The 71,312-nt window shown below is 47.4% G+C and overlaps 2 protein-coding genes across 2 annotated transcripts; one reads left to right on the forward strand and one right to left on the reverse strand.

Annotated features, from left to right (window-relative positions):
- Positions 1 to 206: 206 nt before the first annotated feature.
- FAH (fumarylacetoacetate hydrolase) lies at positions 207 to 27,872 on the forward strand (the record flags this gene model as incomplete). The annotated part of the gene is made up of 14 exons (XM_080690674.1): positions 207 to 287; positions 5,121 to 5,231; positions 5,880 to 6,001; positions 6,497 to 6,546; positions 8,864 to 8,954; positions 11,151 to 11,248; positions 11,356 to 11,408; positions 14,971 to 15,070; positions 15,971 to 16,101; positions 17,938 to 18,013; positions 19,900 to 19,946; positions 22,279 to 22,380; positions 23,291 to 23,408; positions 27,793 to 27,872. 14 exons carry the CDS (start codon positions 207 to 209, stop codon positions 27,870 to 27,872), a joined length of 1,260 nt encoding a protein of 419 aa, XP_080546800.1.
- A 38,870-nt stretch (positions 27,873 to 66,742) lies between these two features.
- On the reverse strand, positions 66,743 to 66,922 carry CTXND1 (cortexin domain containing 1; the record flags this gene model as incomplete). Its single annotated transcript, XM_080692544.1, has 1 exon — positions 66,743 to 66,922. One exon carries the CDS (start codon positions 66,920 to 66,922, stop codon positions 66,743 to 66,745), a length of 180 nt encoding a protein of 59 aa, XP_080548670.1.
- Positions 66,923 to 71,312: the final 4,390 nt, after the last annotated feature.

Below are 71,312 nucleotides of genomic sequence, written 5' to 3' on the forward strand. Positions count from 1 at the left end.
CGCTGTCGGGTCTCGCGGAGCGGGTGGCTGGGGACGGTGGGGAGGGTGCGCGGGGTGGGTTGGTGGGCGGGCGGAGTCCTCGGGGGCGTCCCGGGCGGGGGGTGGCCCGGCCCACTGGGCGGGCTCCGCCGGGTGCAGCCTGGCCTGATCGCCGTCCGCCCGCGGCCCTGAGCTCAGCGCCCTTCCCCTGCCCAGTGCTCACCAGCATGTCCTTCGTCCCAGTGGCCGAGGATTCCGACTTCCCCATCCACAACCTGCCCTATGGCGTCTTCTCCACCCAAAGCAATGTGAGCTGCTGCGGGCTCGGGAGGGCGTGGAGGGGAGCGGAGAGCGGGGGTGGGGGCGTTTGGGTATTAAAGAGAGGTCCGTGGAGAGGACCCGTAGGTTCGAATCTCGCCCGGTAACTTTCTAGCTGTGCATATAATTTAACCTCGCAGCCTGCTTCCTCAGATCATATGAGTATTAAGTGCAGAATGAAGTGGAATTATGTAATTCTCCGAGAACATCGATTATTGATACTGAGGAGCGGAATCGAACAGTCCTCCTGCCTACTTCAGAGTTGTTGGGGGTGTTTCCTTCCCCCCAGGAAGCCAGGATAGGGCTGGCCGTTCACCTAGCTAGTTAGCCCCTAAGCCTGGAACCCAGAAAATGTAAGTTAAACCCTAGCATTTTTAGCGGCCCGGAGCGACTCAGACTCTGAGTCTGAATGAGAGACCATGTCTCTCTGCAGCTGTCTGGAATTCTTCCAGCTTCTGGATTGCGCTCCCAGCAGTTCCCTTGCTGATCAGAAGCCCTTTGATAGCAGAGAAAGGAACTTTCACTTGTAAGTGTACGGTGATTAGAAATAAATCTTTGAAAACTGGGGTTTTATCCACAAATAAACAAGAGGGTCTCTGGGTGAAGAGCAGATTTCTTTGGATTTGTGCTGGTGTTTTCTGCTTAGATTTCTACTTTTGCCTTTAGACATAAACTCCTGATCAAGCCCTTGTAAGACGTAGAACCCTAAAATCCGCTTGCACCACTCTGATCCAGGAAATGTTTGCTCAATGAGCTTCTCGGCTGTGGGCCCTTTCCTGGACACTGGGGTCCCTCCTTTCATGGCTGCTCAGTGGCCCAAGGGGTTGGCCTTTTGTGGTCCTGCCGTGGTAAATGCGTTGTTCTAGAAGAGTCAACTTGTGGTTTCACAACTGGCAGGCCTAACCAGATGTTGCAAGGACACAAAAAGTTAACAGCCCTCTGAAGGGACACGCAGATGAGGCAAGTTAAAACTTGACTGTGTCAGCCAATCACCCTCTGGTGGTAGGACCCTCCCTCTCCCCTCCTCTCACACTTTGCCCTCAGCAGATAAGTCCTCATCTTTCCTGGGGTGCATATCAATTAGACAGGAACACTGGGAATCGGGGATGGGTACTAGGAATAGAACCTAGGGGCATTCTACCTCTGAGCTACACCCCCAGCTCTATTTTATTTAATTAATTAATTTATTTATTTATTTTGAGACACGGTCTTAGTAAGTTGCTGAGAATCTCACTAATGTTGCTGAGGCTGTCCTTGAACCTGCAATCCTCCTGTCTCAGCCTTTCAAATACTTTGGATTGTAGGCACGCACCGGAACATTCGTGAGAGGCCTGCTCTGGTCTGCTTTCCAAGGGAATTAAGAATGAATGCCCCTTAGTGTGTAGCCAGGGGCCTTCATATTACCACACCCTGTGGTCTCATTAGCAGAATATTCTAAGCAGCCATCAGGATTTCTGGGAGAGAGCTGTGCTTCACAGTACCTTTTGATAAGAGTGCTAGGGTAGAGATTTGGCCTTCCAGAAGGTTCTGGGCCTCCAAATTATACGGCCCTCATCTAACTCTGTCACTGCAGGTGCTGGCATCACGTTATTTTATGCAACAGTTGCTTAGTAACCTCGACCCCAGGCCAGACACTGTGCTGAGGGTTGGTTGGGGATTAAAGATTGCAGGGGATCCCCTCCCTCCATGTGTGATTGCTTGTGGACTAGCAGGGCCTATATGATGATGCTCCCTTTGAAGGCAGGGACGATGGCTCAGAGAAATGGGGAGAGGGAGTGGAGGGGGAGGCTGATTTGTCAAGCGTCTTGTTAAGGTCTGGCCTCCTCTGCCTCCTGGCCTCTGCTCTCTCCAGCCTTTCTGGCTGTTTTTCAGCCTATGAGGTGTCCTAAGAGCACTTTCTGTGTCAGGGACTTAGCATGTATCATTTCTTCTGCCTAAAATATTCTTCCTTTTACTCTCTCTGTCCTGTTTCTTACTATTCAGGAGTCGGCTTAAGTGTCAGCTCCTCAGAGGCTCCACTAAGCAGGCTGCTGGAGTGAGCTCCCGGCTTGCACCCCAGCCCACGCCGCTGCTCTCTCCACAGTGACCCAGAAGCCTCATAAATGTTCCGCTTCTTAAGTGTTCCTCAGATGAATAGTGTCTGCTCTTACCTGTTCTGGTGTCAAGAGACTGACAGATACCAACTGAATTCTCACTACAAATCTACCCTTGTCTTATCGTCCCCACTAATATAGATGAGGAAACTGCGGTTCAGACTCGAGCTTTAGATTTTTACAGCCCGTAAAAGGCAGGTTTGGAGTTGGACCCCGCATCTATCAGCCTTTCAATTTCATACTTTCCCTTATATGGCTGAGAGTTAGGTAGAGCTTTCTTTTGGGTGTCTTTATGTCAATATGAAAAAAATAGTATAAAACAGGCAATGCATTCATTCTTTTTATAAATTCTCTTTTTACCGGTGCATTGCAGTCATACATCTTGATGGAGTATAAGATGGTAGAGGCATGCATGCGCACGACACTCATTTAGCCCTTCCCCAGGGTCCACCCCAGCCCCGACCCCCCCTCTCATGTTGGCTTACTGATCGACTTTGACATGCTTGTGAATTTACATCATGTGCATTAGGGTTTTTCCCTCTTCCCCCTTTCCATCCCTCCCAGTTAGGGCGCCTTATTTGTTCATCTGTGGTTTCTCCTTCTTCATCTAGAGTTCCTCCTATGACCCTGCATTCATTTTTTTTTTGAAGAGATAGCCTTCTTTAGTGTGTCCGCCTCAATTATAGGGTAAACTGAGGCCCAGAGCATCAGGGACTTGTCCGGGGTGATAAGATGGCGAGGGACAGAGTGAACCAAGATCCCAGGGATACTGTCCCAAGCCTTTCTAGTCTAACACTGAAGAAAATAATTTTCACACTAAAAGTAGAGGAACTAGCCTGGTGTGGTGCTACATGCCTGTAATTCCAGTTTCGGGGAGGCTAAGATAGGAGGATCACAAATTTGAGGCCAGCCTGGGCAATTTAGCAAGAACCCTGTCTGAAAATAAAAAATGACCCAGTACTTAGGAGGCTGAGACAGGAGGACAGCCTCAGCAACCTAGCAAGATGTTGTTTCAAAAAAAAAAAAAAAGAATAAAAAGGGGGTGTATATCGGGCATGGTGATGCACGCTTGTAATCCCAGTACTTGGGAGATTGAGACAGGAAGATCATGGTTTGAGGACAGCCTCAGCTACTTAGTGAGTCCCTTTGCAACTCAGTGAGACCCTGTTTCAAAATAAATAATAAAAAATAGGTCTGGGGATATAGCTCTGAGATAGAATGCTCCAGGTACTGGGTTCTACCCTCAGTACTGCAAAAAAGGGGGTGTAGCTTGGAGGTGCAATGCTCCTGAGTTCAATCCCCAGTACCAAAAAATAGAAAAGATAGAGGGCTCAGAGTGTAACTCAGGGGTAGAGCACCCCTGGGTTCCATCCCCAGTACCACAAAGAAAGAAAAAGCGGAGGAAGTAACTCTCGCAAACTGTCTTCTGGGTCCTCTGGTCATAGTTCGCAGCACGAGGGCGGGGACTTGCCACCTGAAGCTTCCAGGCTTCCTTCACAGCTGACAGAGCAGGCTGCAGCCTTTGCAGTTACATCTGAGAGCTTGCCCCGTGGTGGTGGTTCCCTGCCTTCAGCTGAGCTTGGGGACCAAGATCAGAGAAACAGCCCTAGAGTCTGCCCTGCACCTTGCCTGAGTAGATGGCCACGTGCATCCAGGTGGCTCAGCTCTGTGTTCCTCACAGCAGTTCCCATATCCCAGAGGGAACAACGGGCTCAGAGAGTTAGCAGAGCAGGGAATAAGTAGCCAGGCTCTCCAGGGACTGGCCTAGAATCCAGTAGCTCCCCTCTCTCTAGCTGAGCCTGAGGCCTGAAGGCCAGGGGAGAGCTCTGGTCTACCCCTGATTCCAGGGGCTGGCATGCATGAAGAGAGAGCTCTCCTCTCTATGCCAACCATAGCGAGAGAAGCGATTAGAGATAAAGCCAGCCAGTCATCCCACCTCTCAGCTTCCTTGGAATTGAAATGGCTATTCTGGTGGTTCAGGAGCTCTAGAAGCATGGCCCAGAACACAGACTGAGGAGGTGGAGTCTACGGACAGGCTCTCCGGTTCCTTGTTGACCAGCAAAGCTCGGGGTTAAAGGAGCGGCGGGGAGAGTAAAGGCCAAACTGAGCCAAAGAGTTGAAACATCTCATTAGAGCTGATGTTGGGATTTTATAGCACAGAAAAGGTTCAGACTGAAAAAGAATCTAGCTGCCTGATAAGCCAGCTTGGAGAGCTGCTCGTCCTGGAGATATTTCATGGATGCCTGGAGAATTTTGCAGGGGACTTTGCCTGGATAAGGAGCTTGGACCAGGCTGCCTGCTCTTCCCCACTTCAAGGGGTATTTGATTTCCCATTGAGGGAACACAGATTCTTTTTCTGTCTTGTCTTGGAAGCAGAGAAAGAAGCTAGGGGAGAATGCTGAGGACCCAGTTTCTAATCCTCTCTCCATAAGGGCGATCTAAGGGGAGGACCTAGAATATCTTTAATAGATAGACTCTTAGCCAGGCATGGTGGTGCACACCTGTATTCCTAGTAACTGGGAGATTGACACAGGCAGATTGCAAGTTTGAGGCCAGCCTCAGCAACTTAGCCCAGTTTCAAAATAAAAAAAAAAAGGGCTGGGGGTAGAGGTTGGAGATAGAACACCCATGAGCTCAATTCCCAGTAGGGGATTAAAATAGGCTGTTGACTAAATGAGTCAAGCCTGCCCGAAACTTTCCCCAGTGCTGATCAAGCTGTCTTCCTCCCAGCCGAGGCCCCGGATTGGCGTGGCCATTGGTGACCAGATCCTGGACCTGAGTGTCATTAAGCACCTCTTCACCGGGCCTGTCCTCTGCAAACACCAGGATGTCTTCAGTGAGGTAGGACATTGTATGTGGCTTGTCTCTAATTCTAGTGGCACTTAGTACAAACACGTGCCAAGAAAGTGGTCTTTGCCCTCCACTTTGGGCAGAGGCAGTACCTTCACGGGTCCCAGGTTTCCCATGGATAAGGCTGGGGCTGTTCTGAGACACATCAGCTGGCAGGAAGTCCCTGTACTTGAGAGGCCGAGACAGGAGGATTACGGGTTTGAAGCCAGCCTCAGCAACTTGGTGAAGTTCTTAGTAACTTGGCAAGACCCTATCACCAAATAAAAAATAAAATAGGGCTGTGGTATGCCTTGGAGATAAACTGCCCCTGGGTTTAATCCCAAGTACCCCTCCCCTCTAAAAAAGAAAGAAAGAAAGAAGAAAGAAAGAAAGAAAGAAAGGAGAGAGGGAGGGAGGGAGGGAGGGAGGAAGGAAGGAAGGAAGGAAGGAAGGAAGGAAGAAAGGGAGGAAGGAAAGAATGTAGGTAGGTAATAGCTTTCTCCAGCTGATGCATGAGTCACAAATGAAGAGCAGGGGGCCTGAACATTGGAATGGACAGAGAGAAGGGACAGGGCCGACACTGTGGCCGCCTCCCTGGAGCAGGAGGGTCCTCCCAGGCTCGCCCATGCACAACCTTTTTTCTCCCTGTCCTGGGCCTAGCCAACTCTCAACAGCTTCATGGGCCTGGGGCAAGCTGCCTGGAAGGAGGCGAGAGCTCTCTTGCAGAACTTGCTGTCTGCTAAGCAAGGCCGGCTCAGAGATGATGCGGAACTTCGGAAGCGGTGAGGAGCAGCCGGACACGGCACAAGGAGGGACCTGGCCCGGGGACAGAGGCTGGCTGGGAGGGTCATTCTGAGTTGAGGCTCGGCTGCCTTGGGTTTGCTGAGCTAGGCGGCCTCCCTCCAGCCTTTGCCGGGGTTTGTGTTGGTGGGAGGCTCTGGGTGGCCTGGGGTTACCCACTGTCTGGGGAGCAGCCTGGCCAGGCCCACTGGCTGGCTTCAGTACTCTGCCATTGCTCAGTGGTATCTGGTTTCTAGAGCAGGAGTTCCTACCACCCCAGCCTTGTTTTCCAGAGTGCAGTGTAGCTGCGACATTAAGGATTTAGTGTCTCCTCCATGTGTGGCCCCATTCAGCCCAGCTCTGGGCCTCGTCCTGCCCAGAGGTGCCCTCTAGAGATGGTGGGCAGGATTCTGTGGGTGGCCAGGGCTGAGCCTGCAGGTGGGCAGGGGCCCTAGGTTAGTATTTGCGTGACCTTGGAGCCTGGTTCTGTGTTTCAGCGCGTTCACCTCCCAGGTTTCCGCCACGATGCATCTTCCTGCCACCATAGGTGAGTACTGTCCTTTTACTAAGACAACATGAACAGTTTAATGGGACGAGAGGGCTGGCCAGCTGCCTCGGCCTCCCTGTCCTGGTGAAGGAGGAAATGGAGCAAGGGCTCCAGGCTGTCCCCTGATCTCCAGCCCCGACTGGTCTCAGACCCAGGCTGTGCTCATCTGAGGAGTTGCAAGCCTCTCAAGCCTGTGCCCAGCTACGTGGCTGCCCGCACAGATTGCGCTCCCTTCCCCAAAGGCCGTGGGGCAAGCGCTCTGGGCTGTCATGAGTGAGTGGTTTTGAGGAAGGAGGCCAGAGGGCTGTGCAGGGCCCCTGTGTGTACTTGGCAGGCCATCTGGTTAGCCTTTGAATCAAAAAGTTGGAAGTGGTATGACTCTCTCAGCCTGAAGCAGAGACAGGCTGGGCCAGCCTGTGGCCAGAGGCGCTGCGCCATGTCCCTGACCATCTTCCCTAGGGAGGCCTCAACTCAGGCACGTATGGGTGCTCAGAGGCCTACTGGCCCTGTCCTCAGAGGATGGGACTCTGGACCGGCTCTTCAGTTGGGCAAAGTCCTGGTATCTTGGCAAAAGCTGGAGGATGGGATCAGGAATGGGCTGCTTCCCCTCATGTACTCCTTGGACTCTGATCTTTTTTGGCTAACAATTGTCTTTCAAGGATTCTTTTTTTTTTGGTACTGGGGATTGAACCCAGAGGTATTCTACCTCCAAGGTATACCCTCAGCCCTTTTTATTTTGAAACAAGGTCTCACTAAGTTGCTGGGAGTCTTGTTAAGTTGTTGGGGGGGGGGTGTGATCATGCAAAGTATTTGAGGTTGGCCTTGAATCTACTATCCTCCTGTCTCAGCCTCCTAAGTACTGGGATTACGGGTGTGTGCCACCATGCTCCGGTTCCTTATCAGGTTTGAATGACCCGCGGTGCCATTTCAGCTGTTAATTTTGTGCTTTGGGACTGAGCAGCCACTATGGCTCAGTCTGCCCATCCCCCTCGCTCTCTCTGCCTTTAAATTGCTTTCTTGCCTCGTCCTTTCCCATTTCCACGTCTAGAGTCTAGAATGCTAGGATTGGAGTTCTCAGCTTTTTAGGGGGAGGATGGGAGATTAAGGAAGATAAATGAGTAAACTATCCCAACTGGATTTTTCTACAAATTTTAGTTCATTCTTCCAATAAGAAAAGGATGCCCACAGTTTACAAAGCATCCTGGTCAATTCCCCGTAGTAAACAGGCACTGACTAAGCATCTGCAATGTCCAAGACCTTGTTCTTGGTACTGCGGGGGAGTCAAGAGACTAAGGGCTGGGCTGGGGCTCCCTGAAATGCCGGCTCTAGCACAGATAAGCACACGTACGACCAGGGCACCCGTGGGAGGAGAAGCCTGCTCCATGAAGGTGCAGGTGAGGGGTTCGGAGGAGGGAAGGATGCTGCTCGAGGGAGTCACTGGGCAGTGGTTATGGAGGAACGAGGGCGGGGGGACTCAAAGAGTTGCCAGGGTTTGAATGCACAGAGACAGGGAGATGGCTTCAGGTGGCAGGCACAGCTCCAGCAAAGCTGTGTCAAAGAGAGTCCTTCTGTAGAGCCCCAAGCCGTGTGTGTGTGTGCGTGTGCGTGTGCGTGTGCGTGTGTGTGTGTGTGTGTTAGAAGTGGGAAGTTCAATTCTGGGTGTGGTGGCACACGCACACCTTGTAATCCCAGTACTTGGGAGGCTGAGACAGGAAGATCACAGGTTTGAGGCTAGAACGCAGTAATTTAATGAGACCTTGTTTAAAAATTTAAAAAGTAAAGAAATAGGGCTGGGGGTGTAGCTTACTGAGGGATCAAATGCCCTAGGTTCAATCCCCATTATCACCACAGAATACAAAGTAGGAAGTCCAAGAGAGGGAGTAGGGTCACACACTTCACATTCAAACTCCAGGCCAGGCACGGTGGCACACGCCTGTAATCCCAGTAACTTGAGAAGCTAAGACAGGAAGATTGCAGGTTCGAGGCCAGCCTCAGCAAATTAGCAAAAGCCTCAGCAATTTAGCAAGGCCCTGCTTCAAAATAAAAATGAAAAGAGCTGGGGTGTAACTCTTTTCATTTTCCTGGGTTCGATCCCCAGTGCCACAAAACAAAAATTCAACTGTCTGCTTCAGAAAATTTCAACTCATTTCTTCTTTGTTAGCTGAGGGGCTCTAAAAATGCCTCTGTAGTGAGGCGGTGTCATCTTGTGCTTGGGGCTATCACTGCCCAAGAGTTTGAGCTCTGGCATGCGCAAGCTTGCGAGCATGCCCACCGCCCTGTCCTTGGAACTGGACATCATGGGATCTTTCTTCTGCAGGAGACTACACGGACTTCTATTCCTCTCGGCAGCATGCCACCAACGTTGGAATCATGTTCAGGGACAAGGAGAACGCCCTGATGCCCAACTGGTATGGTGCGGGCCGGACATGTGGATAAGTCCAAGTCTGTCCGTTTCCAGCAGTATGTTTGTCCCGGGAGCTGCTAAGCCTTCTTAGGTTAAAGCAACCTTTAACCTCAGGGGAAGAAAATAAAAAGTGAGGATGATGTTGTAGCCTCTGGAAACAGTCGCCTCAGCTTCTAGGGTTCTTGGCATGGCCATGGCCCAGGGCCCTTAAGCGCCTTCCTCTGGAGAACAGAGGTTGGGATTAGATTCTGAGTCAATGCAGTCCTTCTGGATTCCTGGGTTTGTAAGCGATCTATCATCGTTCCGTTGTACTTTCCCCTAACACATTCTTCATGCATTTTTTCCTTACATGTTTTTTAACACTTTCTTTCCTTGTGCGTGTAGATCTCTAATCCATGTGGAATGTCCTTTAATGTGTGAGGTGAGATGTGGGATCTATACTTGTTTCCTGAGGCTGTTGTAACAAAGTACCACCTCCGGGTGGCATCTACAACAGAAACTTCCTGTGTCCTAGTTCCTGAGGCCGGTAGCCTGAGACCCGGGTGGCAGCAGGGCCCTGTGCCCTCTGGAGTTTCCCGGGGAAGCCCACTCCCTCGCCGCGTCCCTTCTGGTGACGGGGCAGCCCTTGTGGCCACATCCCTGCCCTCTTTGCCTCTCTCTTCTCACGGCACTTCCTCTTCTCCGTGTCTTCCCTCTCTCAGAAGGATGCTTTTTGAGACTAAGAGCCAGAAACTATAGCCACCTGCTTGTGGGCCAGTGTGCCGGGAATCCCTCCTCAGCAACCATAACCCACCTCCAACATGGCTGCCTTGCTTATAAGGTCTAGGGGAACTTAAAATCCAAGCCGTAACATGGCCATATCTTTGGGGAGCTGTCATTCACTGCACTAGAGGGTCTAACTTCTCCCATTGTCCAGAGCATTCATCAGTTTTATCATACATTGTATTTTTCACCTGCATCCAGGTTCTTAGTGTGTTTAGTTGAGCCCCTTGTATTGGTGTTGTGCTATTTTACTTTATTTTTTCAGTACTGGGGATTGAACCCAGGGGCGTTCTCACTAAGTTGCTGAGGCTGACCTCAAACTTGCAAACTTCCTTGTCAACTCTCTGAGTATTGGGATTACATATGTACACCACCATACTCTGCTATTTTTTCCCCCCGGTACTGGGGATGGAGCCAAGCGACACATCCAGCCCTATTTTTTATTCTTTAGAAACAGAGTCTCACTGAGTTGCAAAGGGCCTCACTAAGTAGTATCTGAGGCTGTCCTCCAACCATGATCCTCCTGTCTCAGCCTCCCAAATGCTGGGATTACAAGCGTGCGCCACCATGCTCAGCTACCCCGCTATTGTAAAATCACTGTAGTGTTTTGATGTTTGGGGCTACCCTCCTTTTTTATTTCCTCTTCCACGTTTCTTACTGTGTCTTGTTGCCCTGGCATGACTCTTGTGTGTCCAGCTTTCTGATCTGTTCCCGAGGTGCCCTGAGATTAGGTAGGGATGAAGTAGGCTGGAGAGGAAGCAGCAGCCCCCTGCAGACGGAGACCTGGATTTGAATCTCAGTGCCGCCTTTTCCGACTGGGTGACCTCTGCCAAGCCAGGGCCACTCTTAGAGCCCGTGTACCTTTGGTTTTTAAAACCATGAAAATATGTTGACTCTTGGTTTCTTTCTTTGAATTTGGTACCAAGAATTTAACCCAGGAGGATTCTGCCCCCAGCATTTGTTGTTTTTTATTTTGTTTTTAATAGAGTCTTATTAAGTTACTGAGGCTGGCACTGAATCTGCAATCCTCCTGCCTCAGCCTCCCAAGTACTAGAATTACAGGCATGTGTCACCGTGCCCAGCTTTTCTCCCTCCCTCCCTCCCTCCCTCCCTCCCTCCCTTCCTTCTTTCCTTCCTTTCTCTCTTATTTACTTTTTCTTTTTGATACTGGGGGTTGAACTCAGGAATATTCTACCTGTGAGCTACACCCCCAGCCCTATTTTATTAACTTTTAAATTTAGAAACAGGATTTCATTTAGTTGCTAAGGGCCTTGTTAAGTGCTGAAGCTGGCCTCCAATCCACAGTCCTCTTGCCTCAGACCCCCCAAGTGCTGGGATTACAGGTGGGCGCCACCACGCCCAGAGCCTTCATTTCTTTTTAAAGTTTATTTGAAAATGTGCAACTGTGTTTGTTGACTCCTTCACCTTCCTTCCTCAGGCTGCACTTACCAGTGGGCTACCATGGCCGCGCTTCCTCCATTGTAGTGTCTGGCACCCCCATCCGAAGGCCCATGGGACAGATGAGACCCGATAACTGTAAGTGACCCCAGCGTCACCCCTGCCACTACCCAGCAACCTCTTCCCACACGGTGACCCTGTAGCCTGGCGCTCACAGTAGCCTGTTCTTCCTGGTCTTATTCTAGCTAAGCCTCCTGTCTATGGTCCCTCTAAACGCTTGGATATGGAATTGGAAATGGTAAGCTATGCCATGGGGTGTGTGTGTGTGTGTGTGTGTGTGTGTGTGTGTGTGTTTCAGTGATGCTGGGGATGGGATGCAGGGCCTTGTGCATGCTAGGCAAGTGCTCTATCACTGAGCTACACCCCCTGAGTCAGGGTGTCTTATTGACATGGGGTAGGTATGAGCCTTAAGGCAGGAGAGCTCCTTCTGGGATAGTTGCCCTACAGGAAGGTTCATGCACCTTCAGCCACATGAGTAGCAATCAGTGGGCCCGTGTGGCCATTAACAGGAAGATGAGCCGGGCGTGGTGGCACACTCTTGTAATCCCAGGACTTGGGAGACTGCAACAGGAAGACTGAAAGTTCACAGCCAGCCTCAGCGACTTAGTGAGGCTCTTAGCAACTGAGTGAGACCCTGTTTCAAAATAAAAAATAAAATAGGACTGAAGGTATAGCTCAGAGGTAGAAAGCCTCCGGTTTCCATCCCCAGTAACACACAGGCTCACACACACACACACACACACACACACACACACACACACACACACACACACATGCAGCCAGTTCTCATTATTCATAAATCCTGTATTTGTGGATTTCCTTGCTGAAACTTATTTGTAACCCCCAAATTAGTACTCACAGAGATTTTGTAGTCATTCGTGCACAGGATCATGAAAAATGTGTGTCTCCAACCGGGTGTGGGGGTGCATGCTTGTAATCCCAGTACTTGGTAGGCTGAGACAGGAGGATCACAGGTTCATGGCCAGCCTCAGCTTCTTAGTGAGGTCCTCTGCAACTTAGTGAGACCCTGTTTCAAAATGAAGAATAAAAAATTGGACTGGGGGTGTAGCTCAAAGGTAGAATGCCCCTGGGTTCAAGCCCCAACGCCACACACACATATACACGCGCGCGCACGCACACATTTCCTGTTGCACAGGTCCCCAGATGAGCTTAGGTAAGGCGACACCCTGACTTCAGTTCTCCCTCTGTGCTCTTCTGGTGGCCTGCTTAGTGCCAGGCTTTACATTTTTGCTCCTTTTTGAGTGATTTTGCTTCTTATATTGGTCCGCAGGTACAATGCCCAGGTGCTAAGGGCACACAGGCCAGGATGTGCCTCGCAGAGAATATGTGGATTAGATAAGCCTGGTGTAGGATGAGTTCTAGTGCTCCTGACAGGGAGTTCAAGGATAATGAATCAACAGTGTCATAAATAAGTTGTCTTTAAATAGAAATACACATATAGAACATGGTATTTGTTTGTCTGCTTTTTGTTTTTGTTTTGTTTTGTTTGTATTAGAGGTTGAACCCAGAGACATTTTACCTCCAATTTCAACCCCCAGTTCATTTTTATTTTTTATTTTGAAGCAGGGTCTCACTATAGTTATGTATTAACCAGTTGATTATAGTGTTGTAACCAGAGTCTTGTGGGAATATAACTGTGTCCCTCAGGAACATTTAGCCAAATATTTGCTAGTTCAGTGTTCTTGGTGACTTCATAGAACATAGCTACCATGAACTATAAGAACTGACCTTGCTAGTTCCCATTGCATTTATGGCCAGGCCCACACAACCTCAAAACTGTGGTCATTTCAGGATTGCATTAAAAAAATTAAATGTTTTATTTTGAGATCATCACTTGAGATCATTGAGATGCAATTGTAAGTAACAAAAGAGAGCCCGAAGATCTTTCTTGCAGCATCGGATGGTGACATCCTGCCTATCTGTAGTGCAGTACGGAGCCGGGATATTGACATGGGTTCCGCTGGTTTCGTCGCCCCAAGGGTCCCTTGTACTGCAGAGCTGCCCTTTTTAAGAAAGGCACAGAACTCTGGCCAGTACCCCAGGCGAGGAGCAGGAGCATGATGGGAAGGGGTGCTGGACCATCAGTCGGCTTTGCTGCAGATCCCTTTGCTGCCTATCCTGTTCTCTGACTTCATTTGGATGAAAGGAGGGAAATAGGTGCTGCTGAATAGGCCCCTGGGGGCAGGGTGTTCCCTACCAGCCTCCGCCCACTGGCAGCCTTATGGACTGAGCCTCCAGAGCCTCTAGGAGGGCTCCCAGTCATGATTCTCCAGGGCAGGAGCCTGGCCCCTGGTTTGGGTCTTCCAGGGAGAAAGAAGGACTCAGAGATGGATGTTTTCCCTGAGTTGGGGTAGGACAGAGAAAAGGGAGAAAGAGAACGGAAAAGTGGCTGGGGGAGAGGGACAGATAGCCTGAGCTTGAGAGTGGTAGAGGGGTCTTCATGAGATGGCTCCCTTGAGATTTTTTTTTTGTGTGTGTGTGGTACTGAGGACGGGACCCAGGGGCATTCTACCTCTGAGCTACACCCCCTGCCCTATTTTTTATTCTTTATTTTTTTGAAACAGGGTCTCACTGAGTTGCAAAGGGCCTCACTAAGTAGCTAAGGCTGGCTACAAACCATGATCCTCTTGTCTCAGGGATTTTAAAAAAAATCTTAATGAAAAATGTGTAGTGTTTAAACATGATCACAGAATAAATAAAACGGGCACCTGGGTTTGTACCTGCTTTAGCTGGTGGTAGTGTTTTTCCCCCAATGATGTTGAGATATTCTGTAAGCTCAAAGAGATCACGTCAATGCTGTTTTGTTTCTGAGGCAGTGCGTGACAGATTGGAGTGTCAGGTGTACCCAGGGGCACTCTATCTTTGAGCTATGCCCCCAGCCCTTTTTATTTTTATTAAATTTTTTTGGGCAATACTGGGAATGGAACCCAAACTATATGGCCAGTCCTATATTTTATTCCTTATTTTGAAACAGGGTTTCACTAAGTTACAGAGGGCCTCACTGAGTAGCTGCGGCTGGCTGTGAACCTGTGATCCTCCTGTCTCAGCCTCCCAGGTAATGGGAGGACAAACGTGCGCCACCACATCTGGCTAGCCCTTTTTATTTTGAAACGATTTCACTAAGTCGCTGAGGCTGGCCTCAAGTCTGCATTCCTCCTGTCTCAGCTTCCCAAGTATTGAGATCAGAGGCCTGTACCACCACTCCTGGATGCAACCTTTTAATTTTTCATGACATGAAGATGAACCCTGGTATTTGTATTTTTTAAAATTTTTTTTATTGGTGTATTGTACTTATACATCATAATGGGGTAAAAAACTTTTGTAGACATAAATGCACACATCACCCAGCCAGCCCCCACCAAGTCCCTACCCCACTCCCTCCCCATCCCTCCCTCTCATGCTTGGCTTAGTGGTTGACTACAATATGAATAAGTATTTTCACAACCCTCATAAGAGTTGCCAAATTGCAAAATGCAAAGCACAGATGGGTTGAGAAGGAAGGAGTAGAGTGGCCTGGATGCACAGAGCAGGTAAGAGGCTGCTGTGGGGCTCAGGGCAGAGGAGTGTGTGCATGCCGGGGACCGCCGCGTGTGCTTTTCTGGGTCACCTGACTGTTCAGGTGCAGCTCATGACTTCGAGATACAATGGAGTCATGCCAGGCCCCTGTGGCAATCCTTGTCCCTGGCCAAGGTTTGGAAACACATGGTCTTTGCTCTTGAGTGACGGGTGATCTGGGGCGGCAGGTCACCCTGGGTTCTCATCACTTCTCCCCATGTCAGGCTTTCTTTGTAGGCCCTGGGAACAGATTTGGAGAGCCGATCCCCATTTCTAAGGCCCACGAGCACATTTTTGGGATGGTGCTCATGAACGACTGGAGTGGTAATTATTGGTGGCTGAGCTCTCTGTGCCTGCTGTGCTCCTCAGGGCTGGGGCGGGGAAGGGAGGGACAAAAGGAGGTGGATATTGGGACCAAGTCCCACAGGCCATGGGCTCTTTCCTGGGTCTGCTGCTGTCACAGGCAGCAGGCTGAGAGTATGGGTTTGAGTGCCAGACAGGCTTCCTTGGCTCTGAGACCTTGGGCTAGTTCTTAACCTCACTGAGCTCCACTCTTCCATATGTCGAGCCAAGTCCTGGCTGACATAACAGCTCATATATATATTTTCTTTCTTTCTTTTTTTTTTTTTTTTTTTGGTGGTACTGGGGTTCCTGGAAACCCTTCTACCTCCGGGCTACACTCTCAGACCTATTTTATATTTTTATTTGGAAACAGGGTCTCTTAAGCCAGCGCGGCTGGCTTTGAACCGGCAGATCCTCCTGTCTCCGCCTCCCAAGCGCGGGGATTACAAGTGTGCGCCACCACGCCCGGCTAACAGCTAATATTTATTGAGCACCTTGCGTCAGTCTTGGACTTAACGCCTCCAGTGCTCTCTCCCACTGGACCCTACAGGCTGCTGTTAGCATTATGATTTTCATTGCACAGGCGAAGAGCAGAGACACACAGGGATTTCAGTTGATTGCTGGGCTTTCCTTAGCTTCTTTTCGGGGGATGTCCTGACCATCCTGTGGCCAACCTTCTCTTTGCCATAAGCTGGCACAGTGCCCTCAGTTCTTGGCATTGAATGCTCTTGCTCCTTGGTCCTGGGGCAGCCTGGTTGAGGCCAGAGCTCCCTGGATAGGGCTGTGCCAGATGTCTTCGCTCCCTGGCTCTAGGGCAGGAGGGAGCCCTGGGCTCAGTCCCAGTCAGCCTTTGTAAGCCCTGGACCTGTGCCTCTCCCATAGCTCGGGACATCCAGCAGTGGGAGTACGTTCCCCTTGGACCATTTCTCGGAAAGAGCTTTGGAACCACCATCTCTCCCTGGGTGGTGCCCATGGACGCCCTCATGCCTTTTGCTGTGCCCAACCCGGAGCAGGTGAGCACACCTTCTGCAGTACTCTCTTGAGCTAGCGCTCTGCTGCCCGCAAGCCTGCCACCGGCCGAGCAACCACGCCGGGTGTGCAGCCTGGGAGGGAAGCCCGCCGCCCTCACAAGTCCACAGTTCAGTGCCTGGATGGTCCTGGCTGCAGTGACCTCCAGGCGGCCGCGGCTCTCTCCATTCTCCTTGTGTCCCTGCTCTCTGCACAGAGAATGTTGTAATCTTCAAAATCCTCCCGGACCAAGGGAACTGGCCAGCTGGCAGGAGAAGGGGTCTCAGCTAAAGCAGCCAAGTTGCACAGCTTCCCAGGTTGCCATCAAATGATGTTCTGTGCAGAGAGTACCTCCTGGAGTCCGACTCATAGAATGCATGTAGTCCAGCAGCCCTTGGGGGCCGGTCCCTCCCTACAGCCTCCAGTTCCCAGCACCTGTTCAGGCCTGGGCTCCTGGTCCCAACCCTCACTCCTCAGCCTGTTACAATGCCTGCTGCCCCACCCCCTCACTGCCAGTGCCCTTCCAGAGTCACCCGTGACCCTGGGAAGGACCCCTTGCGGCCTGGGGCTTCTCACCATGGCGTTTGGCAACCCGTCTCTTCCTCCTGTCTCTTCTCCTAGCCTCGCTCCAGCTATACCCTCTATGTGGACACAGCCTGGATGAGCTCCCAGCCCCTCCCCTCTCCTTCTGGACCCTCCCCGAGGCTGTCGCACTGTACCTAGTCTCAAGTTTGCTCTGCTGAAAGCAAATTTGGAGGCTTTCCCCGCAAACCTATTCCTGGTGAAGTTCCGGGGCAGCCCTCCCGCGATCCGACCTCACTCCCTGCAGACTCTCCTGCATCATTTTTAGCTGCCAGGGCCTGTCTCTCTGTCCTTCTCAGTGAGGTCTTTGGTCACTGTCTCTGAAACCACCACCAGCTGCCCCATGCGGCCTCACCAGGGACCACCTGGGCACTGCTTCCCCTCACCCTCTGCCAGGGCACCGGCCTGGCCCTGCCAGAGATGTTTGAGCTCCACTCTCCTTGATGCCAGCCAGCCCTTCCCGTACTATTTACAATCAGCCGTCACCACCCTTGCCCCATCTGAACGATGACTTACGTAATGTTTTTCTCTTTGTGTCCTTAAATAGCATGTTGAGAGAATGAACTCTGTCCCCACCAGCATCACCAGCCACACCGATAACAGAAACAGAAGCACACAGGGGCTGGAGATGTGGCTCGGGCTAGAGCTCTGCCGTCCAACTAGCGCTTTGGCTATGCACAAACCAGGGCTCCATCCCCAGTAACAAACACACCAAACCCTATGCATTCAGATTACCCAGAATAACCTTGTATCCCCCCATAGTGTCGGGAAAGTGCTCTTTTTAGCCAGCCAGTGGACTTTCTGGCCTGGCTGTCAAGACTGCCTCCCTCGCCGGCTCCAGCACAAGCCAGCCTCTCTGTTTCTGCTGGCTGCCTGGACCCTCTGCTTCAGGGGACTCCACTCGCCCTTATCATCGCCCTAGGTCTATCTCTGGTCTTCCACCACTTCCCCAGATCGCCCTTCTCCTGGCCCTTCTGCTGGCTTTCTGAGGCGTCTCTGGTTTGGCCCCTGTGACCTTTAACCTGCTGACATCACTCCCCTGAGCTGCTCTTCTTGGAGCCTTGAACACAGGACCACACTGACCCTCACTGTCCAGCCAAGGACACAGTGTCCAGGGCCACAGTGCTGGGCCCCTGGAGAGGGGTCACTCCTGCCGCCGGGGAGCCTCCGTGCCTGGGAGGCAGTTGCGGCTGGGGGCTTGGCCAGGGCAAGCAGGGTCCACTTGCCAGTGACCTCTTTCCTCTGCTTTGCCTTCTCAGGACCCCAGGCCCCTGCCATATCTCTGCCATGACCAGCCCTACACATTTGACATCAACCTTTCTGTTGCCCTGAAAGGTAGGTCATGGGTGGGTGGAGGTGCCCGGGGTCAGCAAATGCACGTGCCAAGTGCTACTGCTGTGATAGTTCCTGAGCTGTGGCAGGGTGGGAGGTGAGGCACCTGCTCCAGGCCTGAGACGTGTATGGCTCTTGCACCACCCAGGCTCACATCGCACGGAGCCTGGAACCCCTGTCCTGCACTTGACATCCCTCCCCAGCCTCCTCAGGGTCCCTGCTCCTGTACCGCCACTGACTCCCCTTACAACATGTGGGGAATTTCAGCAAGTGCTTAGTAGATGCCTGGCCTCAGCTAGCACAATGGTCCATGCCTGTAATACCAGTAATTAGGAGGCTGAGACAGGAGGGTTGTAGGTTTGAGGCCAGCCTCAGCAATGTAGCAAGGCCCTCAACAACTCAGAGAGACCTTGCTTCAAAATAATAAAAAAAAAAATAGACTGGGTATGGCGGTGCATACTTGTAATCCCAGCATTCAGGAGGCTAAGACAGGAGGATCTGGGTTTATAGCCATCCTCAGCTACTCAGTGAGGTCCTATGCAACTCAGTGAGACCTTGTTTCAAAATAAAGAGTAAAAGAAAAAAAGCTGGGGTGTAGCTCCAAGGTAAAATGTCCCTGGGTTCCAATTCCTAGTACCGCAAAAATTAATAATAATAATAATAATATAAATATAAGAAGGGCTGGGGGTGTAGCTCAGAAATAGAATACCCCTGAGTTCAATCCCCAGTTCCAAAAAAAAAAAAAAAAAAAGCCTGACCTCACAGGCCTGCCCATGGGAGCTCAGTCATCCCTCTGAGGCATACACAGCCCTGAGCTCTCCTTTGTCCTCTGCATGCCCCGGGCTGTGCGTAGCTTTCTGCCTGGCACGCAGCTCAGGGCTCTCGAGAAGGCAGCACTCCATAGAGGGAAGGCCCCAGTGGCTGCCATGGTCCTGGTGGCTGCCATGGTCCTCTGGGAATCTTCGCCAGTCCCACTCTCTCATTTTGCAGATTGGGAAACTGAGGCTCAGAAAGGAACAAGGGTTCACCCTGAGCCACTTAGCCGCCTAATCGCAAGGCTGGGACTAAATCCACGCGTCATCAACTCTAGATAGTCTCTTTCTACCCACAGTTCCGTCCTCGGGTTCGTTTCTGTCTTCTTTCTTGCTCTTCCTTTCTGGGTAGAGGTGAGTGTGTCCGGGGAGGGAGGGCACTGTCGGGAAGGGAGCAAGATGACCAAGAAAGCAGTGACCGGAAACCTAGTCCTGATTTCGCAGTTCTGAGGCCCAAGTTGGGGCCTGGGTGAGGGGGCCAGGGAGGAGCGGCTTGGGGGACCCTGACCTGTTATGGGGTCGAAGAACACACCTGTTCTATGCGACCTCAGAGGGGCGGCCAGAACCAAGGGAGAAAGCAGACTTTGAGGGATTGGAAGAGCTTTCTAATTAATACTGTTCACAAGTGGAGCGGCAGTAGCCGGGTACCTCACATGCAGTTGATGTTCAATAAGTATTGCCCACACACCGCCCGTCATTAGCGAAATTTAGAAAATCACAGATAAGTTTCAACTGGTGTAGGGCGGCCGATCTCTGGCTTCCAGGGGCATTGTGTTAGGAAGGACTTCGAGGCTACATCCTGTCTGGGGGGACACATGTGCCATGATCGCTTATGACTGTCTGTCTTGGGAGCGGGAGGAGAAGGTGGTGGCTCTGGTACATGGATTTCCCTTCTTTGGACTAGACCATGTCTGTAGAAGTCTCCCAGCATCCACACCCTGAGTTTAGTGTTTCATGAGCCAAGTGAAATGGTGTTGGATCATGGGAAGCTTAGGCCACAGGACAGTTTCTAAAAATGTTCCTCCTGCTGGGTGAAACGAAGTCTTCCTTGGAGTCACTTCTCATCTCTTGCAACAGGAGAAGGAATGAGCCAGCCAGCCACCATCTGCAGGTCCAATTTCAAGGTAAGCTTTCAGGTGTGCAGGGTGTTTCCTGGGAGCCAGCGGAGGAGGGAGCTCTTTCTCCCTGGCAGGAACAAGACAGGCGTCTCTTCAGGGATGTGATGATGAATCAGCCTGATGGTCCGGAGCTTTCATGGCCCTGCCCCTTTCTCGAAATGGCCCTGAGGTCTCAGAGCTCTTGACACGGAGGATGCACAGATGTGGCCAGAGGTTTTCTTGGGGATGATAAGTATTCTTGTAAGGGTCAAGACTCTGGTTTTCCCTATCCTGCCAGGCATTATATTGATAAGAGAGACTTTTTTTTTTTTTTTGGTGGTGGTACTGGGGTTCCTGGAAGCCCTTCTACCTCCGGGCTACACTCCCAGACCTATTTTTTACATTTTCATTTTGGAAACAGGGTCTCCTAAACCAGCGCGCGCGGCTGGCTTCGAACCTGCGCGATCCTCCTGTTTCTGCCTCCCAAGCGCGGGGATTACAAGCGTGCGCCACCACACCCGGCGGGACTTATTTTTTTAAAGTGAACTTTTAATGGAAACACAACACACATAGATACAGATTCACAAACTATAAGTGTGAAGCCCAAGGAGTTGAACATCCATGTGCTACCTGCACCCGGGTCAAAAGGGGCAAATTTCCAGCCCCTCAGTAGGTCATGTCATGACCCCCAGCAAGGGTCTCTCTAAGCCTTCTTTTACCATAAGTTAATTTTTGTCTATTTTTCAATGTTATAGAAATGTAGTTATTACAGCGTGTATTCTTCTCTACCTGGCATCTTTTAATATTAGATTTGTGAGATATTGGCCATGTTACCATTAGCAGTGATGGCTCATGTTTTTCGTTGCTATTGAGTCAATATTCCACACACAATTGGTTTATCTACTTTATTGCTGATTGTTATTTAGTGATTTTTATTTTTTGGCCATTGCAGAATTACTGTGAACATTCTAGTATATATCTTTTGGTTCATGTATCTGTACCTATCTGCAGGCTGTATACCCACAAGGATTACTGGATCACAGAATATGTATATACTCAGACTAGAAGGACTTTTTAACAGTTTTAGAGTGGTTGTACTATTTATTTATTTATTTATTTATTTACTTACTTATTTTGTATTGGGGATTGAATTCAGGGATATCCTGCATCTGAGCTACACTCTCAGCCCTATTTTATTTTTTATTTTGAAATAGGGTCTCACTGAGTTGCAGAGGGCCTCACCCAGTTGCTGAGGCTGGCCTCGAACCTGCAGTCCTCCTGTCTCGGTCTCCTAAGTACTAGAATTACAAGCATGTGCCCACTTCTAGCTTGGTTGTACAATTTATACTCTCACCAGCAATATCTAATTGTTTGGCCTTTTCATTGTAGCCATTTTGGGAGATTTTGACTTCATTTTGTCTGTCTCTAATGACCATTGCAGCTGGGTACCTCTTCCTGTGCTGGTTAACTACTGGAAGATCCTCTGAATTGTTTGTAAGAAGAAATAAGGGAGCCTGGTGTGGTGGTGCACACCGGTAATTCCAGTATGTGGGAGGCTGAGACAGGAGTATCACAGATTTGAGGCCAGCCTCAGCAACTAAGGGTGACCCTTAGCAACTTAGCAAGACCCTGTCTCAAAATGATAGATGAAAAAGGGCTGGGGGTTACAGCTTAGAGACAGAATGCCCTTGGGTTTGATCTCCAGTACCAAAAAAAAAAAAAAAAAAAAAAAAAAAAGAAAGAAAGAAAGAAAGGAAGGAAGAAAAGAGAAGAGATGAGGTCTTCTTGAGAAGGGGTCTCATAGGCTTTAAAAAATCAATTTCTGGGGTTTCCTTTGCCTGCCAGGGTGGCTGTAGGAGCGGCAACCCAAGATGCTGTGGTATGCTCAGGCGCGCTGCCTCTGAGCCTCTTGGGCTCCGGGTGCCGGCCCTTCTCCCTTGAGTCCCTGCTTCCCTTGTCTGCCCAGGAGTGAGGCTTCATCCTTTAGCTCCAGGGCCTGGAGTAGTCGCATGTGAGCAAGTCCTCTGCTCTGAGCTGCAGGGGGATCAGAGCGCAACACAGGCAGGGTGTGAGCCTGCGCAGATGGGCCCGTCGTAGGCTGAGGAGCTGGGCAGGGCAGCTCCCAGGGACTTCTTGGAGAAGGCAGCCCGGGAGGGATAAGATCATGGAGAAACCGAAGTTGGGGCTAGAGCGGGAGCTGGGAGAGCAGTCGAGGAGGTCCCTGGACAGCGGTACAGGAGGACGGCCTTTCTGTAAGGGACTGGCAAAAGATGGCTGGGGAGCCCCAAGGGCTGACGAGAGGTGGCGGAGAGCGGCTGCTGCCCACGCCCGCTCAGCCGGCCCCCGTCCTCTTCCTCAGCACATGTACTGGACCATGCTGCAGCAGCTGACGCACCACTCTGTCAATGGCTGCAACCTGCGGCCCGGGGACCTCTTGGCTTCTGGAACCATCAGCGGACCAGTGAGTGTCAGGCGGCCTGGAGGGCAGCGCATCAGCTCCCAAGCAGACCTCAGCCCCTCGGCTCACCACAAGAAGGCCTGCAGGACCCAGGCGGGCGGATCTTACAAGTCCATCTCCCCAGGCCTGTTCTGTCTGACATAGAGGGGGGCTTGCATTCTGCATTCAGCTGAGAGAGACTGGCAGGGCCAAGGGGCTCTGGGCCTCTGTGTCCATTAGGAAGAGTCAGGAGACAGCCATGGTGTCTCAGCACTGTCACTCTGCCCTCCCAGGATGAGAGGACACAGCAGTTTCTGTCCTCTCTGGGCCCCCATGAGCCTGGGCCAGGTATGCCAGCCCCTCCCCGGAGGCCCTGATGTGCCACATGGGAGGTGGCGATCTCTCCCCAGGGGGAGGCTGTTAAATTTAACAGTGAGCTGGGCGCGGTGCACACACCTGTCATCCCGGTACTTGGGAGGTTGAAACAGGAGGATTGTAGGTTCAAGATCAGCTTTAGCAATCCAGTGAGACTTTCAGAAACCTAGTGAGACCCTGCTTCAAACAAAATAAAATAGAGCTGGGGGTGTAGTTCAGAGGTAGATTACCCCTGGGTTCAACCCCCAGTACTATGAATGAATGAATGAATGAATGAATGAATGAATGAAACAGTGTCTGGTCTTGTGAGCTGTGTCCTCCATAGCAAGGAGCAGGCACCAAAGAAGCCACCTGGCATCTGGCCAGTGGGGCTCGCAGTGGGAGGGGCGGGGCAGCATGCCAGCCCAAGTGGCCCCTCCAGGGCTGAGGCGGGGTCTGGGGCCTGGGGCTCCCCACGTTTGCCCAGGGCTCTGGGTCTGAATGAGCCCTGTCCACAGCAGAGCTGACACCTTCCCGAGAGGTGACTACATTGACCGTTTACCCTTTTTCCCTCACGAAGGAGCCAGAAAGCTTTGGCTCCATGCTGGAGCTGTCCTGGAAGGGGACGAAGGCCATAGCGTTGGGGAAGGGGCAGACGAGGACGTTCCTGCTGGATGGAGATGAAGTCATCATCTCAGGTGAGAGCCGCCGCGCAGCAGGCTTTATCGGTTTGTCTCCGTCGGCTGTGACCATCTGGCCATCGCGCTGACTCTCCTGTGCGGGTTCCCTGTCTGTGTTTTGTGCTCCTTGCCAGTCTTGGCTGCCAAGGACTTCGAGTGTGAGTATCCACAGGCCAGAGTGACTGTGCGGGTCCTGCAGTGTGTCCCCCTTCCCTGAGCGAGGTTACACCACAATGGCAGGTTCCTTGTTATTCCTGTGACTGGGGCTGGGACTTAGCCCTTTCCAAGGAGGCCAGGGTCCCTCAAATCTTTGGGGGCCATTCTGTCCTCATGCTAATAGTGAGGAAGCACTATCATGGCAAGCTGCACACTTTTTTTTTTTTTTTTGGTGGTACCGGGGATGGAACCCTTCTACCTCCGGGTTACACTCCCAGACCTATTTTTATATTTTTTATTTGGAAACAGCGTCTCTTAAGCTAGAGAGGCTGGCTTTGAACCTGTGTGATCTTCCTGTCTCTGCCTCCCAAGCATGGGGATTACAAGCGTGCGCCACCACGCCTGGCTAGCCACACACTTTTTAAGAGTCAGACTCAGTAGGACTTCCAGGTCCCCATCAGCTGTTTTACCTTCATCAAGTTATTTCACCTTTTTGAGACTAAGTTTTCTTCCTCTTTAAAATGGAACTAGTAGCCGGGCTTGGTGGCGCACGCTTGCAATCTCAGCATTTGGGAGGCCGAGGCAGGAGGATCATGGTTCGCAGCCGGCCTCAGCTACGTAGCGAAGCCCTTTGCAACTCAGTGAGACCTTATTTTGAAATTAAAAATAAAATATAGGGCTAGGGGTATAGCTTGGAGGTAGAATGACCCTGGGTTCTAGTCCCCCCCAAATAAATTAAATAAATTGGGACCTAGTAATACAACAGTAAACCTCACAGCATAGTTGTAAGGATTATGTCTTTGCTTCAGGAGACATTTATTGACCACCCCCTGTGAGCCCCATCTTGGTTCCAGTGATAGAGACAAATGGCATGTCTACTCTTCTGGGCTCAAATCCAGCATCAGGCCCGAACCATTTCCCCGATGAGACCATGAAAGCTTCGTGGGGCTGAACAACTTGCCCAGCATTTTGTAGCTAGTAAATAATGAAATCTGAGCCAGGCGTGGTAACCCACACTTGTAATCCCGGTACTTGAGAGGCTGAGATGGAAGGATCACAGGTTTGCAGCCAGCCTCGGCAGCTTAGTGAGGCCATCAGTAACTTCGGGAGACCCTGTTTCAAAATAAAAAGAAATAAATAATAGGGCTGGGTGTGTAGCTCAGAGGTAGAACAACCCTGGGATCAATCCCCAGTAACACACACACACACACACACACACACACACACACACACACACGAAATCTGGTTTTTCTTTCAGACGGCCAATCTTTAGAACCCCGGTTTGTCTCTGTATCTCTTAAGGATTAAACCCAGGGCCTTGTACATGCTCGGCAAGTGCCCTACATCTGAGCTACTTCCCCAGACTTCAGATCCCCAATTCCTAATGCCTTTGATAGTATCTAAAGCACCTAATAGAGTGCCTGTTATATTCTAAGCACTTAAAAATAGTGGTGATCTTCTTGAAGCGCTTCAATGTCATTGCCACATCTTCCGGAACCCCGTTTGCAGAAAGTGTGGCATCTTGACCCCATCAGTGGTATCCATAAAGCAGCCCCCCGGGGAGGAGGTGGCACCATCCTCTACGCTCGCCCCCCACATCCTTCTCTCCCACATTTCCCTCCATCCTTGCTGCTGTGGTGGTATCACCAACAGTCTCTCTGGGGGCTGGACCCTTGGACCCATTTCGCCAGCACAGCCTGCTGGGCATGCTTTTCAGGTGCCTTTGCCCTTTCTGTGGAGCTGACCAGCTCTAGACCACCATCCATCCACACCTGGATGGCGCTCATGTACCCGCCACCACAACCCACATGATCCTTGTGCCTGTTTGCTTCTCCACTGTTCCTCTTCTGCTCAACGCCTTCCCGTGGGTCTCCACTGCTGGTTTCCTGGAGTTTGTGTACTCTCATCTGACTCTGTCCTACCTGCTAAGCCTCATCTAACACAGAACGCTCTGTCAGAACAGAACTGCATTTTCCCTGCCTCTGAACCCTGGGACTAACCCGGCTCAGGCCATGCAGCGCCTCCCTCGGTCACCCACGTGGACTCGTCTCTCTGTTCTCTCCACAAACGAGTCACCTACAGTGAGGGGTTCTAGTCAACTGCACCTGTGCCAGTTTCCATGCTTAATGATGAGCCCCGGGTAGTTTCCTGTGACTGTGGCTCCAAATTCCTATGAACTTTATAGATCAGCAACCATTATTTTCTCTCTTGAAGTTTTTGAGGCCAAAAATCTGAAATCCAAGTGCTGACAGGGCTGTGCTCCTCCCAGAGGCTCTCGGGGAGCATCCATCCTTGCCTTTCCCACGCCCGGTGGCCGCCAGCATTCCTTGACTCGCAGCAGCACCTCTCCTGTCTGCCTCCAACACCGTATCACCTCCTCTTCTATTTGTTGACTACCCTCTGCCCCTCTCATAGAACACACTCGTGATGGACTGAAGGCTCACCCAGAATCTCACTTGACGATCCTTCTGCAGCTCTCATCTGCAGAAACGATTGTATAAAATTCGAGGGTTCTTGAGGATACTTCACGTCCTGCCTGCCAGATCCCATGACAAACTGACATAAGCCAGGCTGGGTAGTTTTAGCACAAGGAGTGGGTTTGCTTAAGAGATTACTAGTTTACATAAGGTTCTTGGCATAGCTAACAAACCAGTGCTTATGTACAAAAGAACTAATATGCTAATGCAGGCACTCTCATTAAAGCAGACCCCTGAACACCTTCTCAACAGTCTTAGGATATTCTTGGAATAATGTGCACTGGAGACCACTATACTGAGAGGTTTGTAGGACTAAGTCACAATTCTGGGAAGTGGGAAGGGAGGCAATGAACCCCAAGTTGTCTCAAGGATACCCCCTCCAGTCAGATGAGCAGGTATGGCCATACAGCTTGGCTGAGTTGGGGGAAACAGGCCGGCGGGGGCACTGACAGGGCTGGGTGTTGACCTAAAACAATTTCATTTCACACTTATACAATCTGCAGAGAGCAAGGCCAGCAGGAGGGGCAGTTGTCCCGACACTGCTGATGGCACCGGAGCCTGATTCAGTCCTTCTGAAGGCTGACCTACATCAGGAGCCATAAAAGCATACACACACTTTGACCCACCCTAAGAAAATAATTCAAAAGAAAAAAATAAACCATTTACCAAAAAAAAAAAAAAAAAATTCGAGGGTTCCAGGAGTTGGGACTTGATGTCTTTGGGAGCCATAACTCAACCTGATTCGGTGCACCTTGGGGGCTGGATTCAGTTCAAGTGATACTTGCACAGTGAGGCTGTTACAGGTCAGTGGATGAAACGAAGTGGATTTAGCAGAAACTATGCAGAAAGAACTCAGGACCACAGCATATGATACCCCAACACTAATCAGCAAATCTCACTTTCCTCCTGTTATTTTTACGGTCTAAGGCGTGCCCTTTGCAATCCCAGTTTAACTATATAGTTGCCCCCAGTCTGTGGATTTCTGCATCTGTCAAACCAGTCAGTTGTAGATTGGAAATATTCAGAAAAAAATGGTAGCTGTACTGAACATCTCTGGACCTTTTTTTGTTACTGTTCCCTAAATAATATAGTATAACAACTGTTTACATACCATTTACATCGTACTAGGTATTATAAGTAACCTAGAGATTATTTCAAGTGTATGGCAGGCTGGGTGTGGTGGTGCATGCCTGTAATCCTAGCGTGAGAGGCTGAGACTGGAGGATTCTAGATTTGAGACTAGCCTCAGCAACTTAGCAAGACCCAGTTTGAAAATAAAAAATATAGCCGGGCGTGGTGGCGCACGCTTGTAATCCCCGCGCTTGGGAGGCAGAGACAGGAGGATCGCGCAGGTTCGAAGCCAGCCGCGGGCGCTGGCTCAGGAGACCCTGTTTCCAAATAAAAATGTAAAAATAGGTCTGGGAGTGTAGCCCGGAGGTAGAAGGGCTTCCAGGAACCCCAGTACCACCAAATAAATAAATAAATAAATAAAATATAAAGGATTGAGGGTGTAGTTTAGGGTGGAATGCTCCTGAGTTTAACCTCCAATACATACAGAAAGGAAGGAAAGAAGGAAAGAGAGAGAGAAGAAAGAAAGCGAATTGGAGAATGTGATATTATACAATTGTATATAAGCTTAGCGCTGATCATTCTGTCGTGGACCTCCAGCCTCTGGCCCAGCTGTGTGCTGACCAGCTCTGTGGCTGCCTGGGCGTTGGTTTCCATGGGCCCCGCAGCTTCGTGGCTGACCCTGTCTTCCTCTGTTCCAGGGTACTGCCAGGGAGAAGGTTACCGCGTCGGCTTTGGCCAGTGTGCTGGAAAAATACTGCCCGCGCTCTCACCAGTGTGAGGCGCTCTGATCTCCTGGAAGCAAAGGCCGGGAACCTCCAACGGGGCGACCCTGTGCAGCGACTGCCCTAGTCCACATTCAGGAATGAATAAAGCCACTGTGCTCTGTCCCCGCACTCTGAGGCCGGCACTTGCTGTGATCTAGCATGTCAGGGTGTGTGCTCCTTCCTTGGGAAACATCTGTTCATTTACTTTCCCTCTTTGATGAGAGAGGCTGAGAGTCTTAGGTTTTCTCATTAGACATCCCAGGACTCCCAGTATTCTCTGGAATATGGATAGATGGTGACGACTGAATTAGGACCCTTCAGAGAAATAGAACCAATAGGTGTGTGTGTGTGTGTGTGTGTGTGTGTGTGTGTGTGTGTGTGTGTAAAGAAAAAGAAGCAGGATTCCATGGGGGTGAGCCTGCAGTCCCACTACTTGGGAGGCTGAGACAAGAGGACAGCAGGTTTGAGGCCATCATGCAGTAACTTAATGAAACCCTGTTTCAAAATTAAAAAATAAAATAGGAGTCAGGCGTGGTGGCACACACTTATAATCACTGTAGTTGGGAGGCTGAGACAGGAGGATCTGGGTCCTCAGACAGCCTCAGCTATTTAGTGAGGCCCTCTGCAACTTAATGAGACCCTGTTTCAAAATAAAGAATTAAAAAAAATTGGGCTGGTGGTGTAGCTCAGAGGTAGAATGCCCCTGGGCTTCAGCCCCAGTGCGCGCGCGCGCGCGCGCATGCGCACACACACACACACACACACACACACAATAAATAAATAAATAAATAAAATAGGGCTGGGGGTAGAACTCAGAGATAGTAAGTCTCCAGGTTCAATCCTCAATAGACACATGCACACACACACATGTGCGCGTGCACACACACACACACACACACACATTTTAACGAGTTGGTTTGTATTCTAAAGGATAGCAAGTCCAAGGTATGCAGGGCAGATTGGCTGATAAAATTCCCTCTTTCCCTGAGAAAGTCAGTAATTTCTCTCTGAAGGTCTTCAGCTGAGTAGAAAAGGCCCACCACTTTATGGAGGGGCATTTGTTTTATTCACAGTCTGTTAACTTAAGTGTAATCCCATTTAAAAGGCACTCTCACAGAGCCGGGCATGGTGGCACACACACTTGTAATTCCAGTACTTGGGAGGCTGAGAAAGGAGGATTGCAGGTGGCCAGCCTCAGCTACTTAGGCCCTCTGCAACTCAGTGATACCTTATTTCAAAATAAAGGAAAAAAAAAAAAAAAAACCAGGGCTGGGGGTGTAGCTCAGAGGTAGAACGCCCCAGGTCCCATCCCCAGTACTATAAATAAATAAATAAATAAATAAATAAATAAATAAAACTTTCACAGAAACTTCTAGACTAGTTTGACCAAATATTCAGGCACCTTGACCATGAAGTTGCATACCACAGCACTCTTACAGGTCCCAGCGTCTGTTGGGCAGACTTAGTTCAAGGGCCCTGTGGTTGATATGTCACTAATCTTGGGAATGACCCCCAAGTCAGAGGTGCACACCTGAACTGTGGTGGGAACACGGGAGGAGAGACAGGATAGCTTTCCCCCTTAAAGCCCACTAGAGTCAGGAAACCCTGCCCCTACTCCCCTGTCCCTATCCACTGCCAGCAGACAGCTCTGGTTATGAGCTGGCTCTTTTCCTGCCTGGCTCCTGAGTGACCACAGAGGGAGCCGGTGCCCAGTGACCCTTCTGAGCTCGGTGAGCCCCACACCAGGGCTGGGAGGATGGATGGGGATGCGGGGCCTGCCGTTAGGGCACGCCATTCAACTCATCCCGTGTTTAGGGAGTACTTCCTGCATGCCAGGCCCTGCTCTAGGGACAGGAGGCGCATCAGCACGTCTTGGGAAGCTTGCATTCAGCAGGGAGATGGGGAATCAACAGAGCTGCATCGTATGACGAGTGGTGATCCGTTCACTGGGCTGTTGGGAACGTACCTCCTACTGTAAATGGGGTGGCCAGAGAAGGCCTTAGTGCCGCTGATTCTTAGTGCTTCTCTGCCAGACAGCTGAAGGAAGCGAAGGAGTAAGGCCGGGGGATATCAGGGCGCCGTTCCAGGCAGAGGGGCAGCCAGTACAAAGCCCTAATGAGGAACATGCTTAGCATTGCATTCTGGAGCCAAGGAGGCAGGAGTTGCTATGCATGGTGAACCGGAACCCTCCAGTGCCGACGACTATCGGAAACTCAGGATCATTCTGTCCCATTCATTCAGCAACTCTTCAAGCATCAGACTTGGAAAACCCTTGGGGGCTCTCAGCATCCCATGAACGTGAAAGCCACGGCAGCGCCTGGGGACAGGTTCCTACAATTCCTACCTGCCGCCAGGAGAGAAAAACACCCTTCTGATACTCTCTTATCTGAGTGACTTCCAAGTGTTTTCTTGCTGTCTCTTATTTTTTTGGATAGGGAATGCCCCCCATAAAAGCTCTTGTGTTGGCAATGAAGAAATGTCCAGAAGTAAAATAACTGAATCAGGGCTCTAACCTCCTCAGTGGTAAATACATCAGTGATTAGTAATTTGAAAGGACTTACTGGGCAGTAACTGTAGATAGGTCAGGGTGTGGCTGGAGGGAGTAGTTTACTGGAGGGCATGGCTATGGCTTTGGGGAATATTTCTGTCCTTGATTCTCATATTCTCTCTCTCTCTCTCTCTCTCTCTCTCTCTCTCTCTCTCTCTCTCTCTCTCTCTCTCTCTCTCCTACCCAAGCAGCTGCCCACCATGATGTTTCTGCCCTAAACATGTCTGTTTTGTTCTTTTCTTTTATGGACATAGTTCTCTCATCATTTGGGTAAATACCAAGGAATGTGATTGCCAACTGATATGGGCAGAGTGTGAGGCTTTGGAAGAAATCACCAGCTGTCTTCCAGAGTGGCTGGACCACTTTTCACTCCCACCGGTAATGAATGAGAGCTCCCGTCACGCCACATCCTTGTCAGCACTTGGGGTCAACACATCACGTTACCCATGGTTTTCGCACCATTTGTGAAAAATGCTGCCCTCTCTCCATTTATTCTCTTTGTCCCTTGTCAAAGATCAGTTGACTTTTTTGTGTGTTTGTTTCTGGACTTTCTGTTCTGTTCCATTGGCAAGCGTGTCTATTCTTCCATCAGCTCACTATAGCTTTTACAGTCGTTCCTGTTTTTCCAAAAGGGATATGTCCCAAGACCCCCAGTGGATGCCTGAAGCCACAAATACTGCTGAATCTTGTATATTCTGTGCTTTTCCTATACATAAATACCTATGATAAACTTTTACCTCTTTATTTAAAGGAGGGATTTTATGGCTTCTTTTGGGCAGCATTCATCTGAATTGCCAGCATCACTACTCTTGTGCTTTGGGGTCATTATTAGATAAAATAATGGTCTCTTAAATACAGCACTTAATACTGCTACAGTCATTCTGATAGTCAAGATAGGTGTTGAGTGACTAACAGAGCGTAGTGTATGCAGTGTGGATACCTTGGGCAGAGATGACTCACATCCCTCCCTTCCTCTTTCTAGTCTCCCCTGGAATGTAAACGAAGTCCGTAGGCCTGCTTCTATATCCTTCCTCCCTCTCCTGGTTGACCGCACCTCTAGAGTTCCCCATGCTGTCCAACCCCCCTTCTCGTCCAGACTGACTTTTACCCTGAAGCCCTCCTCACCTCTACCCCTCCTCCCTCTGCCTGCTCTAGGCCCCTTCTCTGCCCAGCATGTTGAGTTTTCCTGCCTCTAACCTCTTTATCCTCCATCCAGTTTATTTTTCAAGCTACTGCTGGTCACCTTCCCAAGATAAACATATTGAATAAAATTTCTCTGGTTCTACCCCTCCCTCCAGACCCCCACCTTTCCCGTTGCCCCTCCTGAGCCCATGTGGACTTGCCTGTCCACTTCAGGTGCCACACCCACCCGAGGCCCAGCTCGGGTCAAGCCTTCCCCTACAGCCTCTGACCTTCCTTCTAATTCCAAAGCATCTCGTAATAATGCTCACCAGACATTTACCGCCTTGGGTGAGAAGAACTGCTCGCCCTGGTGCCCATCGCCAACAGGTAATCACGGGACCTTCATACTGTTCATCTTGGCATCCTCAATTTCTCATGAGGACTTTGGCACAGCATGGGGCCCAATACAATTTTTTCAGAAACAAAATGTTTCTTCTTTTCTGTAAAGCTTTTCTGCCACTGTGAATATATTTCCCTAAAGCAGTATGTGTGTGAACGTTGTCTTAGCAATCCTTCTCTAAGTTAAAAATACATGTCCTGCCCAGGCTCAGTGGTGCTTGCCTGCGATCCCATTACTTGGGAGGATGAGAAAGGAGGAACCCAGATTTAAGGCCAACCTTAGCAACTTAGGGAGATCCTCAACAACTTAGCAAGACCCTGTTTTAAAATAAAAAATAAAAAGGGCTAGGGATGTAGCTTGGCGGTAGAATGCTCTTGGGTTCAATCAAGAAGAAAAAGGAGGAGGAGAATGAGGAAAAGAAGAAGGAGGAGTAAAAAGAAGAGGAGAAAAGGAAGAAGGAGGAGAAGGAGCTGCTGCTGCTGATGATAATATACCCTGGCAGCACAATTCAGACTCAGAAGGGACGCTCAGGAAGACAGAAGCCCAGCCCGATGCTGTGCGGGACCACACCAAGGCCTACCAGGCTGTCGTATAAGGAGGTAACACACCTTCAATGCAAACCATGGCAATGCTAACTGAAGACTCTAGGCCCCAAGCGAACTTGGAAATAAAAGAATTTACTGAGCCATTACTGGTGCCAGCTAGAAAAATGACCGGGGACAAGTGTGTGCAACTACCAACAGTAGGGCTAGGGAGCTGCTGGAAAACGTCCCCCAGAGCAGAGCCAGGAGCATTTGCTAGAAAACACTGGAGAAGGGAAGCAGAGTGATCCACGCGGGCTGAGGATCCGAGGGGTGAGATCACCTACGGGCAGGCGGGTTGGGAGGGAGGGTGGTCTATACGAAGCACGTATGGCTTCTGGATTGGTTGGGAAAGCCCGTGTGTAATGGGGGCGACAGCAGTGAAGAGACTTGGTCCAGCTTCAGCAGAAAGTCTGTGTCATTGTCACCCATGCCTGCTTTCTCACCCCTCTCTCCTCCATCCTGCTGTCAGAGATGTGTCTGAGTCTCAGCACCATCTATGTTACTGGGTAGGAGATTTTTAAATTATCAGATTGATATGGAAATGTGAGGATATAGAAAAAGAACAAGACACTGAGTCTGGGAAGAACTGAGTCTTAACGATCCTTTGGAATGCAAGCCACCCTCGAGCTGCTAACTAGCCCTCGTCCTTGGCACACCCTCTGAAGGTGGCCGCCAACACTCTTTCCTTTTTTTTTTTTGGCAGTACTGGGGATGGAACCCAGGGACATTTTACCTCTGAGTGACATCCCCCCGCCCTATTTTTTTATTCTTTATTCTGAAACGGTCTCGCTAAGTCGCAGAGGGCCTCCCTCAGTAGCTGAGGCTGGCTGTGAACCTGCGATCTTCCTGTTTCAGCCTCCCAAGTACTGAGATTACAAGCGTGCACCACCATGCCCGGTTCCCACATTCTTGCTCAAATGTGTATTCCTTGCTTTCACCCAAAAGCTCACTATCAATATGGCACCTCCTCCTTTAAACGTGTATAAATGTGTCCGTGTCTCTACCTGGTGCTAAAGTTTTTTCCTTTAACATATACAAAGGGCTCCACTTATCCTGAGTCTAGGTCTCCCTCTCTGGGAGTTCCTCTAGTGGCAAGATAATATATTCTATGAAAGTCACATCCACGCTGGGCACGGTGGTACTCACCTATAATCCTGGTACTTGGAAGGCTGGACCCTCAACAACTTGGTGAGACCCTGTTTTTTTTGTTTTTTTTTTTTTTGTTTTTTTTTTTTTTGGTGGTACTGGGGTTCCTGGAAGCTCTTCTACCTCTGGGCTACACTCCCAGACCTATTTTTACATTTTATATTTGGAAACAGGGTCTCCTAAGCCAGCGCGTGCGGCTGGCTTCGAACCTGCGCGATCCTCCTGTCTCCGCCTCCCAAGCGCGGGGATTACAAGCGTGCGCCACCATGCCCAGCTGAGACCCTGTTTTAAAATAAAAAATAGGGCCAGGCGTGGTGGCGCACGCTTGTAATCCCTGCGCTTGGGAGGCGGAGACAGGAGGATCGCACTGGTTCGAAGCCAGCTGAGCTGGCTTAAGAGACCCTGTTTCCAAATAAAAATATAAAATAGGTCTGGGAGTATAGCCTGGAGGTAGAAGGGTTTCCAAGAATCCCAGTACCCCCAAAATAAATAAACAAATAAATAAATAAAATAAAATAAAAAATAGGGCTGGGTGTAGCGTAGAGGTAGGATACCTCTGGGTTCAATCACCAGTACCACACACACACACAAAAAAAGTAAGTCACATCCATTCTGATTCACTTCTCTGTCCTCTATACTACCTGGCAGAATCTGGCTTAAAATAGATTGGATGTAATCATCAACAACATAGCAATGAGAACATGGAAATTCCACTCTGCAATTTAATTCTAATCCCAAAAGACTGTCGTTTTGTCATTTTTCTCTTTCTTTTTTTTTCTTGATGGAAATATAATTCATACTCCGTACAACTCACCTTTCTTAAAGCTGTACAACTGTGTATTTTTAGCGTAAACACAAGGTTCCAGAACATTGCTATCGCTCCAAAAAGGAGCCTTGTCCCCATCAGCAGTCACTCCCCGCCCCCTCCTGCCTGTCCACCAATCAGCAGTCTGTCTTCTGTCATTGTGGAGTCACCTAGTCTGCATGTTTTGCATAGATAGTCGTGTTTGCGTCTGTCTTGTTCCACTGAGCACAGTGTTGCGTCCGCGCGTGACCTACACCAGTGCCTGGTTCCTCTTTATGGCTCAGTGATGCTCTGCGTGATTTATCTGTTCATTGCCGATGAGCATTTGTGTGTTTCCATTTTTTTTTTTTTTTTGCTATTATGAACAGTGCTGCTATGAACATTCATGTACACGTTTTTGTCTAGACATATGTTTCATTTCCCTTCAGGATTACTTGAAATGTAATTGCTGGGTCCTGTGATCCTTCTGCTTAGGTTTTTGAGAAAAGGCCAAACATTTCTGAAATGGCGGCATTATTTTACACATGTACCGGCAGCTTACGAGGGCTACAGTCTTCTCACGTGTTATGTCTGGTTATCCCTCTGGGTACGAAATCGTATTCACTGTGTATGTGTGTGAGAGAGTACTGGAGATTGAACCAGCAGCGCTCTACCGCTGACCTACACCCCCAGCCCTTTTTATGGCGGAGGCCGGCCTGGAACCTGGGGTCCTCCTGTCTCAAGTGCTGGGATTCACTGCTGGCTCTTCACTTGCTTCTGGTTTGCATGTCCCTAAGGGCTAATAATGCTGAGCGCCCTTTCATGTGTGACTTGGCCCTTCATAAGTCTCCTTTAGATAAATGTCTATTCGAATCCTTTGTTCATGTTTGAGTTATTTGTCCTTTTATTGTTGAGTGGTAGCCAGTCCTAAAATATTCCAAATACTAGAGTCTTTATCTTTTTTTTTTCCTCCCTCCCTTTGGTATTGGAGGTTGAACCAGAGCCATTCTGCCTCCAAGCTATACCCCAGCCCTGTTTTATTTATTTTGAAATAGGATCTTGCTAAGTTTCTGAGGCTGGCCTGGAACCTGCGATCCTCCTCTCTTAGATTCTCAAGTTCTGGGATCACAGGTGTGTGTCACCAGGCTTGGCTGAGCTTTTTGTTCTTAACCATGTATAATTCTACACTTTATCTATGTCCTGGGCCATAGGACTGTCTCTGTTCAGTAGGGAATGGAGTCAAGTTTTGCCTCTGCTTTTATCATTTTGATTCTGTCATGTATTAGCAATGTCAATTTCTAAACATAGGTCAGTTTCTAAACATGGACTTACCAACATTTACAGATTGGGGAAGGGAATTTTCATGTTGTTGTTGTTGTTGTTGTTGTTGTTGTTTTTTGTGGGTCTGGGGATGGAACTCAGGGGCATTCGACCTCTGAGCTACACCCCCTGCCCTAATTTTCATTCTTTTATTTTGAAACAGGGTCGCACTGAGTTGCAGAGGGCTTCACTAAGTAGCTGAGGCTGTCCGCGAACCGCGATCCTCCGGTCTTAGCCTCCCGAATGCTGGGATTACAGTAGACTCTAGTCACTGGCGATGACACTGTAATTTAACAGCTACAACAAGAACCTAAGCATGAGTACAGGGAAACTCAGAGAGACAGGACCAGCCAAATTAGAAAGAAGGAAGATGCTACCGGGGATACCTGTGGCTGTGAATTTTTGAAACAGGAGTTTCTGAGCTGCGATTATCTGACTTTTAAGAAAAAGAAAAAATATATATATGTATATATATGGAGAGGAGAGAGAGAGAGAGGAGAGAGAGAGAGAGAGAAAGAGAAACGAGAAACCGTGGTCCTGACAGGGGGGAAATAAGACGGCGCCTATTGAGAGAGAGAGAGAGAGAGAGAGAGAGAGAGAGAGAGAGAGAGAGAGAGAGAGAAAGAGAGAGAGAGAGAGAGAGAAAGAGAAACGAGAAACCGTGGTCCTGACAGGGGGGAAATAAGACGGCGCCTATTGCCTATTCTGGGTTCACAGGTGAAGAGTGCTGGAGGGATTCCGGGCGGGATCTGCGCTCAGAGCTGGGCTGTTCCTCTCTGCGGCCGCTGGGTGGCGCTGTCGCGCAGCGAAGCTGCACCTTCTCCCCGCCGGGCCGGCTGATGAGGGGCTTCTTACCCACTACTGACCGAGACTCAGGGATCAGGGGCCAAGCTCTGAGGACGTGGCGGCGGCTGCTCATCCAAGCTCCCATTCTGCCAGAAGGGAACAGCATTTTCACCTCCTCTATGGAGTGAGTAATCTCAGATGGCAAGTTCAGATCGGTCCGATGGATGCAGACTAGGTGGGAGAGCCTCGTGATGGGGCTGGGGCCTCACCAGGACACGTAGCAGCAGCAGGGCCCCGTCATCCGTGTGTGTTCCCTTTCTCTTCTGGGCGTGTGGGGGGGTACTGGGGATGGAACCCAGGGGCATTCTACCTCTGAGCCACACCCTCAGTCCTATCTTTTATTCTTTATTTTGAAACAGTATCTCACTAAGTTGCAGAAGGCCTCACTAAGTAGCTGAGGCTGGCCGAGGACCTGTGATATTCCTGTCCCAGCCTCCCCAGTACTGGGATTACAAGTGTGTGCCACCACGCCCAGTTTGAGAATTTAATGTTGAACAAACAAATTTAAACTGGGTCTGATGGCACATGCCTATCATGTCTTGGGAGGCCGAGACAGAAGAATCACAGGTCAAGGCCAGCCTCAGCAACTTATCTAGACTGTTTCAAAACAAAAAAAAATAAAATAAAATAAAATAAAAAGGGCTGGGGCATAATTCAGATGTACACCGCCTGGGTTCAATCCCCAGAATCAATCAATCAATCAATCAATCAATCTCTCTCACACACACACACACACACACACACACACACACACACACACACACACACCAGGATGCATCAGTGTGTGCTGCTTGCTCCTGGCCAGGTGCGGCCCATTCCCCTGAGCTGTTCTACCCACCACCTGCCCTGTCCCGGGGGAGGATGCTGGCAGAGATAAAGGAAGGGGGCGGGCCTCCTCCAGCCCTGAGCTCCAGCATGTAAAACAAGCAGTTGCCAACTGAGTCCTTTACTGGTAAAGAAAAGATACCTGCTATCTGACCACAGACTCCAGAGATCCTTTCCTGGGACCAGGTGGGAAACTGGGGTCCTGCAACACAAGTACTGGGATACGGTGTGCACCACCGTGTCGGGTGGGCAGTGGCTTTAGTGTCTCTCTGGACTTTCATAGGACAGGGAAGCCCTAGCCACATTTTTTAAATTGTTTAACTCTTTATTTGGAAATAATTCCAAATTTACAACAAAATTCCAAGAACAAAACAGCACAAAGATCCCAGATACCCATGACTCAAATTCTCATTTGTTTTATTTTCCCTATTTGCCTTAATGCTTGTATTCTTTCTATAGAAATATAGGTATAGATGTAGGTCCTTCCTTCCTTCCTTGCTTCCTTGCTTCCTTCCTTCCTTCCTTCCTTCCTTCACCACTGGGAGTTGAACCCAGGGGCATTCTACTACTAAGGTACAGCCCTTTTTTATTTATTTATTTTTTTTATTTTGAAATAGGGTTTCCCTAAGTTATCACGCAGAAGCCTCAAAGCTCAAACCTACAATCCTCCTGTCTCGGCCTCCCAAATACTGGGATTACAGGCATGTGCCGCCATGCCCAGCTAGCTGCCTTTTTCTTATTCATCTGAGAGTTGTGAATAGCATGGCCCTTTACCCCTAATGCCCCAGCCCTTTGTATTTTTCATTTTGAAACAGGGTCTAGGTAAGTTGCTGAGGCTGGCCTTAAACCTGCCTGTGCATTTTTTTTCATTTTGGTAAAATATTGCTAATATAAAACTTAACATTTTAACCATCTTTAATGACACAGTTGGCTAACATGAAGCACATTGACACTGTCATGCAACTGTCAATCTCTGATGCTTCTTCATACTCCCAAACTGGAGCTCTGAAACAGTGAAGCCGCATTCCCCATTTCCTGACCCCCAGCGACCACCATTTTATTTTCTAGTTTTTTATTTACTTATGCATGTATTCATTTACTTGTACTGGGTATTGAACCCAGGGAGGCTATACTTCGGAGCCACACCTCCAGCCTTTTTTATTTTTTATTTTGAAGCAGAATCTCACCAAGTTGCTGAGAGTCTTTATAAATTGTTGAGGCTCGCCTCAAACCTTTGATCCTCCTGTCTCAGCCTCCCAAAACTAAGACAGATGTGTGCCACCATGCCCAGCTTCTTGAGAGCTATTTATACCACTATTTTTAAAAATTTTCACCTATTTGACTAGCCTGGGTACCTTATATAAGTGGAATCACACAGTGCTTATCTTCTTATGCCTGGCTTACTTTATATAGCACGATGGCTTTGAATTTCATCCATGCTATGGCATGTATCAGAATGCCTTTCCTTTCTAGGGCTGAGCGCTATTCCATTGGGTGTGCAGACCACATTTTGTTTATCCAGTCACCCACCCTGTGTATATTTGTGGTACAGTCCTCTACGTTTCATTGCCTTTATGTTCCTACCCTACAGCTTGTGATTTGCTCAACCTAGTATAGAAAGGTACGAAAGAAATTCTTGTTGGATATGCTCTGGCTGTGTGTGTGTGTGTGTGTGTGTGTGTGTGTGTGTGTGTGTGTCTGCCTAGTAGAAAAAATTAGAAGCTCCTCAAGAGCATTAACAGGCTACCTTAGGTAGAGGGATAAAATAGTTATATGTTTGTTAAATTAATTCTGAAAGATAATAATAATAATAATAATAATAATAATAATAGTACATTTATTGAGCGCTTGCTGTTTACCGGGCACTGTGACAAGAAGGATTCATTCATATAGTCCTCATGACAACCCTACTGAGTGAATACCACTCTCCTCATCATTGCGGGGATGGGAACTCAGAAAAGAGAAGAGAAGCTGGGTGGTGGTGCACGCCTGTAACCCCAGTACTCGGGAAGCTGAGACAGGAGGATCGCAGGTTTGAGGCCAGCATGCACAGTGACTTAGAGAGACCCTGTTTTGAAAGAAATAATAAGATAGGGCTGGGGTGTAGCGCAGAGGTAGAATGCCTCCAGGCTCAATCCCCAGTATCCCCCCACATACACTCCATAGAAAAGGGTTTTGAATTCTAACATTCTTGCTCAGCTACCACAAGGCTGCACACATCATGTGCACAGGAGAGGTCACACCTTTATAAAAACTGCCTTACCAAGAATGTGTGTTTTTCTGTGGATCATCTGGTTCACCCTGTATCTAGGACAGGATTGTCATTTCTGTCTATCTTGTTCCTGGGCAACATCAATTTCTTACCTTTGTTTGTTGTTGTTGTTTAGTTGGTTTGTTGGTTGTTTCTGTGGTCCTGGGAATTGAACCCAGAGTCCTGGGTGGGGTGCAGGACCTCCCTGGGAGGAACACGGACTTTCTTGAAGAAATAGTGAGCCTCCGTCATCTGTTGCTGTAACAGAATACCTGAGGCTAGGTGATTTATGAAGAAAATAGGTTTACCTGGGCTTATGGTTTCTGGAGGCTGGGGAGCCCAAGATCAAGTAGCAGCATCCCGGAGGCTTCTGAGGAGGGCCTTATGGCAGATGGGCGACCAGCCAGCACAGAGGAGGAGTGAAAGGGGCTGGCCTCCCTCCAAAGCTGACAGTCCCCGGAGAACCACCAACTTGTCAATCCATTTGTGAGGACCAGGCCCCACGGCCCAAGCGCTGAAGGGGACCAAGCCTCACGTGAGTTGTGGTGGGGGCAAACCTTATTCATTTATTTATTTATTCATGTATTCATTTATTTATTGGTACTGGAGCTTGAATATAAGGGCATTCTACTCTTGAGTTATACAAGTCTTTTTTATTTATTTTATGTATGCATGTATGTAATTTTATGGTACTGGGATTGAACCCAGGGCATTCTACCTCTGAGCTATACCCCAGCCCCTTTTTTAAAATTTTTGAAACAGGTTCTAAGTGGCTGAGGGTCTTGCTAAATTGCTGAGGCTGGCCTTGAATCTGCAAACCTCCTGTCTCAGACTCCCACCGATTATAGATGTGAGCTACCAAGTCAAGCTGGGTCAGGCGTTCTGGACCAAAGGGGAGGGGGGAGCAGAAGGAGCAGGAAGAGGAGGAGGAGGAGGGAGAGGAGGAGGAGGGAGAGGAGGAGGAGGGAGAGGAGGAGGAGGAGGAGGAGGAGGAGGAGGAGGAGGAAGAGAAGTAGGAAGAGGAGAAGGAGGAGGAGGAAGAAGTAGAGGAAGAGAAGGAAGAAAAGGAGGAAGAAGAGGAAGAGAAGGAAGAAGACTAGGACAAGGAGGAGAACTGTCAGTCACAATCAGACAATACTTAATCTCAGGCTGGCCCTGTGACACACATCTGTAATCCCAGTTCTTGGGAGGCTGAGACAGGAGGATCACAGGTTCAAGGCCACCTTGAGCAATTTAGCAAGACCTTGTCTCACAATAAAATGAAAAAGGGCTGGGACATGCAGCTCAGTGGTCATGAGGTAGCTCAAGGGGAAGTGGTTCCCCTTGGGTTCAATCCCCAGTACCACAAAAATAATTTTTTAAATGATTAGAGGAGTATAGGAATAATCATTATGATTGAGTGTGAAATACTTTACTTGCTATAAAAATGAGTGTCTTTGAAGCATGGAGCAAGCTCTGCAGATGAAAGGAGAAGATATCTGATAGCGTCCCAGTTCCAACTGTGAAAATTAAAACACAATCTCTACTGAATTATCTCCCCAAATACATTACCTCCAAGTCTTAATAAGAAGTGACTGCATAACCATAGCAACAGCTATTTTTAGGAGAAAGACAATCTAGAGAAAATTGGATCTTTAGATTATCTTTATAAAGTCAGACTTAGCTTAATGGGACTCTGAATGCTGTGGTTCCCAGAGTGTAAGATCATGCGCTTTGTATGGACACAGAGTTTCCACTCGAACACATCCATTTGAATAATTGGTTTTGAATACCCTCAGAGAGAATATCTCAGAAAGAAAACAGTGGTAGGAAAGGCTTCAGCCCCAGGTGTGCCTGTGTCACCTGTTTGGAGTTTTCTTAACCACATTCACATCTTGAGCACTGACTTCAACCAGATGGGCTACATGGTGGCAACACGAGGCTTTCAGAACAAGCTGGAAATGACTAGCACCGGGAAACTCCAGCACCAAAGTTAAAACTGTATGCAGGTGTTTGCAGGATAAAAGAAATTTCTCATTTAAGGTGTATATAGTTGAATTGATTAAATGTACAACTACCTACGTACATGTTCTTCATAACTCATTTTGAGACTTATTTCTACCCAGGTTTTTTTTCGGGCTTATTTTTTTATATCTGAAAAATTGGAACTGTTCCTGTTTGTGAGCAGTACAATTACTTTTCTTTCCTTTTTAAAATACTTGTTTGGGCCGGGCGTGGTGGCGCACGCTTGTAATCCCCGCGCTTGGGAGGCGGAGACAGGAGGATCACGTGGGTTTGTAATCAGCCTCGCTGGCTTAAGAGACCCTGTTTCCAAATAAATAAAAAATATAAAATAGGTCTGGGAGTGTAGCCGGGAGGTAGAAGGGCTTCCAGGAACCACAGTACCACCAAAAATAATAATAATAATAATAATAATAATAATAATAATAATAATTGTTTGGTGCATTGTAATTATACATCATAGCAACAAGCAAAGTGATATGTGGATACCTGTACATGGCACATGGTGTATTTTCTAAGTTGAATTTCTAACAGTCTCCAAAAACTCTCACAGCCCTCTAAATAAATGGGAAATTCAGTCAGTATTATATTTATGCCCTGCAGTGAGTTCCATCTCACCTGAGAGGACCTGACCATTGCCTGCAAGGAGTGCTTAGCCCTCAGGTGAGCTCCAGCTCGTCTGGCCCTGGACGAAGTGGACTGTCACTCTCAGGCACTTGCTCCTCTGGTTGGAATGCTGGCCACCTCTGTACCAGTATTGGGAAGAGGCTTCAAAATGTATTAATGTACCAGTATTGGGAAAGATTTTCAATATTTGAAATATATCTTTGGTAGTAAAAGAAGCCAGAGGCTGCAAAGAAAGGGCTGCAGGATTCCAGGCATCAAGGGGGATTAGCAAGACAACAGAGATAGTTCCAGGGCCTTTTTCATTATAAAGATAAGATTTCCCAAGGAAGTGGAAGGATGCCGTAAACCTTCAGGAGATCCCAGACTTCGATAATCATGGGAGGATGCCATGAGCCTGTAAGAGATACCAGAATCAAAAAACACATTTTGGGGTGTAACAAAAGGCTTGGGGTCTGTACCAGAAACAGGACAGACCGGCCGGAAGGAATCCCTCACACCAAAAGGGCTGGCCCTAGAGGGGGAAGATCTGGTTGGGTCAGGAGACTGGTATAAGAATACTCTGTGTCCAGGAATCTTTGGTGAATTTGTTCAAACCACCCCCTCATGCTATTCCTGAATGGCATGGGGCTGTAACTGTCTTCTGTATTTCTATCTTTTTAATAACTCCTTTAAATCTTCAGCAAGAGTCCGGGCTATTGCATGTTTATCAGGATATTGCATGTGGCTCAGGATAGAGCCAGTGCTTAGCATGTGCAAGCCTGGGGCCCAAGCCTCTGCACACATGAAAGGAAGAAAGGAAAGGAAAGGAAAGGAAAGGAAAGGAAAAGAAAGGAAAGGAAAGGAAAGGAGGGAGGGAGGGAAAGAGAGATAAAGTCCTTCTTTCCAAACAATAATACACTTAAAGGAAGTTGAAAATATATGCATAATAAGTTAATAGGAGGTCGAGTTACACAGTGCATGCATTTCTTTTCTTTTTCCTTTTTTGTGGTACTGGGGTTCCTGGAAGCCCTTTTCCCTCCGGGCTACACTCCCAGACCTTTTTAAATTTATTTGGAAACAGGGTCTCTTAAGCCAGCAAGGCTGACTATGAACCTGAGTGATCCTCCTGTCTCCGCCTCCCAGGCGTGGGGATTACAAGTGTGCCCACCACGCCCGGCTAGCATGCATTTCTTAAAACTCAGCAAACACCAGGCGTGGTGGTGCACGCCTATAATCCTAATACTCGGGAGACTGCGACAGGAGGATTGCAGGATCGAGAGCAGCCTCAGCCATATACTGAGATGGCTCTCAGTCATCTATAAGACCCTGTTTCTAAACAATCAAAAAACTAAAAAAGGGCTAGGGATCTAGCTCTGATATAGAATGTCTCTGGGTTCAATACCCGGTACCAAAAACCAAACCAAAACACCAAGTGGCATTTATTAGGCCAAAACAGATACATCAAACCAAAGTAGTCGTTCGTGAGCTCCCTTGTTATACAGTTAGGATTTGTGTTCCATTTGATGTAAGGTTTATACTGAAAGAAACTGAGCACAGCTGGGTGTGGTGGCACACACCTGTAATCCTAGTACTTGGACAATGGAGACAGGAAGATCGAAGATCAGAGACCAACCTCAGAAACGGAATGAGACCCTCAACAGCTAGTGAGACCCTGTTGCAAAGTCAAAAATAAAAAGGGCTGGGGTTGTAGTTCAGAGATTGAATGCCCCTGGGTTCAATCCCCAGTAAATAACAAAACCGAACAAATCTATTTCTAGTTAGTGATCTTCATGCTGAAGTATTTTGGAGGTGGGCACAGCTATTTTCGCTTTCTTTGAAATATGTAAAAAATAAGATGGAAGCCGGGCGTGGTGGCGCACGCTTGTAATCCCCGCTCTTGGGAGGCGGAGACAGGAGGATCGCGCAGGTTCCAAGCCAGCCTCGGCTACTTAGTGAGGCTCTCAGCAACTTAGTGAGACCCTGTTTCCAAATAAAATATAAAATAGGGCTGGGAGTATAGCCCGGAGGTAGAAAGCCTCTGGGTTCCACCTCCAGTACCACAAAAAAAAAAAAAAAAAGAGATTTCTTGGGCATTGTGGCACACAACCGTAATCCCAGTCCTTGAGAGGCTGAGACAACTGGATCACAAGTTTGAGGGCAGCCGTTTGAAAATAAAAAATAAAAAGGGCTGAGGGTGCAGTTCAGAGGTAAAATGCCCCTGGGTTCAATCCTCAGTAGCAATAAAATAAAATAAGATGGATTGAAGGATGTATAGATGTATAGAGATGTGATTTTTTTTTTAAGTATAATAAAAACAAGCCAAAAGTTCCAGTGTGCATCTGTAGTCCCAGCTACACAGGAGGCTGAAGACAGGAGAATCACTTGAGACCAGGAGTTTGAGTCTAGTCCTGGACTCAAAAAAAAAAAAAAAAAGGATCTATATAGTTGGTATTCAAATGTTTACTATAAAATTATTTCAGATTGTTTAATGTTTGACATTTTTTGTAATAAAATGTAGAGGAAGATATATATATATATATATATATATATATATATATATATATACACACACACACATACACACACACACATAAGTATATGTGAACAAAAGCCTACAAAAAATAATGTTATACCGGGTGTGGTGGTGTGCGCTTGTAATCCCTGCATTCTGAGGCTGAGACAGGAGGATTGCAGTTTGTGGACAGCTGCAGCTACAGAGCAAGGCCCTTCACAACTCAGTGAGACCCTGTTTCAAAATAAAAAGACTAGCCGGGCATGGTGGCGCATGCTTATAATCCCCGTGTTTGGGAGGCTGAGACAGGAGGATCGCGCAGGTTTGAAGCCAGCCTCAGCTACTTAGTGAGGCTGTCAGGAACTTAGTGAGACCTTGTTTCCAAATAAAATATAAAATAGGTCTGGGAGTATAGCTCAGAGGTAGAAAAGCCCCTGGGTTCCACCCCCAGTACCACAATTAATTAATTAATTAAACATAAATAAAAATATTAAAAAATAAAAAGACCAAAAAATAGGGCTGGGGGTATAGCTCAGAGGTATAATGCTCCTGGATTCCATCCCCAGTACTTCAAAAAAAAAAAAAAAGCTACATATTAGCACAGGTTGATAGATGTGGTTCCTCTCAAGTTATGAGGCACAAAAGACCTTTGAGGAGTATGGAAAGGTTTTGTTACAGTGACCTCCAAGTGTTTACTGAATGCTTTGAAACACTTCCAGGGAACTCAGCTAGAAAGCCACTAAGTACTAATGGTCACAAAGTGTATAGTTTTAGAATAATTCACTAAGTATGTCCTGAATTTCTGAGCTTCAAAGTGTACCTACCGGATAACTCATATTTATGGACCATTCTCATCTTCATCCTCAGCTGAACATGGTTAATGACATCTGAGTGTGTGTGTGTGTGTGTGTGTGTGTGTGTGTGTGTGTGTTTCTGGGGATTGAACTCAGGCTGAGATAGGAGAATCACAGGTTCGAGGACAGTCTCAGCATGTAGTAAGATTCTCAGCGACCTACCAAGATGCTGTTTCAAAATAAGAAATAAAGCCGAGCATGGTGGCGCACGCTTGTAATCCCCACACTTGGGAGGCGGAGACAGGAGGATCACGCTGGTTCGAAGCCAGCCACGCTGGCTTAAGAGACCCTGTTTCCAAATTAAAAAAAAAAAAGTATAAAATAGGTCTGGGAGTGCAGCCCGGAGATAGAAGGGTTTCCAGGAACCCAGTACCACCAAAATAAATAAAATAAAATAAGTCTGGGGCTATAGCTCAAAGGTAAAATGCCTCTGGGTCAATCCCCAGTACCACAAAAACAAAATTAAAATAAAATACGATGTGGTCATATTTATTTATTTATTTATTTATTTATTTATTTATTTATTTGGTGGTACTGGGGTTTCTGGAAGCCCTTCTACCTCCGGGCTATACTCCCAGACCTATTTTATATTTTTATTTGGAAACAACTTTATATTTCCTGGCAGGACAGCACTGCTGTGCCAAGGACAGACATTTCAGAACATTCATGTTGTGATCTGGACAAAGAAGGTGAGCCAGGTAACCTCATAGAAATGCTCTTTGCATTTTTATTTATTTTTTATTTTGGTCTTTCTGCTTTGTTTGGGCAGCCTGCCTGTCAAATGACTCCATCACAGAAACATAGCATCTTAGACTCGTCTATAATTTTATTTTTGTGCACAGCGTGGTGGAGAACAGAAGCTCTCTCAGACATCACACATTTGGGCATGTTCTCAGCTTTAATTTTGCCACCACACACAAAGGCAGATGGGATATTCTCAGCAGAATCTCCTCTTACAAATGTTCTTAGCACTAAATGTGCATCTTGAAGCTCTTGTAACAACACTGAGATATTCTTTTAGGTTCATAGATAGCATCCTGCTCAGGCTTCAGAGCCAAGCACAGCATCACCATCTCTTAAGTCTTGGAAATTTCAGCCTTTCTAAGCTGCCTGGCCTGGACATTTGAGATATGCTGTTAGGTATGCTGTGAGCTTTACTGGCAAACCCTGGACTTAGCATGTTAGGCAGTTAAGAAAGGATCAAGTCTCAGACACACAGGAAGCAGTGTGTATATAGAATGGATCCAGCTCAAACGACATGTGGAACATGTCTCAGCCACTTCTAAGACTTACATGGGTACCGGGATCAGTCAGTGTTAATGTTTATAGCACCAACATGTATAAGACATGTTGAAAGCTTTACAAAAGCGATCTTGGCCATGCATTAGCATGCTTCCAGAAGATCACGGAGTCTTAAGAGTTACTTGGGCCGGGCATGGTGGTGCATGCATGTAATCCCCGCGCTTAGGAGTCTGAGACAGGAGGATCGCACAGGTCCGAAGCCAGCCTCAGCTACTTAGTGAGGCTCTCAGCAACTTAGTGAAACCCTGTTTCCAAATAAAATATAACACAGGTCTGGGAGTGTAGCCTGGAGGTAGAAAAGCCCCTGGGTTCCACCCCCAGTACCACCAAAAAAGGAGTTACTTGGGAGGCATGCAAGAAGCAGATGTGCCGTATACAGAGGCATCATTTCATAAGCGTGGTCTTAGCTAAATTGCACAGGTAGCACCAAGCACGTCATCTGTTCAGGTGTTCACAAGTTAGGCATTTTCTCAGCTTTAATTCTGCCGCTGTACAAAATCAGATGGGACATACCCGACAGCATCTCTTCTTATGAACATTCTAGGTGCGAGATGTGCGGCTTGTACCAACCATCTGGGTCCTTTGTGGCCGCAACAGCACCGAGAGAGGCTCATAGGTGCAACCTGCCGGTGGCATCATAGCCGCAAAGACTGAATTTTCTCTACAGGATGAGGCAGGAAGGCGCTTGTGGGACCTGCTCCCAAAGCAGGAGGGATCCTGGCGATGCTGAGACCCAGGCAGGCAGGCAGGGCAGAGGGAAAGCTCTGGATAGAAGACTCTTAAGTTCAGGGCTCTTCTGGTTTGTGCAAAGTCAGAAACCAGTGACCTGAAGCCTTTGGGAACAAGCCCCAGATTCTCTCCAAACAAAGAAATCAAGTCCCTTCTGAGAGGTAGCTCTTCAGGGTCTTGCTAGTGTCTTTTCAGAAGAGACACAAGTCATGTTTAAGCCATCTTCACGTCAGTGAGGACCCGTAGGTCACGGTCCTGCTGCTGCGTTTACCAGAAGGGACACAGTTCATGTCTAAGTCTTCCTCGAGTCGGTTCTCATTCAGATCCAAAGATGCCAGGTCCTTTTCCACCAGTAAATGGACAAGAACATGTTTTTTGTTAACTCAGGGTGAACTAAAGTGGAGGACAAGGGAGGGAAAATGCCAACTTTGAAACAAGCTGTAGGTTAGCTGCCGGGGTGGGAAGCTGACCCATTATGAGTCATCTGGTCAGTGTTTGTCCCAGAGCTCATTCTTGAAAACAGAACATAGCAGGGTTTTTTTTTGTTGTTGTTGTTGTTATCGTTGTTACTCTGGGGTTATTTCTTAAGCCCCAAATTTCATCATCCATGCCTGTAAAATAATATTTGGGTAAATATACTAAGATAAGCTCATTTGTCCTTATTGGCATGAAAGCAGGCCTCATTATAGCATCTCTCAAAAGCTAAGATGGTGGGGTGCGCTTCAGTACAATTTAGGGATTTTTGTTGTTGTGGTTTTTAAAAGGAAAATTCCTTAGAATAATTCAGTTTGGTTGAGTTGATTTGACCAAAGAAAAAAAAATAAATGACAGCTTGCAAGTTGGGCAGTTTCCAGAAGCAGAGCGGTTTCTGAGATCTCCAGAACACGACCAGGCGGCGTTCATACAGAGAGGAAAGCGTACGAACAACTTAACGCTGCGTCCACCGAGCAGTCAGCTGGCTGCAGCCTCATTAATTGGCTGTGGAAAGTAGATTCTGTTGGTCTGTTCTGTTGGAGTTTTGTGCAGGGTCTCGGTCCAAACCCATGACCTCCTACAAAATTTTATGTAACCCCCGAAACCCACAGGATACAAACTGGCCTCACAGACTAGCTTTTTTATTTTTTTATTTTTTTATTTTTTGTGGTACTGGGGGTGGAACCCAGAGGCTTTCTACCTCCAGGCTATACTCCCAGACCCATTTTACATTTTATTTGGAAACAGGGTCTCACTAAGTTGCTGAGAGCCTCACTACTTAAGTAGCTGAGGCTGGCTTCGAACCTGCGCGATCCTCCTGTCTCAGCCTCCCAAGCGCGGGGATTACAAGCGTGCGCCACCACGCCCTGCACAGACTAGCTTTTGACACCGAGGCACTGGGGCTACGGATGGAGAACAGTGGTAGGGCGCATGCCTGTCTGCATTAGGCTGTGGGTTCAATCCCCAGAAAGGTAAGAAACAAACAAACAGAAGCCAAGGGTACTGAACAATGAGCTGTGTGTTACTTGTCTGCATTCGGAACAGCTGGTCTGGCTCCTGCACAGTCCAAGAGCGTATCCATATCCTTCCCCTCACAAACAGCACAAGCAGCCTGAAGGCTCGAGGCTCCTGGAGGTGCAGGCGGGATCCTGGAGCTGCCGCCTGGGGGCCTGCACCCCAGCATCTCCCTGCACCTGCATCCTTTCATTGTTATTAATTATCTACCTCTCTTCCACTTGCAGACCTTCATGATGCTGGACAAGTAGGAGGACAGAGGAGAAGGCACACCGACATGCCTAAGGATCAGGAAGAATGGACGGCGCTCTGCTGGTTTTATTTTCTTGGTCTGTATTGTTGTCTTGTAGTGTTAGAGACAGAAGCCAGGACTTCACCCTTGCTGGCAAGTGGTCTGCTGCTGAGCAACACCCCCAGACCCCTAGCGTGGTGTGTGTGTGTGTGTATGTGTGTGTGTGTGTGTGTGTGTGTATCATAAATTTCTACTGGAAAAAGTTAGGAGGCTGGGTGTCATGGCGCACACCTGTAACCCAAGTACTCGGGAGGCTGAGACAGAAGGATTGTAAGTTCAAGCACAGCCTCAGCAACTTAGTGAGACTCCCAGCAACCCAGTGAGACACTTTCAAACAGAAAATAAAAACAAGGCTGTGGGTATATCTCGGAGGTTGAGGGCCTTGATACATTGCCGAGGCTGGCTGTGAACCGGCAGTCCTCCTGTCTCAGCCTCCAAGTACTGGGGTTACCAGCGTGCGCCGGCACGCCCAGCAGGAAGGCCATTCTTGAAGGATGAGCAGGCGTTCGGATGCCGCAGGGAGAGCAGGGGCCGTCGCACAGCTTTAAGTCATGTGCACACAGCTGCAGGAGGGCTGGACATTATAGTCCAGGGCCACGGTGTGCTCAGAGTTGATAAGGGCCGAGCCCTGGGAGGGGGCGCCAGGAGGACATTCGGGTAGAGTGCTGTGTCTGTGGAGTATGTGTCTACGGCTGGTGTGATCCAGGGCTCATGGAGATGCTGAAAATCTTTCTCTCTGGGGAGCACACGTGTGTGACACGGGGGAACGAGGCTGGGGGCCCCTGCGTGCCATGCCAAGAAACTCATTCTGCCTGCAGATCATTCTGCACCACACAGTGACCTCAACAATAGTTCCAACCTAATGAAAGTCTCGCCGTTAAACTCTACACAGGTCCACTGCCATTTGCCTGGCAAGGGGCATGCGCTCCTGTTCCTGTGGAGAGTGTGCCTCTACCTAGGTTTTCTGTCTCTCAAGGCTAAACTGAATGTCTCGCCCACAGTGAGCACGTACCTTTCATTGCTTCTACCTCTGTGTTTTACTTGGTTTTCTGTTGCTAAAAACACAATGCTACTGGCTGGGTAAGATATAAAAATGGGTTTGGGGCCGGGCACAGCGCAACATACCCTTAATCTCAGAACTTGGGAGGCTGAGGTAGGAGGATTTGCAAGTTTGAGGCTAGCCTCAGCCACTTAGCAAGACCCTCAAGCACATTAGTGAGACTCTGTTTCAAAATAAGTAAAAAGTGCTGGGGGTATAGTTCAGAGAATGCCCCTGGGTTCAATCCCTAGTACCAAAAAAAAAAAAAAAAAAAAGGAAGTTGAAAAGAAGTTTATATTGGCCAGATGTGTGGTGATATATGCCTGTAATCTCAGCTACTCAGGAGGCAGAGAGAGGAGAATTTCAAGTCTGAGGTGAGCCTGGGCAACTTAACAAGATCCTCTGTCAAAATAGAACAAATTAAAAGGCCTAGGGGTGCCGGGCATGGTGGCACACGCTTGTAATCTCAGCATTTGGGAGTCTGAGACAAGGAGGATCATGGTTTGCAGACAGCATCAACTTAGTGAGGCCCTTGCAAATCAGTGAGACTCTGTTTCAAAATAAAGATAAACAGTAGAGCTGAGGGTGTAGCTTGGAGGTAGAATGCCCTTGGGTTCCATCCCCAGTACTGAAAATAAAAATTGAGCTGTTGACATTCATTAAGGTCTTGAAAAAGAGGAGCAGGGACAGTCCTAGGAAGAATGCCAAGGGAAGATCCCTGGTTCAGGATGGAAAAGAAGTGCCCTCCATCAGGTACGCAGGGTAGTGCAGCGGGCCTGCGGACCCGGTTACCGCATAGAAACCATGTTCTTCTGAACTGGAGGTTGTGTGGCAGTGTGCCCGCTGTGGGTAAATTATACCGCTGTGGAGTTGCAAATCTGTAAAAGCAATAACCATTGGGAAGAGAAGAGAAAGGATAGCCAGTGCTTTCTGCCTTCACGGCACGATTCCTCCGAGCTTGAATTTTTTGGGGAATTAAATTACTCTTACCCATATCCTTGTCAATACGATGACAGAAAAAGTAAGCACATCAGGCCAGACACAGTGGCTGCACCTGCCATCCTTATAGCTGGGAGGCTGAGGCAGGAGAGTCCAGAGTGGAAGGCGGCTCCCACAGCTTAGGAATGCCCTGCCTCAAAATAAAATTCACAAAGGCTGAGGATGTGGCTCAGCGGTAGAGCACTAGGGTTCAATCCCTAGTACTACAAAAATGAGAGAGAGAGAGAGAGAGAGAGAGAGAGAGAGAGATATCACATTAAACTTCATTTTATTTATTTATTTCACGGTACTGGGGATGGGCCCCAGGGGCATTCTACCTCTGAGTGACACCCCCAGCTCTAGTTCTTTCTTTCTTTCTTTCTTTCTTTCTTTCTTTCTTTCTTTCTTTCTTTCTTTCTTTCTTTCTTTCTTTCTTTCTTTCTGTGGTACTGAGGTTCCTGGAAGCCCTTCTACCTCTGGGCTACACTCCCAGACTTATTTTTTTATATTCTTATTTGGAAACAGGGTCTCTTAAACCAGCGTGGCTGGCTTCGAACCTGCGTGATCCTCCTGTCTCCAACTCCCAAGTGTGGGGATTACAAGCGTGCGCCACCATGCCCGGCTATTCTTTATTTTTGAAACAGGGTCTCACTGAGTTACAAGGGCCTCGCTAAAGTAGCTGAGGCTGTCCACGAACCGGGATCCTCTGGTCTCCATCTCCCGAATGCTGGGATTACAAGCGTGCGCCACCATGCCTGGCCCTACTAAACTTCATTATAGAGGTTAAGCCTACTCAAGTCCAGTTCAACCCAAACTGTGAAACCATTGCCCTTCTGAGAAAAATCTCAATTTCATTAGAAGCCACTGTGTGGATTTTCCATTAGCATTGGGAGGCCGCTGTGTGATTATTACATTAGTATGAGAGACCCAATGTGGATTAAGTATTAAATGCCAGTGAGTGGAAACTGTGTTAGTATTTAAACTCCAGTGTGCACATATTACCTTAGTACTGAGGGGCACTGTCTGGGTATTTTGGAGACAATGTTAAGAGGCTGTGGCATGAGCTGGGCGCGGTGTAACTCCAAGGTAGAAAGCTCCTTGGGTTCGATCCCTAGTACCAGAAAAATACAAAATACAAAGCAGCAGCAGCCCTGGTGTGGATGTTCATATTTGAGGGCGCTCTATGTGTAGATTTTACTGTAGTATTAAATGACGCCCTGAAGATATAATATTAAAGGGCACAGTGTGGATATTATGTTAGTATTAGGGGTCACTGTGTTTATTAGAATCTGAGGCCACAGTGTGAATATTAAGAGGCCATTCTGTGGATATTATATTAGTATTAGTGGCCACTGTCTGGATTTTTATTTGTTTTTTTGGTACTGAGAATTGAACCCAGGGATATTCTACTTCTGAGCTATACCTGTCCCTCAGCTCTATTTATTTTTAATTTTGAAAAAGAGTCTCACTAAGTTGCTGAAGCTGGCCTCAAAGCTGCAACCCTCCTGTCTCAGCCGCTACAAGTACTGGGATTACAGGCATCTGCACCACACCCAGCTCACTCTGTGGGTTTCAAAGTAATACTATGGGCCATTGTGTGGATATTATATTGGTGTTAAAAGCCACTAATATAATATGTAGACTATATAGAAACTATATTAGTCTTAGAGGCCACACTCTGGAGAGTATATTAGTATTAGAAGTCCACAGTGCACATATTATAAGACACAGTATAGGCATTGACAGGAGAGGCAAATGGTGTGCATATTACATACATGATGCATTAATACTTTAATATTAGTATTAAAGACCACTGTGGCCAAGTGTGGTGGCTCATGCCTGTAATCCCAGGACTTGGGAGGCTGAGGCAGGAGGATCACAGGTTCCAGGCCAGCCTGACCTACTTAGTGAGACCCTCGGCAATTTAGTAAGGCCATTTCTTTTCCTTTTCTTCTCTTTCTTTCTTTCTTTCTTTCTTTCTTTCTTTCTTTCTTCTTCCTTTCTTTCTTCTTTCTTTCTTTCTTTCTTTCTTTCTTTCTTTCTTTCTTTCTTTCCTTTCTTTCTTTTGTGGTATTGGGGTTCCTGGAAGCCCTTCTACCTCCGGGCTACACTCCCAGACCTATTTTATATTTTGAAACAGGGTCTCTTAAGCCAGCGCGGCTGGCTTCCAACCAGCACGATCCTCCTGTCTCCGCCTCCCAAGTGCGGGGATTACAAGCGTGCGCCAACACGCCCGGCTAGTGAGGCCATTTCAAAATAAAAAAATAAAACAGGGCTGGCAAAAAAAATAAAATAGGGCTGGCAGTGTGTCTCAGAGGTAAAAGGCCCTGTGCTCATTCTCCAATATACCCCTCTCCCCACAAACATACCACCCTGTAGATATATAACTCTCAGTTAGATATTATAATCCTATTAAATGTAACTGTGTGGATATTTTATTATTGTTAAAGGATCCTGTGTGGACATCATATCAGTGGACACATGTCTTGGATACCAAATGGAAACAATGACTAATTTGAATTTCTCCCCCCCCCCCTTCTCCGTGTGTGTGTGTGTATGTGTGTGTGTGTGTGTGTATGTGTGTGTGTGTGTGTGTGTGTGTGTGTGTGTGTGTGTGTGTAAGTAACTGGGGATTGAACCTAAGGGTGGGGAGGGTCTACCTCTGAGCTATACCACCAACCTTTTTTTTTTTTTTTTTTTTTTTTTTTTTAAATTTTGAGTCTGGCTAAGTCACCACACTACAGTCTCCAACCTGCGATCCTTCTGTCTCAACCTCTTAAGTGCCGGAATCACAGGCCTGTGCCACCACGCAGGGCTGGACTGTACTTTGTATATATAGCCCTTCCTCTGCTGAGCTAAGGGCTCCCTCCCTGCAGTCAGGGTGTAGATGCAAAGCTCTTACCCTTGCACAGCAGATGGGGGCGGTTGAGGGGGCCTCCTCAGTTGGTCCTGAGGGTGAAGGTCCTGAGGGTGAAGACTGAACCTCAGCTGACTCCGTGCTTCTAACCTGGAGGCTCCCAATGTCAGGAAGGCTGGTGCGCGCCCTCTGGTGGCTGCCGGGACTCGGTGCAAAATGCTACAGTTTATTGGTACATGTGCGCCCCCTGCTGGCCTTCTTGTGAATAAACATCACTAATGTGTTCAGATTAAAGGCCGTAATTCCAGAAATTCAAACTAAAATGAAGCCCATCGCCCATGTTTTCCTACAAACTGTGATAGAGCATACATTTGAAAACTAAAATGAATAAAATGTATGTAGATTCAAACTAAAACTTGCACAAAAATGTACTCAAAATAGTCCACAGACTTAAATTCGAGACACAAAACTAAAATGTCCAGGGAGGGTAAAAAAAAAAAACCTATGTGACCTTGGATTTGATCAGTGTTTTAACATGAAACACAAAAATCCAATTTTCATAAGAAAAATATTGATAATGGAGACTCTGTAGTATTTAATGTTATACTCTGTCAAATATCCTGTTTAGAGAAGAAAAAGATAAACCACAGACTACAGTAAGTTATTTGCAAAACACATATCTAAAAATAAACTTGTATTCTAAATCCACAAAGAGATCATGAAAATTTTCAGATCCCCTAATATATGTAGAAAAAATCTGAATAGACACTGGACCAGACAAAACATAAAGATGGCAAATAATCATACAAGAAGTTTCTCGACATCATATATGACCAGAGAACCACAAGTTAAAACAGTAACGAGATTGCATGGCACAGCTAACTCCAACTGCCAGACTCTAAAAGCACTATGATGCCAGTTACTGGAGGCTGAGAGACAAATGGTACCTTAATTCACTGCTGCTAGAACACACATTGGCACAGCCATTTCGAAGGCAGCTTGGCAGGGTTTTATCCAAGCAAATCAAGCCTAACTCTGTGATCCCACAGTTGCACCCTACTTTGTCCATATTTAGACAACTGGTTTTTTTTTAAATTACAATAAAGGGGATACATCAAATTAAAGAGCTTCTGTGCAGCAAGGGATACAACCCAAGAGCATGAAGAGAGAACTGAAAGATTTGGAGAAAATCTTTGCCAGCTACTTTATAAATATATGAAAAAATCTCAATATCACTAGCACCAGCCGTCACACCGAGCTTGAATGCAGGGTACTGACAGACACTATCACAGTTAAACAACCCAGATGTTAACCACAGCAGGAAAAGCAGATTGTATTCGGTAACTTCTGACAACAGGGGAAAGCGCTGAGCTTAGTTATAATAGGTGCAGAGGTGGTGGAAACTGGAAGGGTCCGTGCTGAGAGGGGGAGGAGGCAAGAGCAGGGATGAGAATAGAAAGCATCAGGGGCTGGTGCCAGTTCATGGAAGTTAGGTCCTCCCACAGAGACAGGGGCCTGACGGTCACATTTCAAAGGAAAGGCTTTTAGTTTCTTAAAACAGCCCTGTCGGAGTTAGATGCATCTGTGTAAGTACGAGCCACTTTTAGAAGATGTTCTCAGTCAGGGAGATCAGGTGTTGGCCAGAACGAGATGTTCTCCTGGCACCGTGAGGCGCCCATCAGGTATCTAGTCTGCTGTGGGAGGCCTTGGCCTCAGAGCAGGGTGCGCACTGTCATCATGTCACAGGGCTTCTGGGGGCCTCCGTGCACACCTGCTGACAAACAGCCTATGCAAGATTAGGATGTGACTCTCTGAGCATAACACCCCTAGAACCTCTTCCCACGTGGCTTCCTCAACAACAGCTTGGCATGAACAGAAGTCTGGTCTCCTTAGGCCAGGGAGGGGGTGGTTCTGTTTGGGGAGCCTGGGTGGCCAAGACGCATGCTCATTTATGCTTCTATAAGTGTCCCGCTCCTATGTGCCAAGTCTTTCTTCTTAGACCTGGCGAGTTTTGAGTTGAACTCGCCCAGCAATTCTGCAACCCACTCTGTTAAATTTGGGGCCTGATGTTTCAGCCACTACTTCCTTGTAGATATAAAAGTCATGGATTACCGGGCATGGTGGTGCACACTTGTAATCCCTGCGCTTGGGAGGCAGAGACAGGAGGATCGCGCAGGTTTGAAGCCAGCCTCACTGGCTTAAGAGACCCTGTTTCCAAATTTAAAAAAAGTATAAAAATAGGTCTGGGAGTGTAGCCCAGAGGTAGAAGGGCTAACAGGAACCCCAGTACCACCAAAAAAAAAGTCATGGATTACGTTTATGATTATTATTTTTTTGGTACTGGGAATTGAATCCAAGGGCATTCTACCTCCAAGCTATACCTCCAGGATTTTTATTTTTTTTTAATTCTTTATTTTGAAACAGGGTCTCACTAAGTTGTTGAGGGCCTCACTAAGTAGCTGAGGCTGGCCACGAACCTGCGATCCTCCAGCCTCAGCCTCCCAAGTACTGGGAATACAAATGGGTGATACCACAATAAGCTGAGTCATATATTATTTTAAAGATAGTACAGCCGGGCATGGTGGCGCACGCTTGTAATCCCTGCACTTGGGAGGCGGAGACAGGAGGATCACACAGGTCGAAGACAGCCGCGCTGGCTTAAGAGACCCTGTTTCCAAATTTTAAAAAATATTTAAAATAGGTCTGGGAGTGTAGGCCGGAGGTAGAAGGGTTTCCAGGAACCCCAGTACCACCAAAAAAGACAAAAAAAAAAAAAAAAAAAGACAGTACACAGGCTCTCTAGTTTTTTTACTTTAGCCAATATGGTAACATATAAACCAACAATATAATCATAAGCATGTAGGTACATGGAAGAAAATTTTAAAAGCCTATATTTATAATTTGCCAGTTATTTTCCTATAGCAACATAATCTATATTATTTTTTTCTTTTTCATTGTTTGTGTATAGATAGGAAAGTGATTTTTCAAGTTTTGATCTTGTATCCAGCAACTTTGATGAACACGTGTTTAGTTTCTATGAATTTTATTTGTAAATTATTTTCTACATAAGAGACCATGCCATCTGAAAAGAGAAATAATTTTACTCTCACTTTATTTTTTTTATTTTTTTATTTTTTTTGGTGGTACTGGGGGTGGAACCCAGAAGCTTTCTACCTCTGGGCTATACTCCCAGACCTTTTTTATATTTTATTTGGAAACAGAGTCTCACTAAGTTGCTGAAAGACTCACTAAGAGCTGAGGCTGGCTTTGAACCTGTGCGATCCTCCTGTCTCAGCCTCCCAGGTGCGGGGATTACAAGCGTGCGCCACCACGCCCGGATAACTCTCACTTTAAAATTGGAATGTTTACTGTATTGTACTTGCCTAATGCCTCTACTAGGACTTCCAAAATAATGTGGGATGGGAAGAGGAAACCTGGGCTTGCCGGCCTTACTCCTCATTCCAGAGGAAAATTTTTTTAATTTCCATAATTTTCTGTGATTTGATATGTTTTTATTAAAACATTTTTCTATTTCTATTGTTGATTTTTTTTCTTTTTTCTCTTGTTTTTGTTTTTTGTTGATGATAGTTTTAGCTTTTTGGGAATTGAACTCAGGTCTCACACATGCTAGGCAAGTGGTCTACCACTAACTACTGCCACTAACTACATCCTCAGCCACTGTGTGTGTGTGTGTGTGTGTGTGTGTGTGTGTGTGTGTGTGTGAGAGAGAGAGAGAGAGAGAGAGAGAGAGAGAGAGAGAGAGAGACTGTGTGTGTGTCTGTGTCTGTGGTTAATCTTGAAACCTGCAATCCTCCTGTATCAGCCTTTCAAGTACTGGGATTACAGTACTCTGTTTTATTTTTTAAATTCTGAAACAGGCTCTTACCACATTTCCCAGGCTGACCTCTAACTTGTGACTCTCCTCTTGTGTCAAACTCCTGGGTACCATCATGTTTGGCTTTTTTCTTTTTTAGTTTTAGTTTAATTTAATTTTAATTTTTTTTTGTCCTAGGGATTGAACACAGGGGCATTCTACCTCTGAGCTACATCCCCAGGCTTATTTCTTATTATTTTGAAACAGGGTCTCACTGAGCTGTAGAGGGCTTCACTAAGTAGCTGAGGTTGACCGTGAACCTGAGATCCTCCTGTCTCAGCCTCCCAAACACTAGGATTACAAACATGCACCACCATGCCCAGCTATTTTTTTCTTTCTTTTTTTTTTTTACCATAAAATGATGTTCAATTTTGTGAAATCATCCTTCTGCAGTAATTGACCTTATGCGACTGTCCATTTATTCAATTAAGGTTCTGCACTGAATTGTGTAGGTTGAACCATGATGACGTTAGTTAACATGTTTAAATGTGATGATCACTGATCACCAATTCCCACTTAGTGTGGGCCCATTGTCTAACCCATTACCTGCCTGACTCCTAAAATGGAGCAGCCTGGCTCTTACCCTGTCATGAGCAAGCAACCTGAGATGTATCTGGATCAAACACCAAACCAGAACATAGATGGGTAGTTTTTCATCATGGAAGGCAAGTTTTACAATTACTTTTTTTCTCTCAGTCAATTTAGTGCAACAGTTTTTTGACATGTAGAAAATAATGGATGTTAGGGTTTCCAGAGTGGCTGGAAATTAGTGGCATCTCCGATAAAAGGCAAAAACAAGCTTGCTCCAAAGCGTGTGCAGCTTCTTCTTAACTTCTTGCTCTGCATTGCACAAACGTCAGGACACGGGAACTGCTCAGGCAGCCGGTCTCTACAGTGGTTGGGAGGGTGGAGAATGGGTGTGTCTCTGCTCAGTGAAGGAAATCAAGAGGTGAAGGTGCAGCCTCCAAAAAGATGTAAAACCTTCGAGGGCTGGGGGCAGTGGTGCATGCTCGTAATCCCAGTACTCGGGAGGAGGATCACAGGCCCAAGGCCAGCCCAAGTGACTTAGTGACTTAAGTAAAAAAAATAAGTCAGGCGTGGTGGTGCGCGCTTGTAATCCCAGCATTCGGGAGGCTGAGACCAGAGGATCGCGGTTCGTGGACAGCCTCAGGTACTTGGTGAGGCCCTCTGCAACTCAGTGAGACCCGGTTTCAACATAAAGAATAAAAAAATAGGGCAGGGGTTATAGCTCGGAGGTCGAATGCCCCTGGGTTCCATCCCCAGACCCGCAAAATAAATAAATAAATAAATAAATAAATAAATAAATAAATAAATAAAAAATAAGAAATAAAATAAGGCTGGGAGTATAGCTCAGAGGTTGAAATCCCCTGGGTTCAATTCCTACTACCACAAACATAAATTTAAAAAGATGGGGAAGCTGTTGGTGTAGCTGGAAGATAGAATGCCCCTGGGTTCAATCTCCAGTACCGAAATAAATAAAAAATAATAATAAATAAAGTCAAACCTCAAATGGAGCTTTCCAGCGTGGCACATGATATAAGACCTTAATTTTAGGTCATATACCAACGATATGGTCATATACCGCTTAACTCAGCCGCCAGCAAAGCTCAGGAGGTCAGTTGGTCTGCAAAGTAAAAGACGAACATTTGTCAAACAGCCAACAAGTTAAGGTGTAACTTTTAAAAATATACTTTTTCTGTCATCAGTTAACTGATCATTGTCACAGGATTCACCCTTCTACCTAATATGTATAGGACTGAACTTTTAATACATTTAAATCCTTATGAGACCTACCGTGGCAAGGAGTTTTGGGTTCCGTTAGTTCAACATCCATGGTGATGTCGTTTTGTGTTTATACGTTTTTATGATTTCATTCTGATGCTTGGATCTTTATTTGGAAAAAAATCATTTTCTCTTGGCAATCAACTCTGAGTACTTTTTTTCTTCGGGTCTGGGGATGAAACCCAGAGGCATTTAACCTCCGAGCTCCACCCCCTGCCCAATTTTTTATTCTTTATTTTGAAACAGGGTCTCACTGAGTTGCAGAGGGCCTCATTAAGTAGCTGAGGCTGTCCGCAAACCACAATCCTCCAGTCTCAGCCTCCCAAATGCTGGGATTACAAGCATGTGCCACCACACCCGGTTTAGAAGATATTTTTATTTTACCCTCTTTAATTAAAAATATGCTGTGTTACAGAGTGCCTACATAAAGCCTATTGTATTATGCTCTTCAAAACTGAAGAGGAGCCAGGCCTAGTGGCACACGCCTGTAATCCCAGAATTTGGGAGACTAAGACAGGAGGATCATAGGTTTGAGACCAGCCTCAGCAACTTAGCAAGACCCTGTTTCAAAAGAAAATTAAAATGGCTAGTCGGGCATGGAGGCACACATTTGTAATCCCAGCATTTGGGAAACTGAGAAAGGAGGATCGCGGTTCACGGCCAGCCTCAGCTACTTAGTGAGGCCCTTTGCAACTCAGTGAGGCCCTGTTTCAAAATAAAGAATAAAAAAATGGGGCCTGGGGTGTAGCTCGAAGGTAGAATGCCCCTGGGTTCCATCCCTAGTACTGCAAAAAAAAAAAAAAAAAAAAAAAAGGCTGGGGGGTGTAGCTTGGAGGTAGAATATTTTTAGATTCAACCTGCAGTATCAAACAATCAAAAACAAAACAAAAAAAACCCTTAAGGGCCGGGTGTGGTGGCGCACACTTGTAATCCCCACACTTGGGAGGCGGAGACAGGAGGATCACACAGGTCGAAGCCAGCCGCGCTGGCTTAAGAGACCCTGTTTCCAAATTTAAAAAAATATAAAAAAATAGGTCTGGGGAGTGTAGCCCAGAGGTAGAAGGGTTTCCAGGAACCCCAGTACCATAAAAAAAAAAAAAACCTTAAGGTTTTATGTTAAATTTTTTTTTACCACAGAAACAGAATACATCAAGGAAAAAGGGCACAAGTAAACATTGGGAGGTGCTGAAAGCGTCTACCACTGTGATTGGGATGATGGTGTCGGGGGTTTCAGGTGTGCCTAAACTCATGAGATTATACATATTCATATATGTGGCTATTTGTATGTCAGTTACACCTCAGAAGTCTTCAGTTATTTCAGCTACTTATCACCTTCCAGCTGGAATATTAATTTCACTCATACAAGTGTGTTAGTCAGCTTTCTGTTGTTGTGGGGGAAAAAAAAAAAAAAAAAACCTGAGAAAATTGCCGTAAAGGAAGAAAGGTTTCTTTCGGCTTGTGGTCTCAGAGGTTCAGTCTGTGGTTGGTTGGCTCTGCTGTCGGGACCAGTGGGAGGCCGAGCATCAAGGCAAGGACCCCCTGGAGGAGCAGAGGTGCCCATGCATGGCAGAGACAGGAAGGGCAGGCTCCAGTCTGCCCTACCACGGCATCTGTCCAGTGACCTAACTTCCTCCCACCAGGCTTTACTTCCAGTAGCACCACAGGCTGGCCGCCAAGCCTGTAGTGTGTGGCCTCTGGGGGGCATTTCAGATCTAAACCAAAATGACAAGTAATCTTTTCTTTCTTCTCTGTTTTTTTTTTTTTTTTTTTTGATTCTTATGATTTTGCTGTTACTTCTTGAGGTCATCTATTATTTTGGTCAGGTTTTTAAACTATAACAAAATACCTGAGGCTGGGAGCTCTCTAAAGAAAAAAAGGTTTATTTAGCTCACAGTTCTGGAGGGTTGAGGGCATAGAATTGGCTTCAGTTTAGCTCTGATGACGACTTCAGAAAGAACAGCCTCACAGTGGTAGGAGCACATGTATGAAGAAGAAATCACATAACCAGAAGCCTATGGTCCTCCCTGAGGGCATGCTTCCAACTGAGGGCCTCCTCCTAAGCTGCCTCTATCTCTAACAGCACAAGAAAGTTCTGGAGAAACCCACATTTAAACCACAACATGCATAGATTCCCTCTTACTGCTTCTAGGGTGACCACTTTCTTCCTCCTCCTCTTCTTCCTCCTCCTCCTTTTCCTCCTTCTCCTCCTCCTTTTCTTCCTCCTCCTCCTCCTCCTCCTCCTCCTCCTCCTCCTCCTTCTTATTCTGTTTCACAGTTTGAGTGTTATTTCTGCTTGAATATTTACCTGTACTTACTTTTTCTTAGACACAATGCATTTATGATTTTCTGAGATTTATTTCCAATTTCAGAAATTTCCAACTTCAGAAATTTATAAATTATAATGTATTTCATTTTTTCTTTCATTATTTTTATATATTCTTGTGACATAATTAGATGTGAATTTTCTTATAATTCTTTCTCTATATAATATACATACACAATCACATACATACATACATACATGCATACAGAAAACTAAATTTGTATTTCCATTGTTTTGCATATATACTGGATTTGGATAGAGTTATTCTGCAAAATATTCCAACTCAGTAATTGCCTCAGTCTAATATTTAATCCACAGATTTATTATATTTTTTCAATTATTTTATGTTCTCATTGATTTTTCTTAAGTATGCTTATCCACTATATAGTTTCATGTTCTTCCATTTTCTTTGATTTTCTCTTTTCCTTGTATTTAATTGAACATTTAACGCATCATTTCAATATCCTGAGTTGTTAGGCAGACTTTATTTGGCCCTTCATTGCGGTGGAGATTTCCTTGCATGGGTCATGATTTCTAATTTGGTTCTCACCATTTAGCTCTCTTGTTTTTGTTTGTGTCACGTCAGTGCAATATTTGCTGTTATTTTTTTTTATTATAGTTGCTCTGGTGGCAAGATGGACAACCACACAGGTTTGAGGTACTTTCAATAACCAGAATTTTTTTTTGGGGGGGGGGTCTGGGAATGGAACCCAGGGGCATTCGACCTCCGAGATACACCCCCTGCCCTATTTTTTATTCTTTATTTTGAAACCGGGTCTCACTGAGTTGCAGAGGGCCTCACTAAGTAGCTGAGGCTGTCTGCGAACCGCGATCCTCTGGTCTCAGCCTCCCGAATGCTGGGATTACAAGCATGTGCCACCACGCCCGGCAATAACCAGAAATCTTGATGAAGCACTGGGTGGTTCTCTGCTAGATTATTACTTTGGATCAATCTTATTTTATCATAATTATACAAAATGTAATTTTAAGCCTTCTCACTATTGTACTACATAGAAAGGTGTTGACTCACGTTCAGTCCAAATGCATACCTCAGTTTTATTCTATTGGGACACACACACACACACACACACACACACACACACACACACACCCCAGTTATTTACTCTCTAATATTCCCTAGTCACTGACATAATTTTAATCCACTCATCATTTATTCAAACAGCTGGAAAGGTTGGTGTTATTTCTGTTTTAAGAAAAGGTAATAATTTCTGGAGAATGTAATAATTTGAGCTTTATTGAGGTAAAATTTACAAATATTGAATATACACATTTAAAGAGTATAATGCAAAGTTTTGATGGATCATTTGAATAACTGAATATAGCTGAGAGGCAAACTATTCAATTGATCATATATCTAGAGAGAGAAAGGGACAGACGCAGACACAAAGACAGAGAGAGAGAGGAGATCTTCCAATTTCTTATGCAATGACCCACTGAATACTTCAGTTGTTTTCATACTTTGACTATTATGAAGAGTGCTATACTACACAGAGGGTTCTCATATCTCTTCAAGACACTAATTAAATTTTCTTCAGATACATATCCGGAAATGGGATTGCTGATCAAATGACAGTTTTAACTTTTGCATTTAAATTTTTTATTTAAACTTTTTATCATAGTTTGATAAAATTAAATTTTAATTTTTAAGGAGTCTCCATACTATTTCCCTAATGGTTGTACTAGTTTGCACTCCTGGTGACAGTAAAAAAGGGTTGCCTTTTCTCCCCGTCTTCACCGATACTTGTTATCTTTTGACATTTTAGTAATAGCCGCTCTCTGAGATGTGGGGTTATATCACATTGTGCTTTAGATTTTCATTACTCTCATGATTAGTGATGTTGAGCACCATTTTTATGCCTCTTAGACATTTTTATGACATTTTTAGGAAAACTGCTATTCACGTCCTCTTCCAATGTTTAATTAGGTAATTAGTATCATTATATCTGCTTTTGAATCTGGTGAATTCCTTATGTATTTTGGATATTATATCCTTATCAGATATGTGTTTAAAAATTTTTTTTCTCCCATTTTACAAGTTGCCTTTGAATGAGCTGTATTTTCCAACTCTCTCAAAAGTCTTTTAAAAACTTTCTAACGTATTTTCAAGTGGTCCTAGCTGTGTGTGTGTGTGTGTGTGTGTGTGTGTGTGTGTGTGTGTGTATTACTACAGATTGAACCCAGGGCACTCTATTTCCAAGCCACACTTCCAGCCCTGTTTTATTCTTTATTTGGAAATAAGGTCTCTCTAAGTGGCTGAGGCCCTCACTAAGTTGCTCAGATTAGCCTTGAATCTGTGATCCTCCCCTCTCAGCCTCCCAAGTACTGAGATAACAGGCCTGCTAATACTAATTATATACATTTAAAGAGTACAATGCAAAGTTTCAGTGAATCAATTCAATAACTGAATTCAGCTGAGAGACAAACTATTCAACTGATCATCTATCTAGAGGCAGAACCGCCACACCTGGACATCTAGTCAGTTTATTTCATTAACTTTTGCCTGAAAACATATTTAAATGGGCCGATAGTCCCTGGTAAACATTGTTTTTCAAATGACAGCTTTTTTTCTGGAGTAAAAATGCATCAGTCAGGCTTTGTTGATTCTTCCCCTTGGTAAATAAATTCAGGAAAGTTTCATTCATCAAATGGAAAATGGTAAAGAAAACTGGATCAAGGATAGAGCTATGGACAGGAGAAAAACCAAATTAGAGGCGCCAAGTCAGCCATGGTCACACAGGGGAAGCTGCTGGCCGTGCAGAGGACCAGCAGGGGCTGGGTCACCAGCTGGTCCCTGGCCCCAGGCCCGCGGGTCCTGCATCAAGCACATCACTACCCAGTTCATGCCCAGGACTCTCCTGGTGTAAATCCAAACTCCTTTGGACTGTCTCTTTTATGTGCTTTTTCTTGATTAGTTTATTTCTTCCAAATTTTCAGTTGCTTTTATTTCTCTATCAACATATTAAATATATGTGTCGGTGAGATTCACTGAGAAATTCCCATTCATGCATACCATGTACATTGAGCGTGTCTACCCAGCCTTCTTCTGCTCTTGGCCCATGCTCAACACACGTCCCAGTCCTGAGAAATCACCGCATCACTTTCAAGTTGACTCTTTTATTATTATTGTTGTTATTACTAACACGTTTTAATTGTACAGACTAATGGTTTCACTGGCATTTGCATACATGCATCTATTTCGCATCGATTCTATCAGTCACACCCTTCCTCCTGTCCTCCTCTGTGGCCCGCTCCTCACCACCTCCTTCCTCCGGTCCCTTCCCACTTTTTAATGGTCTCTCTTCTACTTAAAGTTCTTCTTCTTTTTAGTTTCCACGTAGGAGAGAAAACATGAGAGACAGCAAGAGTTGTTACCAACATCTTATTTTGTGGCCCCACTATAACACATCTGTTGCATGAAAAGTCTCCTGAATTTTCATTCACATGAAGTAAATGTGAGAACAAACAAACAAAAATCCCCACTAACAAGGAAGTGAAGGCAGGCTCTCCCTCCCCATCTTAGGGCGAGGAAGCAGAGGCAGGGGGTGAGGGGGCTTGCTCAAGCCTCCGAGCAGGACAGCGAGCCAGCCCCCGGCCCGCGGTCCCTCTCACAGAACGGGCGCCCTTCACAGGTGCTGGGGAGGAAATCATGTGGGAGAAGTCAGTAACAAAGTTGAATGTGCAACCCAAGGAGCGAATTATTAACCGCGGCCTATCCGCCTCGCAGTCGCTTGGCCAAGAGTTGGGGGAGGTCGGGGGAAGAAGGGGGCTCCTGCGGTCACAGGGAGCCACACCGCCTCCTGTATCCGGCAAGAACTTGACTAAAAAAATACGTGTAAAAAAGAGTGGAAGAAATATATCAAAATGGCTGCTTCTAGAGGGTGGGATATCCCCCTTTCCCTTTTATTTATCTGTATTTTCTCAAGTTTCTAAAATGCCCATTTCATTTACAACAGGAAAAAAAATATATATATATATATATATCCCTCTCTATTTTAGGTTTAAAAAGGGCTGCTTGGAAGCAGCCATGTGCCTTTTGTGGATCTGGGGGGGGCAGGAACCCCCTTCCACCCTTCAGCACCCACTCCATTGCAGTTTATGGGATGAGCCGGGGCTCCCGGGAGCGCATCTGTGTGGCCTCCAGGTGCTAGGTTGCATTTTAAGGACAGTCTCCTGGAAACTGGACCACCGTGGTGTGAGGGGTAGGGGTGACTGTCCAGGGCGCGCAGTGCCTGGGAAGGGGGCCAAATCCTCTTCTCATAGTGGTGGACCCAGCCCAGTGCCCTTCTGCCTGGGCGGCCAGCATGGCGGTGCGCGCCCTTGGGCCCTCCTGTTGGAGTGGGCCTGGCCGAGGGCGCCCGCCGCATCCCCTGGGCCCAGCCTCAGTCATCCAGGTGCTGCTCTTCCCAGGTGGATGTGGGGATGGCGCTGTACGGGTCCATGATGACCTTGGCGCAGCGGATGATCATCACGACGAGGAAGAGGCAGAGGAAGACGAAGCAGGCCAAGGTCAGCCCCTTGTCCACGTCCACGTAGACGGGCTCCGGCGTGGGCTCCTCCATCTCGCGGCAGTGACGGTGGACTCCTCCTCTGGCTCAGCCGTGGCTGGAACCATTTTCCACCCCTAAGGAGAGAGCCAGGACGAGGAAGGGCAAGGTTAGGCCACATCTGAGGGAAGGGTGGTGGACACTGGTCACAGCCCTAAGCTGTGGAGGTTACTGTCTCTAGCTGGCACAGCCCATGCCCATGCCTCCCCAGGGGTGGATGAGTTCTATGGGGCTGGAATGGGGCTGAAGGCATTTGGTGCCAGAGGCCCTACAGCTGCCCTGAAGCCCGAGTCCCTTTTGGGAGAAGGTGAGGGTTATGTCATCCACCCAGCCACGCCACCAAGCGGGCACCGTCAAACACATTTGAAATCTAGGTCATAAACTGACCGTGGGGGCACACGCTTGTAATCCTGGTACTTGGGAGGCTGAGACAGGACAGTGGCAGGTTGGAGGCCAGCCTCAGCAATTTAGCGAGGCCCTCCAGAACTTTGTGAAAGCTTGTTTCAAAATAAAAGTACCATAAGTCGGGCGTGGTGGTGCACTCTTGTAATGCCCGCGCTTGGGATGCTGAGACAGGAGGATCCCACAGGCTCAAAGCCAGCCTCAGCTACTTAGTGAGGCTCTCAGCAACCTAGTGAGACCCAGTTTCTGAATAAAATATAAACTAAGTCTGGAAGTATAGCTTGGAGGTAGAAAGCCTCTGGGTTCCACCCCCAGTACCACAAAATAAATAAATAAATAAATAAATAAATAAAAGTACAATAGTGTTGGGGGTGTAGTTCAGAGACAAAACACCTCTGGGTTCAATTTCCAGTACTGCAAAATTAAACAAAAATGAGCAAGTTTTTAAAGCAATAGAACCTGGATTTTAAGTGAAACTGAATGTCACACCAGTGTCTGAATAGACGGAAGAGGAGCTGCCGGGGTGGGACAGATAGAGTCCCCGTCTCCTTCCCCTCTGCTGGACCTATGGGGACTTCCCATGGGCTGCTCCTGAGCCCCAGCAGCAACTTTGGAAGCTGCAGGGGGGATGTGAGCACAGTCCTGGCCTCAGACGCAGCGTCCTCCCTGCTGCCTGGCAGCTCTGGCAGGTCTGGGGGAGGCAGGACAGTTGTCACTGCCCGCACTGAAATGTCCCTCATTCTCCCTGGAGACTCACTGACTTCTTAGCAGATTTCCTCCAGTAGGAGTGTGCTAAGTGCACAAACTCAGCTCTGTCCCTGGCCCTCGTGGGTGCTCAGGAAATACTTGGAATGGCCTAGGAGCTCTGAGCAAAGGAGGGTAGGTCAGCTCCGGGGCGCCCAGCAGCTGGGAGGGGGACCCTAAGGACAGGGCGGGCCGTGCTCCCTGAACACCCAGCAGTCCCCTCCCTCTCTTCCCGGAGCCTTTCCAGTGCTGGAACTCACACTGTACAGTCACATCCGGCTTACTATTTAAACTCCAGACTGCCCTGGGAGCAAGCTGGACAGGCACCAGGAGGCCCGCTTTATAAATGTGAAAGCTGAATGCTGGAGCAGGGAGATGACTCACCCAAGGTCCCACAGCCTGAGCTGCAGTTCTCTGCATGTCCCTGGTGGGAATGCAAAACAGGGGCCCCACTGAGCTTTGAGACAGAGCCTGCTGGCCCTGGAGGGCTCACTCACCCTGGGCCACTGACCTGCTGGTTGGAGTGGTCACCACTTCATAAGGACCTGGGGTCAGGCTGCTCCCAGAGGGAGGGGGCGTGGTGGGACATCGCAGCTTCAGCCGATGGGAACAGCGTCCTGGAGGGAGGCTGGAACAGAAGGACGGAGGGGGTTGGTCACTTCCTGAGAAGCCTGGCCCCAGGATGGCCTCTGCTGGCAGGAAAGACTGGTCCTGAAGCTCCTTCTGGGTGCAGGGTGGCAGTTCATGCTGTTTTTTTTTTTTTTTTCTCTCCCTTTCTTTTTCAGATGAAAAATTTAAAGTCAGTGAAATACACAAAACAGAAAATTTGCCATCTCGTGTGTGTGTGTGTGTGTGTGTGTGTGTGTGTGTGTGTGTGTTACCAGAGACATTCTACCTCTGAGCTACATGACCAGCCCTATTTTTTATTCTTTATTTTGAAATAGAGTCTCACTAAATTGCAGAGGGCCTCACTAAGTAGCTGAGGCTGGCTGCAAACTCATATCTTCCTGTCTCAGCCTCCCAAGTATTAGGATTACAAGCATGCGCCACCACGTCTGGCTATCTTCAGTGTTTGTGTGTGTGTGTGTGTGTGTGTGTGTGTGTGTGTGTGTATGTGTAGTACTGGGGATGGAGTCCAGGGGCCTTCTACCTCCAGCTACATCCCCAACCTATTTTATATTTTATTTGGAAACAGGGTTTCACTAAATTACTGAGAGCCTCACTAAGTAGCTGAGGCTGGCTTCGAACCTGCGGGATACTCCTGTCTCAGCCTCCCAAGTACTGGGATTACAAGCGTGCACCACCACGCCCGGCTATCTCCAGTGTTTTTAAGTGTACAGTTCCAGGTACATTCATATTGCTGTGTGACCATCACCGTATCACCTCCAAAGCCTTTTTCCCCCCTTGGTACTGGGGATTTAACCTAAGGGCATTCTACCTCTAAGCTACACCCCTAACCCTTTTTATTTTTATTTTAAAATTTTTTTTTTTGTTTTTGAAACAAGTTCTCACTAGGTTGCCAAGAGTCTTACTATTCGCTAAAGCTGGCCTCAAATCTGTGATCCTCCTGTCTCAGCCTCCCAAGGATTACAGGCATGTGCCACCAAGCCCGGCTTCCAAAACTTCATCTCACACTAAGATTCTGTACCTATTAATCAGGAACTCTCCAAGTTCCTCATCCCCAGCCCTTGGCTACCACTGTTCTGTTTCTGTCTCTAGGAGAGAAGTCAGACTTCCCTGGACCCCTCCTATGAGATGAATCCTCAACATCTGCCCCAGGTTTTCCCCTGTGACAACAGGCATCGGATTCCTTTTCTCTCTGAGGCTGAGCGTCCCATCGTATGGATGGGCAGCATTGAGTTTGTTCACCCCTCTGTCATTGGAAGGTTCCCTTGTTCTACCCACCAGCTGTGATGGCGTGGTGGCGCAGGCTTATAGTCCCAGCATTTGAGGGGCTGAGATAGGAGGATCGCGTTTGAGCACAGCCTCAGCTACTTAGTGAGGCCCTTTGCAACTCAGTGAGACTCTGTTTCAAAATACAGAATAATAAAAAATAGGGATTTATTTCTTCTTCTTCTTTTTTTTTTTTTGGTGGTACTGGGGTTCCTGGAAGCCCTTCTACCTCCGGGCTACACTCCCAGACCTATTTTTACATTTTTATTTGGAAACAGGGTCTCCTAAGCCAGCGCGTGCGGCTGGCTTCGAAACTGCGCGATCCTCCTGTCTCTGCCTCCCAAGCGCGGGGATTACAAGCGTGCGCCACCACGCCCGGCGGATTTATTTCTTAATAAATAAACCCTCAGCCGGGTGTAGTGGCCCAGGCAGGCCTGTAATTCCAGGCTGAGAGAGGAGGATCGCCAGTTCAAAGCCCAACCTCAGTAACTTATTGTGAGGCTGTTAGCAACTTAGCAAGACTCTGTTTCCAACAAAACAAAACAAAAAACAAAACAAAACAAAAAACAAATAAGGCTGAGGCTTGGAGGTTAGAGTGCCATTGGGTTCAATCCCCAGCACCACAAAAACTAACTAACTAACTAACTAACTAACTGAACCCTCTTATAACTCTGGACCTTCGTAACCATTCATCTTCCCTGCTCTGGCAGTACGCCTCCTGAGAATGTAGTATGTTTTGCACCTTGAAAATCCCCAGCACTTCTAGGTCTCCTTGGACTGCACCTCAAAAAAACAAAGATTTACCCCACCTCTCCCCGTTTCACAGAGGAAGGAGCTGGAGTGTAGGGAGACGAGGGGCTTCCCAGGGGTCTCAGGCGAATGTCTCAGCTGACCACAGAGCCCGCCTGGGCTTCGACTCCCTGCCTGTCCCCCAGGCACTGCAGCGTGGATTCCAAGTATTCATTTCCTGGCTTTCAGGCAAGGACAAATATCTTCCATTTCACAGCAGGACTCACTCTGGCCTCTCAAAGACTGAAGTGCCAGACACAGTTAACGGTGTCTCGTACAACGTAGGAGACGCCTACGTCCTCTGTCTTGCCTGGGACGAGGATCAGGCCCCAGGACCTGGCACCATCGTAACCGGGGAAGATTATCAGTGTCTCCCGGATCCTTCCTGCTGTGCGAATGCCAAGAGGTAGACTTAGAGAACAGATTTGTCTTTCTGCCTCCAGATGGAGCACACTCATTAACCTTAATTACCAGGCGGCACAAGTCCTCTCCAGCCGAGGACACAGCATGCCGGAGGGAGGGACCGCAGTGTTGACTCAGCCACGGTGCTCGGAGCTGAGTTGCTGGCCTCCCGGCC

The sequence above is a fragment of the Muscardinus avellanarius genome (genome assembly GCF_963383645.1).
Source record: "Muscardinus avellanarius genome assembly, chromosome: 3".
Lineage (NCBI taxonomy): Eukaryota > Metazoa > Chordata > Mammalia > Rodentia > Gliridae > Muscardinus > Muscardinus avellanarius.